The sequence below is a fragment of the Thermobia domestica genome, chromosome 17, assembly GCF_964235325.1.
Source record: "Thermobia domestica chromosome 17, izTheDome1.hap1.1, whole genome shotgun sequence".
Lineage (NCBI taxonomy): Eukaryota > Metazoa > Arthropoda > Insecta > Zygentoma > Lepismatidae > Thermobia > Thermobia domestica.
This window is the reverse complement of record NC_137470.1, coordinates 175975829-176047917: the sequence shown is the minus strand read 5'-3', so window position 1 is coordinate 176047917 and position 72089 is coordinate 175975829. Positions and strand designations below refer to the sequence as shown.

The window sequence follows — 72089 nt, the reverse complement described above, 5'->3', positions numbered from 1 at the left end:
AATGTAGTACTCAAATAGAAGGTCAGCTTAGTAAATTAAACTATCATTACCATGAAGTTTGTTTCCAACAAGAAATATTTATTTTAAATAATATAGTTATGTTAGATTTTGTGGATCCTCGAAACTTGCCACCCAATGGAAATGCACGTGTTGCACATATGGTAATGCAAGCCCCTAATTATTATAGTTGTTGTGTGTTTACCCATCACACACCATGTTTATACAATTATTAAAAGACTTCGTTACAAGTTCATAGCCAGCCACAGATGTTTGGGGGAGGGCATAAATATATTAGAGAGACACAACTGAAAAAAATGATAAAATATTGTGCACTAATAATTGCTCATCTCCTGCGTCTGTACTAACCATAATTCTCATTGGTCTCGTTCGCTTTATCTCCCTATCTATAATAATAAAGACAATATATCTATAATAACGACAGTCAACTGTCTGGCTCAAGAAAACTGGACCCTTTATTTATTTATTTATTTATTTATTGAACAAATTCCCAGATACAACATAACTTTGCCATTTTACACAGGGAAATGTTAACAAAAGAATGAAAAAAGAAAACAAGACAACAATAACAACAACAACATAGAACAGTATCAAAAAAAGAGTGTAAAAGTAATATAATTCCGTCAAAACTCGTTTAATTGCTCTATCGAACACCGGGTAGCTCGAAAAAATGTCCACATTGTCTGTTACATGATTATAACAGTTTGGTATTCTGTAAAAAAAAAAAAAAAAAAAAAAAAACAGACCTCTGTATAATTGCCAACCTAGGGCGGGCAAGATGGAATAGGTGGGTATTTCGGGTGATGCGGGAAGGGACACGTAAGGATAGTTCCTGAAATAATATTTCCGGTCTTAAGTCTCAATTTACTATTTTATGAAGATATTTCAGGTAAGAGATAATTCTACGTACTTCCGGAGTCTGGATATTCAGATGTCGCAAGAGTTTCTTCTTAGATAACATTCGAAGTGCAGGAACACGGAAACGCACTATAGCTATAAAGAAATTAAAAATAGAATCAAGTCTGGAGAGAAGTGTAGGTGCTGCCATGGCCCATATGGGAGAGCAGTATTCGATCTTGGGCGCTATTAAAGTCTTATAAAAAGTTGCTAATGAAGAAACAGTGCGTAGTTCGGTGAATCGATAAAGAAGTCCCAACATGCGCATTGAATTCTTTAGTATTGAGGAGATGTGGTCAGAGAAGGTGAGTTTTGAATCAAAGACGACACCAAGATCATTATGACTAGCAGAATGTGTGATAACGGAATCATTGACATGGTATGTGGAGGGAATATATAAATCAATAATCATGCCTGTTGTTCTATATGGATGCGAAACATGGTCGCTTACACTGAGGGAAGATCATAGACTGAAAGTATTTGAGAACAAAATCGTGAGACGAATATCCAGACCCAAGAGGAACGGGAATGGGGAATGGCGGAAACTTCATAACGAGGAACTACATAATTTATACGGTTTATCCAACATTGTTAGGGTCGTCAAGTCTAGGAGGCTTAGGTGGGCAGGTCATGTAGCTAGAATGGAAAAAAGTAGAAACGCTTTCAAAGTCTTGACTGGAAGACCAATCGGAAAACGACCATTAGGAAGACCTAGGCGCAGATGGGAGGACAATATTAAGATGGATGTCGCAGAGATAGGAATACAAAGTAGAAACTGGATGCAATTAGCTAAGGATAGAAGTCAGTGGAAAGCTTTTGTGAACGCGGCGTTGAACCTCCGGGTTCCATAGGCCATAGAGTGAGTTAGTTTCCGTGTTTGGAGTGCATAATTCTGATTTTTTATCTTAATCCAAGAACTGTTACTAGTCTATATCCCAGGAACATTCTTTTCTCTAGCTCACACCCTTCCCCTTGGGTTGTAAAGGTTTATTGAGTCACACTGCATACACTAACACCTAGGCGTTATTGACGGAGAAAAGTTTCGTAATCAACTTGCGACCATTCGTCGGCTCCCTTTTTTCTAGACGACAGACAGATTGCTGAAAAAAGGCGCCAAGACATGCACCACGTTTTCGCGTGAGACAAATATTTCGGTTTCGAGTTGATCTTCGTGTTAGAAGGTGGTGTTACGCTGTGTGTGTGTATACCGTAGGTGAAAAATATTTCTGCGTGAAATATTGACGTTTGTGTTAAACGAACATGCCGAGAACTTGCAACAATTCGACAGACTCATTCTACTGCATATGTGGGGAAGTGATTTTCAAGGGACAAAGTAGGCGATTGTCGCCGTTCCTGAAGACAGCCTACCACCTGTACTTCGGGTGTAAAATCGGCGACCAGGATCGCGTTTGGGCACCGAAACAAAGTTGTAACTCGTGTGCGTGTACTCTCACAGGATGGTTGAAAGGTACACATAAATCGATGCCGTTCGCCGTACCTATGGTTTGGCGCGAGCCCCGTGATCATGTTTCAGACTGTTACTTCTGCCTGACTAATATAAAAGGTTTCTCAAAAAACATGAAGCATAAAATACAGTATCCTAACTTGGATTCCGCGAGGAGACCTGTGAAACATGATGTTTGTATGCCTGTACCCGTACCACCAGACTCATACACTCTGTGCAGTGTTTCATCCAATGAAGAACCTGCTGCTTGTGAGGATGTTGCACAATTTTCGAGTACACAGTCAGATCCCAATTACGCTCCAGTGCCTGACACTAAAGAAACCACATGTGATAAGTCAGGAAGAGCTGAATGATCTGATCAGAGACTTAAACCTTCTCCAGTCTAAGGCCCTGTTGCTTGCATCACGACTTCAACAATGGAATCTACTAAACCAAGATGTAAATATATCGATGTATAGGAAAAGAGAGGTGAGCCTAGTTCCTAATTTTACAAAGGATGGTGATTTGGTGTATTGCAGTGACAATCCATCGCTTATGGGACAACTGAAGTTGAACTACAACACTGAAGATTGGAGGCTATACGTAGATTCCTTTAGGATAAGTCTCAAGGGAGTGTTACTAAACAATGGCAATGAAAAGCCAGCCATCCCTATTGCTCATGGTGTACATATGAAAGAAACATACGAGAACATGCGAAACCTATTGCAGAAAATAAAGTACGAACAGTTCCAGTGGTCTGTATGCGCCATCCTCACCGGTTTACAAGGAGGTTACACAAAGCACTGCTGCTTCTTGTGTCATTGGGATAGTCGAGCCAAAGATCAGTACACCATCACAAAATGGCCGCCAAAGAAGCAACTGGTTCCAGGGGAGATGAACGTGGCTAATGAACGTCTTGTGGATCCGGTAAAAATATTCTTACCACCCCTTCATATCAAATTAGGGCTCATGAAGATCTTAGTCAAGGCCCTGAACCGTGATGGTGAAGCATTTAATCATCTCAGAAAACTATTCTGAAGACTCAGCAAGGCCAAAGTGAAAGAAGGTGTTTTTACGGAACCTCAAATCAGAGACGTTTTTAAGGATACTACATTTTCTTCTAAGCTTAATGAAGTAGAAAGTGAAACTTGGGAGGCCTTTCGAGAAGTGTGCAGTAACTTTCTAGGGAATCATAAGTCAACTAATTACAAAGATATTGTGGGCAGGTTAATTGATTCATTTCGTAACATGGGATGTAATATGTCCCTAAAGTTACACTTCCTGCATTGCCACCTGGACTTCATCCCTGAAATGTACATCTTGGGGGAGGTATCTGACGAACACGGGGAAAGGTTTCACCAGCAAATAGCTACCATGGAGAGGCGCTACAGTGGTAAATGGAGTGTGAATATGTTGACAGACTTCTGTTGGAATGTGACACGCGAGACACCCTGTAGTAATTACAAGAGGAGTAGGAAAACCAAGTGACACGCAAATGTTAAACTTTAACTTTATATGCAATTTTACCTGCATAATTTAAATTGGTATTAAATTATAACGTGCAAATTTTTATGGGTGGAGAATAGCATCTTTGGGCGGACATCGAAACACCCACCTCCTCCCTGAAAACTGGTACGCCCTGGAGGAAAAGGGTTATGGATTTGAACTCAGGAGCTCGAAACCTATAGGAATCACCTATTTTCGCTCGTGAGAGCGAAAAAAAAAGTTTATTTTTCCTTACTAGTGTTATTGGCTTTGTTTGTAACCTAGAAAAATAATCATAGTTCAGTAGCGTTGCCAGCTAGTGTAGGGTGTGTCGTATAAAAATTAAACGAATCCCTTCAGTAGTTTCCAAGAAAAAGGTATATACAAACACTTTTAGAGCTGTCCTAACAATTTGAGCCTATGCCGTGTTCGTAAATGGCAAGAGAGAGAAACAAAAATTAACATAGAGACGTTGAACTTCAATACACATCTAACGACCAAAAATTAAACTTCTGCAAGCAATAGTAAAGCATGGATTGACAAATTCCTCGTAAGCAGTCAAAACACGGACATCTCCCCTTAACATATCCTATGCACTGTGATATCCAGTACATCTCACCTTCATTTCAATTTTCCTTCATTTTATGATTATAGAATTAACGCTATAATAATCCTTCGCCAATTACGTCCCTAACAGTACAATTACATAGCAAGCATATGCCTATCATCTTCCCTCAGGTACATGGAAATGTGTCCAGTATGTGCCTTATGTACCTATGAGAGAGAAATCACATGGATGACAAGTGACAGTCATAGTCTATGTCCGCCCCTAGGCACATGCCTGACATGCACCGGGGGAACGTGTCTAGTATGTTCTAGGTATGTTCCCCATGCCGTAAGCGTCAACGAACCACAAAATTACTCTCCCAAAATATGTTAAATCACCTATATGAGTAATGTTTTACATTAAGGTGAGTCTAAAAAAGCGTTAAACAAGTAAAAAAACTGCACCACAGGGTGGGTACGAACCACAAAGTTTTGGATTATTAGCTGCGTATTCTTCCCACTTGGCCCAGGAGACGATGAAGAGAACGTCGCTTCTAGACGGATAAATTGTTGAGGAATTTGGCTAATCAGAGTGCTCCTTTAACCGCGTATGTTCGACGATAACGGTTTGGGATCAGATAAAATTTGCTCGCCATGTAATTTTATAACACAATGATGAGTGTCTATTTACTTTATTTCATGGTTCTTCCATATTCACTTTCAAATGATCAGCGACACTTCCCATCTAATAAAGTTGATGCGTTTGTTGCTGCTAGTACACAATCGCTTAGAAAAAGAATCAACAAATGCATGAAATGTAGGAGATGAATTTAGAACACCTAAATGGCGCATGCAGGGCACATCTTGTGCTGTTAGGGATACTGTTAACAAATTTACCTCTGCTCTTATAACTGTCAAATGGTTATAGCTTCAAGGCTCTGAGTGCCTTCCATGTATTTTCAGATATCAGAATATATCATACTTTGCCTCCCGTCAATAGCTAATCTTATGATTATAGCAGAATATTACGTCTCTTTTGTATATAACATTTTTTTAATTGTTTAATATGAATAATAATAAACGATACTACTCATAGACTAACAGCCTATACCCATTGTCCCACGTTCCTCTTATACCACTTCCCATATGAAGGGCGTAACCCTTTGGAGGGATATCCTCTTTGCTAGCACTTACAAAAAGGATTAGGGGTGGGCTTTCGACATCCATGGATATGTTAACCTGTCACACATATGAGGGATGACGTCCCTTGGCGATCACGCTATTTGAGGAAAGAGAAGGAAGAAAGGAAGGAAGCGGACTGGGACCTATATGTTAGGTACTTTCATGTCCAAAATTACTGTCGCATGTCTATAAATATCTTGTTGTAGGGATATCATTTCGTAAGGAATTCGCCCGGTATTTCTTATAATGTTAGTATTTGTATAATCGACAAGGACATGTATGTGACAAATTTCATGCCAAAAGAGCAGTAAATAAGAACAATAAAACGAATATAAAATTTGTCCATTTAGCAACATTTTGTTTTACTCATTCTAATTTTCGTATATATAATTCTTTTCCTCAGAAATTTACCACAAATATACATTTCCCGATTATACACATAATATCAGTATTAAAATTACCGTGCAAAATCATTATCAAATTATATGCTTAAAAGAAGACAGTTATAGATATGCGACAATCATTTTTGACATAAGTGTACCATCACGGCATTAGCCTAGTGCAAATGAGGAAAATCCAGTAAAAAAAATAATTAAGATGGACGATCTGAGAAAGAAAGCTATTACACTTTCTCGACCGAGTATCCCCAGCAGGAATCGCCCCCTTGACGGTTGCACCAGTAGCAAGAATGCTAGCGACTACGCTACGACTAAAAGAAAAATGGTACAGTACGGGACAAAATTAAATGAAAAATAATGCTAATAGTATTATTAGCGTTTTAGGCCATTTACTTTTGTCCGGTACTTTATATGTTGTAAGTAGTTTAGCATTTTAATAGCGTAACGGAACTAATACTTTTGTTTTTCAACTTTTTGAGTTTCTGTTTTAAAACGATTTATTTCATGCCAAACATCATTCGAGATTTATTTCTTTTCTTTTTTTTTTTTTTTTTTCACTAATCTGAGCAAGGTAAGTATTAGGAATTTAATACTATAAACTGGAGAAAGATTAAATCAGATTAACTAAGTCAAATGATTTTTACCATTTGAAACAATTTGAAACTATATTAATAACTAGCGTCAATGTCACACTTCGTTGGGTTGAAATAAGAAAAAAATATTAATGTGTTTCGTTAGTCAGTCGCTTTTTACTATTACTAAAACGCTCTCTGATAGATTATGTTTTTTTTCTTGTCTAAAAAATTAAACATTACTATTCTGGGCTGAATTTGGATTTAAATAGCATCGGAAGTGTTACTGTTCATCTCAGCGACCCCAAAAACTATGGATTCTGCACTAATATCGGTCATTTTCGATCATTTTATACAGAGTGAATCAAAAGTCTGGACACGGTGGAATAAATCGAGAACTTAACTTCGGATCGAAAAATCAAAAAACACGTTTTTAGTAATATTAAAAAATCTATCTGATGAAACCAAACTTGACCCTCTAGACCCACTCCCTGGGGGTTGGAGTGGGGTCAATTTTGAAATTTCAAATGGAAACCCCAATTTTTGATTGCAGATTTGGATTCTACGGCCCAAACTATGTAAAGTTTCATCAACACTTTTCCGTCGATGCATAACATGGCGCAGTAATAGGGGAAAATAAATGGCCCCTAAATACTCCCATTTCGTTCATGAGCTTGGTACCTCTGTTCTCGTTCAGTGTCACTGGTTCACTTCTCTGTTCCTTCACGTCACTGGATAGAAGCACACTACAAGGCACACCTTCTTCATTGGGGCTTCGGGCAGTATCAGTGTTGCAAACCAGAAAATTCAAAAGCGGCGAGTAGAGGACAAAAAATAAAACAATTAAAAGTAAAAGGAAAATTGAAGAAAAGTATAACTATTGAAGTATCTGCTTATTGCACTATGGTGTTTTTTGACTTCTGTGTCTAAGATGAAAATGTATTGATATAACTGTTTTCTAATCGCTAAAATATGACATTCATTAGGGTCGATTGTACCATTCTCTGATAAAGATAAATTATCGGAATGATCCAACCTTGTCGCGGTAGTAGATCTCATCTTACACAAAATAATACATGACCACTGCGACCAGTGTTATCTTATCTGACGATTAAAAGATATCAGGATAGTGTAGAATTGGCCCTATAACGTGCAAATGTTCGAATGGTGTGAAATTATCAAAAATAGCCTTTAACTGTCAAGCTAATTTATGTTTGAAATAACAGGTGAACCGAAAGTTTGGCCACGGTAGAGTAACTGGAGAAATACACTTCTGATCATAAAAGCGCAAAAAAAAACGTATGCGATGATATCAAACGCAACACTCCGCCCCCACCTTCTGAAAAGAAGTGTGTGTGGGGGGGGGGGCATTGATTTTTCAAATGGGAACTCCAATGTTTTATTGAAGATTCGGAGACTGCATCCCAAATAAAGTAAGGTATAATCAAAACTTTTTCGTCGATGTGTGATATCATGCTGTAATCGGCGAAATTAGATGCTCCCCTCTTCGTTTATGAGCTTGATATTAGCCCCGACCGTCTGTACAGTAAGGGACACTTCTGGATGGTACACTCATATGCAAATTTACGGCAAAAGTGTACCATCCAGAAGTGTCCCTTACTGTACAAGGTGCAGTATTTTGAGAAATACGCGTCGGATCAACAAAGTTATTCAATGGTACCAAACACGATACCGCACCCTACCGCTAGGTGGGGTTAGCTGAAAGATTTGAAATGGAAGCTTTTATTTCTTATTGCAGAGTCGGATTCTGCGCACAAACCTGTATAAGATTTAGTCGAAACATCGTTGTGGCTGTGTGACGTGGCGCTGTAATGGCGAAATCAGGAGAACTCCCTATATGAACTTTAATTAGCTTCAATTCTGTAGACGTGATGAAAGAAGTATACATGTGATCAAAAAAGAAAAGAAAATGTGTGACTATTGGGTTTGTTAGGGTGTTTATCGTTCCTTTTCCGCAGTGGGATGAGAGAGACGGGACCTACAGTTGAAAGTGAGATCCGAACCTCTATTAGGTTTTGGAACCGAGACGTTCCCCATGAACAATTGCCAACGAAGTTTGTCCGACCGTCGTCGATTATTGGGTGACAGCAGCGAAAAGGGTGTGCTAGTGCTGGTTCAAAGGCGGCTGCCTATTTGTCGGCTTGGCAGCGAACACCGTGACGGCCCCGCCGCTGTTCAGGAACGGCAGCTATGAGACAGACGGTTGTCTTGGCCCAGCAGTGGCACGACGTCTTCCCCCAAAGCGACGGCATCATGATTTTCGCCATCATTTCGCCTGATTTGTGCGAATAGTCGGACTGCGACTCACGAGACTGCTCGCAGTCTCGCATAGTTTTAGATGGGTGAAATTATTATTGAATTCTTTCTTTACTTCTTCTTCTCCTTATTATTATTATTATTATTATTATTATTATTATTATTATTATTATTATTATTATTATTATTATTATTATTAGTAGTAGTAGTAGTAGTAGTAGTTGTTGTTGTAGTAGTAGTAGTAGTAGTAGTGATAGTAGTAGTAGTCTGTGAAGGGTAGTAGTCTGTAGTAGTGTTTTATTTTTATTTTTAATCCTTTCATCCTTTAATTTTTAAATGTCTATAATGTGCAGTAGCGTATTTAGGGTGGTGGCTTTCGGGCTTAAGCCCCCCCCCCCGAAATCTTACTTAGTATAGTAAAATAAATGAAATGTCTTGCAGAATTTTCACATTTCCAGGCAAAGTCCCCCCGAAAGTTAGCAAAGTCCCTCCCGAAACGAGATCGTAAATACGACATTATTAATGTGTCATCAATAAATTGATCACATCGGACCCTAGACAAGATTAGATTCTGTCGTTCCAATATAATTTCAAAACTAAAGGAGTTACCACTAAAGAGCATTGTGTGAACAGAGTGCACATTTCAATACATATGTACGGTACCACCTTAATTTCGTGGCATGGATGGAGCCACGGTGGCTCAGTGGTACAGCGTTCACCTCTGGTGCTTGGGGTCCTGGGTTCAAAACCTGCTCCCGCCAAATGAACTTTGTGGTAGACAAACACCGTGTGCGTGGGTTTTCTCGGGGATCTGCCGTTTCCTCCCACATTCTTAATTCCACCATTTCATTCATCTCTCTCATAATCACCGCCTCCTTTAGCCTAACCGGCAAAATCGTGGGACCTAAAACTCAAAAATTTCATTTCATTTTCGTGGCATGGAGTCCTCTTAAGTACGTGATCGAACTTTCGTTCGGGATAGACATGACGAAGGTTATAGGCGTAACCTGTAATTTGAGCATTATAGTGGAGCATTTGTACAAGAAGTGATACCTGTGTGTGAGTGTGTGTGTGTTATTCGTTTCATTATTGTTTTCTCTTCTCACATGCAACGCATGGATGTGTGAATTATAACACGTTTAGTGGCAAGTGACATTGGATTGCAACATTGGGATGGTATTGCTCGTTCGTTCATTCACATGTTAAAGCGACGTTCACCTGAGCGATTCGTTTATAAGTGGCAGGTCGTTAACGGTGACGGATCTGTTGGTAACGATTCTCGGTCTAACAGCAAAATGTCTTTCTTTTTCATCCCAAACAGTTAATTTACTTTCGCCGATTATGGCGCCATATAATGCATCGACGGAAAAGTGTTGATGAAACCTTACATAGTTCGAGCCGTAGAATCCAAATCTGCAATCAAAAATTGGGGTTTCCATTTGAAATTTCAAAGTTGACCCCACCCCAGCCCCCAGGGGATGGGTCTAGAGGGTCGAGTTTGGTTTCATCAGATAGTTTTTTTAATATTACTAAACACGTGTTTTTTGGTTTTTCGATTCGAAGTTAAGTTCTCGATTTATTCCACCGTGTCCAGACTTTTGATTCACTCTGTATATGCATGCCATTTCGAAATGTAAAAAGAAAAAAAATACTAAGTGTATATGTTACGTCCCGTTATGTTGCAATAACAACGTTCCTTGTATCCTGCCTTGGTATACGTGACTTATACATCAGCGCTCCTATAGGCGACTCACAGTACTACTACTGTCGTGTGTTCGGTGTTTCCAACTGTAGGAATATGTCCCTAAACGCGGGGAGATTTTTACATTTTTTTGCTAACTGTAGGGACAGATTTCGTAAATTAGTAGTAAGCATAGGAAACAAGAAAAAAAATCTTAGGGATTGGAAATCAGAAAAATTAAAACAACGTTTCGTAATGCATTGCCTAGCAAAAAGGCAATCTCAGTAAATGATTTGTTATAATGTGTACTTGTAACAATTCTAAAATGAACGTAAAATAGTGAAACAGTGCTTCCTTAGCCTGTTCCCAGTTTAATCTGAGTTATTTCGTTTTACTAATTAGGCCACTTCTGGTCTAATTAGTCACAAGGATTCGTACCAAAAAAGACATTTCTTTTAATTCGTTATTTGCCTCAATTTCAAGAGGAACATGGGCATCCTATCTCTCTTTTATGAAAATCGTTAATGTTTGTATATATATGTATGTCAAAAAACCATGCTCTGACTAACCAGAGTTAACTCGTACCTTTTCTAAACGGAAAATATACAGATATATGTATACATCGTCGTCAAGAAGGTGCTATTTATTTTGAATAAGTACAAAGGATCACAAACAAAAGTATTACCGATTACAGTTTGACAAAATTGTTTGTAAAAATATGTGACGTCATAAAATCGTGCTCGCACTAACCGAGTTAACTCTTACCAGTGACGTTATAACAGAACAGGTAACATATGTGATCGTTGAGTTGATTTTAGTTTAGCGTCCCTTTCAGCAGCGAGGCTATATGAGACGTGGACCTACTGATTAACGTGGAATCCGAACCACATGAGCTCCCGCCAGGAATCGAACCCGGGTCTCCCACGCCAAAGGCGCGTACGCTAACCGCTTAGCCACGAAGGAGCTCATATGTGATCGTATATTTTTCACATTTGGACCCTAATTGTTTGAGGTGCAACCTATATCATTTGTAGAAAAAAAAACAGCTATAATGCTGGGTACTATGCTGTAGTAATTGTGGCTGTTGATGATATTCAGAAAAACTAAGTTTTATAGTTTACATCTATATGATTGCTACTGTGTTGTACACACGAAAGCAAGGAGCAACACGAAGTGTTACGTTGCAATCTGGACACTAGAAACGAGATTCATGTCAAATTTTTGTGACTATGTTGTACACGAAATATCTCGCAATAAATCACGAAAGAACGGTCGATGAGACAAAGTGCGGAATTACTCGTGCTGGTGTAAATTGAAACAAATGCGGAAAACGTAATAGCTCAGGTCGGTCCGTCAAAACCTGGTTACTTTGGATAAAGTGGACCGGAAAGTGGTTAAACAGTTTCGCAACAGGAAATTAATAATTGAAAGTTATTAATATGTTCAAATATTTCTTTGCAAAATTTACACTGATATATTCATTTTAGAATAGTCTAGGTAAAAGTTAAAAGAAACTGAATATAAGATCGAGGTATCAAATATATATTTCACAATGTATTTTGATAAAATGTTAGTAAAAATAAAAATTAATGAGAACATTGGAAACTTCCTTTAGTAGCAAGGATGGTTGGCCCACCGTTGGGGATTGAGTGGGATTTGGTTAAAGCGGTGGGTGATGGTCGGTGCGAGTCTACAGCGAAAAAAAAACTTACGTAGGCCTAACGTTTGTTAAATGTATGGTTGGCCAACCAATTATTCTACTGATCTTCAAGCAACGATACTAGAATTGACTGTTTTCCCAACCAAGAAATATGCTACTTTAACGTTGGCCAAATGCCGGGGAAGTTGTTTGGAAATTGTTTGGTTGGGAAATTGTTTGGATGGGAAATGGTTGCCAAAGTGGCCAAACCTGACCTCGGGCTAACATTGGTATGTCACATCGCCACCATTTTCCCAACGTTAGGCCATCCGATTTTGCTAATAGGGTCTTCAATTCTTGTTATTGAAATTATTCTTTTTTAAAATTAAATTCATATTAAGTTTGCAACAGGTATATTGTACAATCTTACATATTAAAATACGCTTTAAGTTCAATGTCAGTAGTTTGTCATTTTGAAGCATTAGTGCACTTCAATAGTAAATTATTTATTTTATTTGAAATTATGCATAGATTATGAAGTCACTATGAAAATTTATTCTTGATTCATTATTTACGAATTTGTTTGTCTATATTTTGCCAAGTTACAGTCCATATTATCCTAAATATATAAATATACATGAACTGACATAAAATAAAAGGGTACTTCCGGTAGATACGGCAAGTTGAAATTTGGCATGATTGTAACTTTGACCAACAGCAAAATTGCCAAAAGTGATTTTTAAAATTTTTTTTTAGAGGATCTAAAGGGGGTTGAAGAAATTCCCCAGGTTATTTAAATATGCCTCTTTTTTTAACCTATAATCTCATGTTTTAGGTAATTACCTGGAGTTGGAATAAAATCTTGAAATTCAGTATGCTTGCACGTTTTAGTTATCGTTTCCTACGTAAGTCACCAACAATTAAAAAATCCGAATTTAGAGTGGTTTTATAGAGAACTGAAAGCTCTTCCCGATGTTATTTATATGGAACACCTTTTACACCCCAAAATGTTTACACACTTCCGGCAGGATCAGAACGATGAAACATGGCATGATTATAGCCTTCCAGTACTAACACGCACAAGAAAATTGTCAAAAGTGAATATTTTAATTATTTTCAGGAGTCTAAAGGTCGTTGAAGAAATTGCCATATTATTTAGATAGGCGTTTTCTTGAGATACAAAGTGTTAGGTTTTAGTAGTTGAAATAGGAAAAGAAACCTTTAATTCCGTAGAACTGTGGGTTTAAGAGGTGCGAGACCGTAGGCCGAGTAAACGCAGGTGTCTGGGAGCGGAGGCCCTAGCTTGCCGAAATCTACCCTAGGCCGGGTCATTAGGTGTCTATAGAACAGGGCAAAAAATAAATTAGCATTTGAACATGATTTCTATGCTTTTTTTTTTTTTTTAGAAACTGCTTTTGGTCATTGTTGAACATGTTCAAAAATTGTCTCAAATGTTCTACCAGTAAACAAAATAACAATGGTTAACCTCCTAACAGTGGTTAATAGAAACTGCTCTAAGAGTGTTCAAAATGTACATGAACTTCTGCTTCCTAACAGTGATAATTTGCTCTAAAAGTGTTCAAAATATACTCCGTCTATTTAGACAGCCTCCCACCTCTTCCGAACTTCATCAAAATAGTCTCAAACATTTGTGTATCGTTTGTGCGCGTCTGTGCGCTACAGGAAGTGTGAGATATTGGTTTATTTAGTTTAGGTACCAGCTCCCCAGCAACGCCATTTGGAATCAAAATGGTCTCATAAGTTAGTCCTCGTTTGTAAACGTTTGTACAACGAAAACTGCCTTTATGTTGAAAAAGGAGTGCCAGATTTTGGTGTATCTCATTTGGAGAACAATTTGCGATACGTATGGCAAGATACCCCCCCCCCCCACTTTAGAAAATTGAAATAATGACTAGGTCAGTCGTTTGTACCATGTTTGTACAGTTTGTACCGAAAATATTTTCGTTTGTACCATTTTCCTTATAGGGTTACTTGAGAGGTCAACTGATGGGGGCCTATCTTGGCGCCAAGATAGGCCCCCCTTTTCAGAGCACAAAAATTGAAATACACCATTCAAAAGCAAATCGTTTGTACCGTTTGTACCGTAAAAAGTTTTGTTTGTACTCTGATAGTTTTCGAGAAAAAAGATATGACATTTGGGGGGCTATCCCAGTTGACCTCTCAAGTAACCCTATAAGGAAAATGGTACAAATGAAAATATTTTCGGTACAAACGGTACAAACGTAGTACAAACGAATGACCTAGTCATTGTTTCAATTTTGTAAATGGGGGGGGATATCTTGCCATACGTCTTGCGATTGCCTAATGGGTTTGAGTAGGTTTTCGACTCTTAGGCCTAGTCTCGTCCCAAGCTATATAATATAGCTTTAATCAGATTTGTATACTGTAAGTTTGGCTCGAATGGTCCCAGGTCTTCTAGACTAGACTCAAGAGCCGAAAACCTACTGAAATCCATTAGCGTTAATCGCAAGTTGTTCTCCAAATGAGATACACCAAAGTGACTGATGATGGATGAAATGGTGGAATGAGAATGTGGTGGGAAACGGGAATACCCTGAGGAAACCTATGCACACGATATTGTCCACCACTAACTTATTTGGCCGGGGATCTAACCAGCTCTTCCACGCACCAGAGGTAAGCAGTTTACCAGTGAGCCATCGTGCCCTCTTCTTTTGGATTCATGAATGTCTATGTTCATAATCTGTTTTATAAACAAAAAAAAATCTAAATTTACGGTTAATTCACTCAATATATAAATATAAAGTAGTTTTATTTTTCATATTATTATATATCTTGATTAGTATAGTAAATTGAAAAGCAAAATGAAACTTATTTTTTTCTCGTGATAAGATTTTATGGTATTTCAAGTTGGTATCACTGCGTCTAGCAGCAGCAGAAGTAAGAAGCGCGGGAACATCGCTCCATATGTAAGAACAGTGTTTGCGCATATCATAGTGTGCGAATTTCACGTGAATTAGGATAACACCATATATCCAAGTTTGCGATACGTTTGTGTAAAGTTAGGAGTGTGATTTGCTTACTATTTTTGAAGCTTTAAGGGACTTGATTGAAATAAACGGGTAGTTTTAGTTAATTTCTCTGTCACCAAGCTGCAATAAGAAGAGTTGGGTATTTTTTTTGGATCGCCATATTGGTGGCAGTTGCATCATCATTTGGTAAGTCAATTCAATATACTAATTACTAACAAATACTAACAGTCATCGACTGGACTCAGAGCCCAGAATATTAGATTTAAAAATCCACATAAAACAGGAAAACAGGAAATACGAGTTTAATGTATTGCATGGAACTAATCCGGTTTCGGGAGTCATTGTAAGGGCAAAGTTATTTTATTGAAACATTAGTTCTTAGCGGCAAAACTATTAGTGAAATTATTTTAAAATATGTGTTATTTTTTATTTTATTTTATTTATTTTGTTTCTTTAATTTTTTTACGCAAAGAATAGCTAAGTTAATCATTCCACTAAGGCGCTCCTTAGCTTTGATATACTTGCTTCTAGTGCCTTCTGGTGGGAATTTAATGAAGTATTTCCGTTATTTCATCAGTTGAAGATCGAGCGCCGCTAGTTTGTGCGTCATAGCAAGATCATTTTATTTTGTTCTTTTCTTTATGTTTTCCTACATCATTCCGTGTAGTATTGGATTCACTTTGCAGGTAATTACATATTTAGTCTTATGCGATAAATTGCCGTTTGTAAAATTACTAGGTAATATGTATTCTTTGCAATTATTTTCTTTTTCCTTCATTACACCTGCCTTCATCTGTGAATTCCATTCAGGATTCGTGTTTCTTGCCCATCTTAGTGATTGTTCGTTTACGAATCTGCTAAAGAAGAATAATGTCGTGTATTTTTTAAAGGCATTACTGCTATGTCGCCCGACCACATGAAAATTTAGAAAAAAAAGGAATATTATTTACTTACTCCCTCAAAATACTAGTTTCTGACCCTGGCTCACTTGAAAGTGATTATTGCTCGAAATACAGTGTGGACGTATGGCACAAAAATTAGTGCATAAAACAGGGACCAACTTGCGCTAGGTGGAAACTAAAAGTACGAATGCTATCTAACAGACTCAGATTAGGGGGGGGGGCGAGCGGCAGTAAGGGAGTGTGTACATAGGAAGCAGGCGCGTCAGCGGCGGTGGGTATGCCAATAAAGAGGGTAGTGGAAAAACACTTTATATGTCATAAAATGCATTGTTTGTGTGTTGCACAGCTTTAGAGGAGATACTAAATGTCATTCAAAAAAGTACCAACATTTACTTCATTAAGTTAGATTCGATTAGGTTTGGTTAGATGTTCGTCTTATTTTCTGAGGTTTCAATTCGTTTCCAAGTACGTTCGAACGATAAACTGTTCGCCTGTTTACTAGACCATGCCTTTCACACAATTTGAACAACTGATACTTCTTATTTTTGTATAACTCAATAAAAATCAAACGCGATATCTCACAATCTTGTCATTTACCGCCATTTTCATACTGCCTTCCCCATCAATCATAACAAATGTACGTCCGACAAATAATCCGATCCGCCTCCATCTTAGTGCCGCTTAGATCATCAAAAACAACTAACAACTACAAATATTTTCTTAACTTCAACTATTTCCCTCACCTGACTTTCACTCACTCTTCCTCACAAACCAAAATAAATTCTCCAATTCATCTGGTAAATTTTCTAAAACTGGTTCGGCGATACAGCAGTTCATCCTTTTAAATAATTGGTCTTGATTATTAGCACAAAATCAATAACACGAGAATTAATATTTACACTTTCTAACCTTTACTGCATTTAAATCTTGTATTATTAATAGGGATATAAATTTACTTTTTGATGTTAAACTACAAGGTGAAACAACAGTTTATTACACAACGAAACTTTGAAAATAGCAAGATTGGCGCAGTATAATTCAACCAATCTTTTTCATAACACTTAAGAACAGTAAGTATAGTGGATACGCAATTATCGGTATAATTTATAGAAAAGTGCAAGGAGCATTACTTTGATACATGGTAAAGAACACACCTGAAATATATAAACAAATGCTTGATTGTGGTTGGCTGAAACTGGAAAATGTGAATAAACCTTTGTCTCTGGTTGTCCATGGTATTTAACGGGAACTTCTGTAGACTTTTTTTTTTAAATTGGTTTTATTAACGGTTCTAAATAACAAATTAACAATTGTTCCTCAAAGTTTAAATATATTCTTCCTTTCTTGTTAGAGATACTTGTAATTAAGGATTATGGACTTAACCATCGAGCAACATTCCAGCGTCAAAATTTGACCCTAAATCACTCATTTTTATCACAGTCGTCCATTGTTATGGGCAATTTTAGGAATTATTATTATTATTATTATTATTATTATTATTATTATTATTATTATTTCCTAGATCTGACTTGGAATGTGCACAGATATTACGTGAATTAAAATTAAATGGAACAACAATGAAAACTCTTGTTGTGCATCTCTTTTTCGCTTACGATTCAGGCAGAGCGAAGGAGTTCTTCAACAATAGACTCGGGCTCTTGACTTTCGAGAAATTGCTACGATTAGAAAATCATTACAAGGAAAATCCGTGCAACCTCACTCACAGACGGCGCTGACATCTAAATTATTATCTTATTAAGAGCCATTGGTATGCAAATCATGTCACTGAATATTTTTTTTTTCTTGTAAGGGGAAATGCTATAATTAATCTCAATTTTTACACTTGTATTCAAAATAAGATCTTTTATAAAATTTTAAGAAGTAAATACAAGTTACAATGGAGTTAAAATTAGGAATTAGATTTCCGGGCTTTCGGCATCTATGGCCATGTTAGTTCGTCACTAAGATTAGGATTAGGAATTAGATTTCTGGGCTTTCGGCATCTATGGCCATGTTAGTCCGTCACTAGGATTAGGATTAGGAGTTATATTTCTGGGCTTTCGGCATCTATGGCCATGTTAGTCCGTCACTAGGATTAGGATTAGGAGTTATATTTCTGGGCTTTGGCATCTATGGCCATGTTAGTCCGTCACTAGGATTAGGATTAGGAGTTATATTTCTGGGCTTTGGCATCTATGGCCATGTTAGTCCGTCACTAGGATTAGGATTAGGAGTTATATTTCTGTGCTTTCGGCATCTATGGCTATGTTAGCCCGTGACTAGGATTAGGATTAGGAGTTATATTTCTGGGCTTTCGGCATCTATGGACATGTTAGCCCGTCACTAGGATTAGGATTAGTAATTAGATTTCTGTGCTTTCGGCATCTATGGCCATGTTAGTCCGTCACTAGGATTAGGATTAGGAGTTATATTTCTGGGCTTTCGGCATCTATGGCTATGTTAGCCCGTGACTAGGATTAGGATTAGGAGTTATATTTCTGGGCTTTCGGCATCTATGGCCATGTTAGTCCGTCACTAGGATTAGGATTAGGAGTTATATTTCCGGGCTTTCGGCATCTATGGCCATGTTAGTTCGTCACTAAGATTAGGATTAGGAATTAGATTTCTGGGCTTTCGGCATCTATGGCCATGTTAGTCCGTCACTAGGATTAGGATTAGGAGTTATATTTCTGGGCTTTGGCATCTATGGCCATGTTAGTCCGTCACTAGGATTAGGATTAGGAGTTATATTTCTGGGCTTTCGGCATCTATGGCTATGTTAGTCCGTCACTAGGATTAGGATTAGGAGTTATATTTCTGGGCTTTGGCATCTATGGCCATGTTAGTCCGTCACTAGGATTAGGATTAGGAGTTATATTTCTGGGCTTTGGCATCTATGGCCATGTTAGTCCGTCACTAGGATTAGGATTAGGAGTTATATTTCTGTGCTTTCGGCATCTATGGCTATGTTAGCCCGTGACTAGGATTAGGATTAGGAGTTATATTTCTGGGCTTTCGGCATCTATGGACATGTTAGCCCGTCACTAGGATTAGGATTAGTAATTAGATTTCTGTGCTTTCGGCATCTATGGCCATGTTAGTCCGTCACTAGGATTAGGATTAGGAATTAGATTTCTGGGCTTTCGGCATCTATGGCCATGTTAGTCCGTCACTAGGATTAGGATTAGGAGTTATATTTCTGGACTTTCGGCATCTATGGCCATGTTAGTCCGTCACTAGGATTAGGATTAGGAGTTATATTTCTGGGCTTTGGCATCTATGGCCATGTTAGTCCGTCACTAGGATTAGGATTAGGAGTTATATTTCTGGGCTTTGGCATCTATGGCCATGTTAGTCCGTCACTAGGATTAGGATTAGGAGTTATATTTCTGTGCTTTCGGCATCTATGGCTATGTTAGCCCGTGACTAGGATTAGGATTAGGAGTTATATTTCTGGGCTTTCGGCATCTATGGACATGTTAGCCCGTCACTAGGATTAGGATTAGTAATTAGATTTCTGTGCTTTCGGCATCTATGGCCATGTTAGTCCGTCACTAGGATTAGGATTAGGAGTTATATTTCTGGGCTTTCGGCATCTATGGCTATGTTAGCCCGTGACTAGGATTAGGATTAGGAGTTATATTTCTGGGCTTTCGGCATCTATGGCCATGTTAGTCCGTCACTAGGATTAGGATTAGGAGTTATATTTCCGGGCTTTCGGCATCTATGGCCATGTTAGTTCGTCACTAAGATTAGGATTAGGAATTAGATTTCTGGGCTTTCGGCATCTATGGCCATGTTAGTCCGTCACTAGGATTAGGATTAGGAGTTATATTTCTGGGCTTTGGCATCTATGGCCATGTTAGTCCGTCACTAGGATTAGGATTAGGAGTTATATTTCTGGGCTTTCGGCATCTATGGCTATGTTAGCCCGTGACTAGGATTAGGATTAGGAGTTATATTTCTGGGCTTTCGGCATCTATGGACATGTTAGCCCGTCACTAGGATTAGGATTAGGAATTAGATTTCTGTGATTTCGGCATCTATGGCCATGTTAGTCCGTCACTAGGATTAGGATTAGGAGTTATATTTCTGGGCTTTCGGCATCTATGGCCATGTTAGTCCGTCACTAGGATTAGGATTAGGAGTTATATTTCTGGGCTTTCGGCATCTATGGCCATGTTAGTCCGTCACTAGGATTAGGATTAGGAGTTATATTTCTGGGCTTTCGGCATCTATGGCTATGTTAGCCCGTGACAGGGATTAGGATTAGGAGTTATATTTCTGGGCTTTCGGCATCTATGGCCATGTTAGTCCGTCACTAGGATTAGGATTAGCAGTTATATTTCTGGGCTTTCGGCATCTATGGCTATGTTAGCCCGTGACTAGGATTAGGATTAGGAGTTATATTTCTGGGCTTTCGGCATCTATGGCCATGTTAGTCCGTCACTAGGATTAGGATTAGGAATTAGATTTCCGGGCTTTCCGCATCTATGGCCATGTTATTCCGTCACACATATGAGGGATGACGTCCCTCGGCTGTGTGGTTTAAAAGTGGTGTATTTTATACTAATGTTTAATCCTATAACTATTACATTATTATAGTTGTTGAAAGTATTTTGTGTATAATTATTATAATTCTGAATGTTTTGATGACAGATACATAATATTTCGTCAAGACTGGAACTTGAAACTGTGTGGAACATCAAAGGGAGAGGGTGTAATAATAACAATACACTCACACCATAATGTTCAGTTTATTAATTCATACGATGCAGGATTTGAGTATGTTCTAATCAAACTTATAAACAAATTATTAGTTATATATCTATATCCTAATCCTAACTACATACAAAACTACATGAACTGACATAAATTAAAGAGGTATGTGCAGTTGACGTGCAAAGTTGAAATTTTGTAAGATTGTAGCTTTACGGGACTAACCGACAGGAAAATTTCCAAAAATGAATATTTTTAATTTTTTTTGGGGGGGGTATAAAGGGAGATGAAGAAACACTCCATGTTATTTAAATGGGCATTTTTGGACCTATAATCTCATATTTTAGGTATTTGGAATTGGAATAAACTTGAAATTCGGCATACTTGTACGTTTTCGTTAGTGTTACCTAAGTAAATCAGTAAAAATAAAAGTTTCCAACATTAGAGTCGTTTTATGGGGGACTGAAAAATCTTTCCCATGTTATTTATATGGGACGTTTTCTACACCTCAAAATGTTTAGACACTTTCGTCAGGATTAGAATGATGAAATTTGGCATGATTGCAGCCTCCCAAAACTAACCGACAGGAAAATTTCCGAATTGAGTATTTTTAATTTTTAAGGGGTCTAAAGGGGGATAAAGGGATTCCCATCTCATTTAAATGGTCATTTTCTTGTGATACAAAATATTGTCTTTTAGATAGCGGAAATAGAAAAATAAACTTGAAAGTCGGCAGAATTGTAGGTTTAAGAGATACGAGGCCGTACCCTTATTTAAGGTAAGGGTGTGGGGGCGAGCCCCCACCTGGGCAAATTCAGGTAACGTAAATAGCAAATGTAAGAAATTCACTGTTGATGCAAAGGGTGATACATGAGTTGCGAGGCCGTAAGCCGAGCAAACGCGGGAGCCTGGGGACGGAGCCCTCACCTAGCCATAGGCTAATATAAATACAAGTATATACATATAACCAGTTATTAAAAAATAGAATAACACGGCTGAATATAGGCCTACAAAAACAAACGACTCAGATGCCTGAGTCGAATTATTCATGCTCCTCTTCTTCCTTTCAGTGAACCATTATTAACACTCTATAGATCACTATAAAAATGGGTGGCAAGGATAGTAACTTTGAATAGTATGAAAATACTGCTTGACTTTACTTCTAATACGTACAGCTAAATATCTATAATTTCGCGATGTAAAAGTAAAATTACGGCTGTGATTTCTTGATCTTTTATTTGCCCAGCTTGTCGTTTCATATCTTCTTAATGAATCCACTGTTACCAGCCCTGATTTCTTCTCGTATTCCAAAGACTACGGGAAAGGGCAGCACTAGAGTTCTATCAGCATACAAGTACAAGGTACCATAATACTTGTAGTGTGGAGTCTTATTAAAGTAGCTAAATGTAATTGCTGAGAAACAAGGTCCCCATTACAAGCAGGACTCTGAAACAAATGCCTCCTTTAAAGCGCGGCTGGGAAACAGATGTTCATTATATGCAGGGTTGGAAAACAGGGACCCATTATAAATGGAGCTGGAAAACAGGCCCCCATTTCAAGCAGGCTCGAAAACGGGGATCCCATTATAAGTGAGGTTTTGTAACAGGTCCTGTATTGCAAGCAAGATTGGATAAAGGGGCGCCATTACAAGGGAGGTTCTCGTTACTTGCTTCATAATAGCCTAGTGCAAAACAATATAATATACCGTTGTTGCATGTCAGTTTTATCCTATTTGCTTTCTCTTATTATTTGGAGATTATATTACAGCCAGTTTTTGTCTTTAATTTTTTTGGGGACCCATATGAGAGTGGGGCTCTTAGCTTATACGTTAAATCCGGCACATTACACTCGTAAACATGAAATACATGTTTTCCTACTATTGAGAAATTTCGCTACGAGAGTGGAGTGGAATTACCTACGCTAACGACGGTGGCGGCGTTCATATCCATATTCTCATTTTAACAGTAAAAATAATATTTTTATGTCGGACTATTCTTCCTGCAGGGTTACTTTTGGCGCACCACTCGAAATAATGGTTGAAAAATTATAATTATTTCACTTTTTTTTTTTTTTTTTTTTTTTTGCCTTCTAAAAGATTTGCGCTGGACGACATGAAAATATCTCACTTGGCATAGGTAAAATTCAAACGGAACAACAGAAGTAATTGTCCAAAAAATTACATTTTTTTCGATTTGTTTATAAATATGGCTTCCTAATGTATGACATGAGACCTACATTGCTAAAACACTAACCAACCGGTGCTAGGTGGCCACTAAAAGCATTAATGCTATCTAACCGAGTCGGGGCAGGGCGAAGCAGGTGGACCGCGCGGCAGCGCGGAGGTGTGTCTGAAAGGAGCAAGCGCATCAGCGATGGTGGGAATACACGTAAGCGAGGAAAGTGAAAAGAAGTGGTTTTTGGCAAAGGTACAAGTTACAATAACGCTTGCCATGGTTTCATACTAGTAACACTGCGCTTGTGAACATAAAATACAGCTTCTGTACACTGTCGGTGGAGAATAACATGAAATAGAGTCGTCTTTCATATGCCCTCATTATTTAATCCATCTTTAAGCACTTATGATGATTTTACACTAGTAAACCTAAAATACAGGTGTATTACATTGTATTAAATTCTGTCGCCTGCAGATATGTGTTCCTTACAAATATGTTTTTTTTTTTCATGCAAAGTATTCAATTTTCCAGTAAAACTTCCAAAATGTGGTGGGCCAAAACTACACCTGCACTCTATTCTTAATCACTACCGTTATTATTATTTTATCTTACAAGTTTGTATGATTCAAACGAGGCTACTATAACTTAAAATATTAGATACAAATAATTGATATTAATGGTTTTGATAGTGGGATTTAAGAATCACATAATGAAATTTTAATTTATTTCGAACCCACAGAGTTCTCATATTTTAACCGATGCCAGCGATATATATACAGGGTGAGTCAAAATAATGTTACAAGCCAATATATCATATAAGAAAAACATTAAGAGACAATGTACAATACAGAGGGGCCTAAGAAATGAATCAAACATTAGATTTCCCCCGCCCCCCATGTTGGGGGGAGAGGGGTTAACGTGAAATGTTCAAATGAGAACATAGGTCGAGTGATACCTCGTTCGAAAGAGCTTGAAAAATTGAACAATTTTTGTAGGAAACAATTTTGATATGGGGCACCGTTTTCAAGATAGACCCCAAATTTGGTCCTGTAGCAGATAAAATTTCCAGTACTTATAAATCGGAAACGTATGAGTAGGAAACGATTAAACAAAAAATGAAAAACGAAAACATCATAGGCAATGTGGAATGATGTTGTCGTGGTGTCCCCAGAGCCCTAATCATGGGGTCCCGGGACCAATTTCAAAATTTCAAATGGGAATATAGGTTGAGTGATACCTTGTTTGATAGATCGTGGAAAGCCAAACAGCTTCGTACAACATTTGTTTTCATTTTGGGCAAGCCTGTTTCAAAATGGCCGCCAAAAATGGTTCCACATTCAGATAGAAAGTGCAGTGTTCAAATTGAGTATTACACGCCAATATCAATCGAACTACGCATCAAATAAGAAAAGTGTTAAGAGTCAATGTACAATACAGAAAGGCTGAAATTTGTGTTTAAGAAGATCCCTCGCCCCGATTTTGTACGGAGGGGTGTACATAGTGTTGTAAATAGAAAAAAAAACCGTTCGTATTTTTTTTCAGAAACGTACGTTTTTTTAGAAAAAAAAAACATTGCCTCTCGTTTTTTTCCTAATTTCGTTTTTTTTTTTTCAAATAGTCATTTGTAATGCATCTTACGTCTATTTAAGTATTAAATATTTTTATTCAGGTATAATCCCCGTAAAGCGCAACATAAATTAAACGCTAGATACTGATACGCTACAAATATTTTACAATTTACATGAATACCATACCTATTAACAATTCGGGTTTCAGTAGTTTTCATCAATATCAACTAAGAAATAAAAGTAGAAATGAAATTTTGTTTTTTCGTGAAAGCAGGCCTTTAATAAGTACGTAAATAATGTCACGAACAGTATAAAATTCCAATAACTTGTCTAAAGGTAAAAACTAATACTAATTTGCCTAATAGTATTTTTCTAAATGTCATATATAAATAATTTGTCGACTAGATATATATGATATGCACAGCCGGCTCTAACATATATGCAACACGTGCATTTGAGTGGAGCGGCAAGTTTGGATGGTCCGGCAAAATCTGTCATAAGAATATTATTTAAATTAAATATTTCTTGTTGGAAACAGACTTCATGATGATGGTAGTTATATTTACTAAGCTGACCTTCTATTTGAATACTACATTCATAAATTATGTTTAGGTTGCATTAGTTTAATCCACATGGACAATGCTAAAGTAAATGGTCGAATAAATCCGAGCACAAATTGCTTGATTGTTGCCAAATGCAAGAATTCAATTCTCGAATAGTAGTGAATATCTGTTCCATTTAGTAAGTTATCACAGTTTTGATATGACAACTAGTCTTGTTTTTGTCAGAAACAAGTTCCTTATGATTGAAGATAGAAACAAGTTTTTTTTTTTAATGTTAACAGATATAGAAGAGAAATCAAGAAATAAAGATAAAAGAGCTAGTTGCACTGGAATTGCAAACTGATACATTGAGATTGAAGCTCGATAGTGAATTCTATAAAAAGGATTACCATCTCTCCTCTGCAGGTGTGTTTGCTTTATCTTTCACTAACATAATAGATTAATATAAAAAAACAGACACAATGGGATTGCATTTTTAGTAAGTATTTAAGCCTTTCTGAGTGCAACTGCACTTACCCTTACCTTTATTGTTCATGCTAGAGTAGCATACTTAAAATCATGACTTTTAAGATTTGTTCTTTCTGGAGAAAGGGGGAGGCAGCAAATTATGCAATTGCATGAGGCGACAAATTGGCTAGGACCGGCCGTGATGATATGTATATAAAAGACATGAATATAGGATGACACAATTTGAAGTGATGCAGGGTGTTTCAAAATTAATATTAGGATTTTGAAACTTTGTAGTATCTATTACAATTAACTTACAATTATAAATATTATATCAAATGAAAGAGCAACTCAAACAGTTTTGTACGCACGCATGTACATGCATTGTTTCTTCTGTCTGCCGTTAGAAAGAGCAAGCAGCAAAGATGATGACTAGAGAGCAGAATTTTGTGTGTGTGTGTGTGTGTGTGTGTTTTAATAAAGACTGAATCTGTACAGTGCAACCGTCTGTGTGAAGAATATTATGGAGACGCTTGCAACTACGTCCTTATCGTTTGCAGTTGCTACAGGTCTAAAGCCTACAGACTACGGTTTATGTGAAATATTGCTGCATAACTATGAAGATTTTCTGCATCGTGTTGTCTTCAGTGATAAATCGACATTTCACCTAAGAGCTGATGTGAACACTCATAATGTTTGTATCTGGCCGTCAGCAAATCCTCAGGAGATGGTACACTTGAAACGAGACTCCCCTAAATTGAATGTGTTTTGTGCCATATGGCGGAAACTTTATGGGCCTTTCTCGCCTATCGACTAGATGTGTGCCGTGTGACGAATGAATCTCACATTGAACACTTGTGGCAAAGACTGTTTGAGGTGCTTTTTTACTTAATGCATTGCTTATAATTGTACGTAAAATGTAATAAGTACTACGAAGACTTAAAACCCCGAAATTCATTTTGAAACACCCTGCATTTCTCACCAACAGTGTTAGAACTAAGATGTAAAAAGGAGAGAAAATTTTCATTATAAAGTTATTGTTTACAACAATATTATTATTAGTCGAGACTATAATAACAACACGAGTTAGTAGTAGAAAAAAAATGTAATCAAATGTATACTCGGTGGCCCAGGTGGCCAAAGTGGCACACACGGGTGTGTCATTTGTTTAATCCGCTCCTGTGTGGACACTAATTAAGATATCGGGATATTATTCTTGCAAAATATGGTTGGACTATAGTTTATCATATTAATTTTTTTCTTCTGGTGTCGAATTTCCTTTACTTCTTTTTTCCCTTGTAGCTTCCTTCGTTGTAGAAAGACCTCCTTAAGACTTGCCAGGTAGATACCTCAGATGGATACCTACTGTTGACATCAATTGGACAGGCCTGCTCGCAGTGTTTCCAATCAGGGAAATTAAAAATTTCCTAAATTTGGGGGGAAAATTAGAAATTTTTGTTTATAAATCCGTACCTATACGTCCGAGTGCAAGTCAACTTACGCCAATCGAACATTTGTCCTTACTTAACAAACGCAAGTACAAGTCGTTACAATTAGGTAATTAGGGAACGCACGAAAAATTCGTATTTAGGTTCTAACCCTTGATTTTTCTAGTTTTTCCCTACTTTTCTGTTTACCGTAATGTATTTTTGGTAATTAGAATTTTTTTCCCTTAAATATCGCCATAATACTTGTAATATACAGGCACGTAGCCAAGGGGTGGGTCCGGGGGGTCCGGATCCCCCCCCTTCAAGACCAGAAATGAAAAAAAAATAGGGAAGGATGAAACATAATGAAATGAGAAAAAGAAGGATCAGCGTTAAAAATAAACTACAGGAAGCTTTTGGTTACTCTTTCTTATGAGGAAATTTGTATTACTTGCAATACATGGTGGCGAGGTGAACGAGATATCCTGGAAGGGAATTTGAAATTTCTAGAAAAGTTCTCAGAATTTCTGCTACTAGTCAGGGAGATTTCAAGCTTCCGAAAGCATAGTGCCGTTGTGTAACAGCGTGGACATTTTTTATCATAATTTTTCATCATCGCATCCTTGCAGTATCAAACTGATATTTCAAAAACAATTTTCTACTGCTCCTTTAACCTCTCATTTGGAACAGACAGTAGTTGACAGAATAATAAAAACAAAAATTTATGTGGAAAAAAGTTGTTAACAGTTGATTGAACAGAGAAAGGAACGCGGATATTGTAAAATATTTTACAAGACATTATTGAGTATGTACTTTTTATAATAGTTAAGGCCATAATGAAAAGAAAATTGTTATATTTGAATAAACAGAAGAGGGATGTAAATATTGTATAATCCTTTACAATACTTTTTTTTTTTACTCGAGATTGCTTCTTAGTTTATTAAAATACTTACCAAGATATCCTCACAAACCAATATATGTTGATAATAAAGTAGTTTAGATTGATCGAGCTCCTGGACCTTCAGAATTTCATGTCACTTCCCCCCCCCCCCCCGTTACGAAATCCTTGATAAACGAACCAATATATGTTCCAGTAAAATTGTTTAGAATGATCGACCCCTGGTGTGATGACCATAATATTTCATTTAATGGACCCCCCCCCTTCAGGAAATCCTAGCTACGTGCCTGTAATATATATTAGTGGTGTACCACTGTTTAATTTAAGATAGTTTGCGTCTGTCTGGTAGCAGTGTTACCAGCTACAGAAAATGTTAATTCCAGATTTTAGGGGGAAATTTTGGAAAAATTATCTGTTTTGTCTCTATTATTTCCCTCTTGTTGGCTATATCGGACCAAACGTACAAATATCTAAAAGTCTAGTCTTTGCTCTACACAACGCACTATAGAAAGTTTCAATAGGATAATTAGGGGAAGTACAGTTGAGGTTTACAGTAGATCTCGTTCTCTAATTGGGAAGATAACTGATTTTTTTAAAGGTAGAATGAGATATTTTTTATTGACATGCTTACTTTATTAGACATCGTCACAATACTTGTAGGATATATTAGAAGGATACCAAAGCTTATTTTAGGATAGTTTGTGTGTGTCTGATAGTAGTGTTACCAGCTACAGAAAATGTTAATTCCAGATTTTAGGGGCAAATTTTTTTTAAAAAAATCTTCTTTTATTTCTATTATTTCCTTCTTGTTGACTACATTCGAACAAACGTACAAGTGTCCAACAGCCTGATCCTTAGCCTACACAGCACACCATAAAAAGTTTCACTAGAATAATTAGGGAAAGTACAGTTGAGGTTTATAATAAACCATGTTCTGGAAATGGTAAGAAAATGGTGGATTTCTGAGGTAGAATGAGATTTTCTTTTAAATTTCATGCTTACTTTTTTATATATCGCCATGATACTTGTAGGATATATTCTTGGAGTACTAAGGTTTATTTTCAGATAGTTTTTGTTTGTCTGATGGCAGTGTTTCCAGCCAAAACAATTAATTCCCGATTTTAGGTGAAAACTTCGGAAAATTTCCCTTTTCCCCTCTATTATTACTCTCTTATTGGCTACATTGAAACAAATGTACCACTACCTGAAAGCTTCCTCTTTTCCCTACAGAACGCACCATAAAAAGTTTCAATAGGATACCGGTAATTAGAGAAGCTGTAGCCCCGATATATTTGATTTTTGCTTGTGAGGCGTAAAAGCTGTCAAAATTTCATGTGTATGACAGAATTTTTTCTTTCCCTCTTTGAATGAAAGCCAGCGACTTCAGGATTTCACTGTACCTTGTCAACACACCAAAGATTTTAGGTGACTTGAACCCTTTTAGCAGTAGTGGTACTAGATACAAAAAAAATTGAAATTCGGTTAGGGAATTTTTTGTAAATTTTCACCCCTACATTTCCCTCAATAATTTCCCACCCATTGGCAACACTGCAATGCGACTTACACCAAAAAATAGCCACATCCATTTTCTAAAAAACAAGGCCTTAACCATATCAATCAAATGAATGGTTTTTGAGCAATAAGTCACTAACTGGAAATGTAAGAAAACGCCAAAAATGACCTGGGGCCGAAAGGAATAATCACACAATTTTGCTAGTATATTGGTACACAGAAACAAAAGATTTGTAAGTTACGATTGCTTCGACTCAAGTTCTGTTGATTATTTCAATAATCTGCAACGTAAATCAATAAATAATAGTTGCCAGAAAAAAACAGACATTTGAAAAAAAAAACATGAAAAAGAACGATGTTTTTTATTGAAAAAAAACTTCACAGAAAAAAAAACAGTTTTTTTACAATACTAGGTGTACATGGAATTTTCAAATCGCAACATAGGGCGAGTGATACCTCTTTGATAGATCGTGAAATACCAAACAGCTTACTACAAAAGTTGTTTTGATTTCAGGCAAGCCTGTCACAACAGCATTACCACAACCTAATATCCTGTAAAGTAGTAGAATAACGTTTAGTAATTCTACGGGTATGTACGATGTTAAAAATTGTAATTTCTATCACTGTAAAGCAAATAATTTCAACACTTACCATGTTACAAATGATTTTCGATATGTCCTTCATCCTGCTCCACACACCTCCGTAAGCGGCGGCATAGGGATGTTCGTACATCATGTAGTATCTCTGGAGTGATAGATGCACACACACCTTGGATACGCGCCTTCATATCATCAGTAGTTGTTGGTACGTTGGACATTACCCGATCCTTAACATAACCCCAGAGGAAAAAAATCAAGTGTTGTTAGGTCAGGAGATCGTGGAGGCCAGTGAATAGGCCCAATCCATTTATTCGCCATACGGTGGTCCAATAAGGCTCTGACCTGACGTGCGTTGTGTGCTGGAGCACCATCATGTTGATACTACATTCTTATACGTTCAGCGAAAGGAATATTCTCTAACAACTCCGGGTATAGTACATCACTGATAAATGCGGCATAGGTATCACCAGTAGGACGTCCATCAAAAAAATATGGCCCAATGATATGGTTACCAAGGATGCCACACCATACATTAAGAGACTACCGATGCTGATGAGCAACTTGTCTCTGCCATAGTGGATTTTCCCTAGCCCAATAATGCATATTATGTCGGTTTACGTGTCCTGTGTTTGTAAATGTAGCTTCATCGCTAAACAAGATGGTGGATATGAAGTTGCGCTGTCTGTTTTCCATACCTTCCAACCATAGACAAAATTGCAATCTGGCATGAAAATCATTGCCTGATAGTTCCTGATGTAAGATGATGTGATACGGATGAAACATGTACTCGTGCAAAATACGCACTACAGATCTTTGGCTAACTCCACTGGCCTAAACGAGGTGTCTCGTCGTAACATGTGGGTCTACATGCACTGCTGCCAATATTCGTGTTGCACGTTCTTCATTGGTTGCAGAGCGGTAATGACCCATACCTCGTCCCCGGACAAGACTACCATGTTGCCGCAAACGTCTCTCCAATAGCAGAAATGCCATGTGAGATGTTTGTTGGCGTTGGGGATAGCGCATTGCATACATTCGTGCCGCTTTACGATAGTTTCTTCTACATTCGCCCAACACCAGTAGCATATCTACTCAATGATCAAACACCGCCATTGCTCTATTTAAACGCTACACAAACTAATAATATTAATGCGATAGTGTTCGTTTCCTTGTATGGAAAACTTATCACCAAAGTTGATAACCCGTTCTTTCTACACATTTGAACCGTTCAACACACAACTACAGCCCCTACCTACAATATCCACACTGCCACTTCCCTTTAAGTCACTAACACTCTCACTAACAGCTAGGCAATGTAATATCAATGATGATTTTACGTTGAACACTATTACTCAACAAGAAAAAAATAATACCATACTATTCACACTGCATGAACAAACAACACACAGGTACATTCAAATGTTCTCAGTAGAACAATGAAAATCACATTCCCCGTCCCTTGTGTGAATGCAATATACAACGTTATCGTTGTACAGTGAAACCTCTACTAACGGACACCTCTATAAAGCGGACACCTCCCTTAACGGACATATTTTGTAATCCCTAAACACTGTAATAGGAAAAAACATATTGGAAAACCCCTCTAAGGCGGACACTCTCTAGTACGGACACGGACAGCCTTTTCTGTCTTTTATAGGTATTACTTACCTCCGTATTACGGACACTTTTTCTAGAAACAAGTTGAAAAATGTAGTAAAAATAATTTTTTAGGAATTCATACATGTGTCGCCAAGGAAGCATTGTGACATTTTGATCCCTCAACTGTCTGCTTAGCAACCCAGACGAAGCGTTCCACAACATTCCCACCCAAGCTGTTTTAGACACAAAAGTGATTGACAGTTGCCCGCCGTTTGGAGAAGACAAGTTTAGTATTTTTTGCCCTCAGGTATGTATATTGTATCAAAAAGGACACTTCTGGACTGCAATTACCCCACAAATTAAACCGCCATACTGAAAACGTAGGAAGTACTGATAAGTGTAAAGTACAGAGAACTATAACATGTTATTTCCATGTTGTGCCTCGAACATAGATTATTGGATGACAGCGGATAATGCAGGTAATATTTGTAAATAGTCTAAATATGTGATTCATGTTAAAAAAATTTAATTGTATATTACCTTGTTCAGTAATTTACATAAGAAAATATTGAAACCTCTTTAAGGCGGACATCTCTCTATAACGGACAATTTTTGATTCCCCACGGCTGTTCGCTTTAGAGAGGTTTCACTGTACTATGTTCCGAAGGCCATCGGTTCCATTCCGCAGGCAATGACGTTGACGGGCTTTCCTTATGGGGCGTTTACACTTAGTCGATTTGCGTTCGATTCAGTTGAATTGACGTCACTTTCAACTTAATCGACCGTGTAAACGGGACTTCAACTTAATCGCTTGATGATCGAAGGCGACTAATCGACTGGCAACTGAATTTAAAAATGTTCTATTTTCTGTGGTTGAAATAATTGAACACATCCATCAATCTGATTCGGCCTAGTTGCTTCGATTTAGTGGCAAATGCAGCTAGTCGATTTAGTCGTGCGACTAAATCGACTAAGTGTAAACGCCCCATTACTCTAACTGAGCACATGTTGAGATGTTGCCTACAAGTAGGGCCTAATAGGTACCTTCCTATCCCTTTCTCATAGGATTGTAGTGATTGAGGAACGACGTCTCTTTGCGCATACGTATTAGTATTATTCATTGTCTTATTATTTTCATTCATATTATTATTATTACTAATTTTATTATTATTTTTCGTAGTAGTATCCTTCTTCTTCTTCTTATTATTATTATTATTATTACGTTAATCCTTATAGGTCGATTTTGCCCCCGAACATTTTACTTGCTATTCACTTACAGTATAATGATGGAACCTCGTGTTTGACATATTTTTAGGCCTGTCTGTATTGTACATTGACTTTTAACACTTTTTATTTGATGCAATAATTCGCGGGATATTGGCTTGTAACACTCAGTTTGAACACTGCACTTTCTATCTGAATGTGGAAGCATTTTTGGCGGCCATTTTGCAACAGGCTTGCCCGAAATCAAAACTTTTTTTTTTTTTTACTAAGCTGTTTGGTTTTCCATAATCTATCAAAGAAGGTATCACTCGACTTATATTCAGATTTGAAATTTTAAAATTGGTCCCAGGGCTTCATGATAGGGCCTTGGGGCACCACGACAACACCATTCCACGTTGCCTATGGCGTTTACCTTTTTTATTTTTTGTTTCATGTTTTTCTACTTAGCCGTTTCCGATTTATAAGTACTGGAAATTTTATCTGCTACAGGACCAATTTTGGGGTCTATCTTGAAAACGTTGCCCCATATCAAAAATTGTTTCTAAGACGCGTGCCCCTTGAGAGGTGGTAAGGATAAAGGACCTCTCAAGGGGCACGCGTCTTAGAAAATGGAGATGATGGTCAATTGGTGTAGATTGATGCCTTCTGCGGTGTTCTGGCTTCTTTTATCCAGAAATGTAGCTAACTTCGTTAACTTTCGTTACTTGGAGCTCGCTGACGAAGATTGACGATGTCTTCTTCGTGGTTGTTGTCTGAAGTTGTTTACAGCCAGTACTTGTAGAGTCTTGCAATATGCAACCACACATTACAGTGATGTTGGAATGCACAACCTCAAGGCGTATCAAGGTTTTTCATCTGTAGTCCTTTATTTGGCAATTTTTATTGGCAGCAAAAACATGCTTTTTATTGTCATAAAAGTATATGTTTCTCGATTTTATCGGAAACTACACATCAGAACTTACTCTTGCATGCACTGATATACGTCTCATGATTGGACAATATTGTAGTGAAATAAAAAAAAATGAAATCTTTGAGCTTAACGTCCAGCAATTGTGTCTGTTAAGCTAGAAAAAATGATGATTAAGGGAAGTAAATGATGATGGACGAATTGGTGCAATGATATTGTGGGAGGAAACTGGTATCCCCTAGACAACCCACGGACACGATGTTGTCCACCACAAACTTGCTTGACCAGGAATCGAACCAGGAATGGTAAGCGCTCTACCACTGAGCTATTCTTGTATTGAATTATAGATTGTGGTTTAGGAGTAAGAAATAAATTTTGGCTTATATTTCTTTAACCATACCACGTACTGTCATCTTGGTAGTGTCAGAGGGTATACTTCAGTACCCTTGCTTTAGTATATTCGCATTGAGAAAACAGAAAGGTAGTAAGCACCAACATGCAAATTTCTCAGGAGATGAATAAAAACGAATTACACGAATAAAAACACTAATTAATTCCGATTCTTTCTTTCTTTCTTTCTAGAATTCAATTTTCACTGCAGACCTTTCATATTGTCTCCTTCCCCTTGTCTCCTTTCGCACAACATTAAACATGAAATGGGTAGTCAGGATATGCATTTAGTTTTAAATCTAAGAGAATGGCGCTTAGCACTTTTCTGCTTTCTGGGGGCGTATTGTGTAACTCGTTCAGCTTGATTTTTTAGGTTTAAATATTTTTTTAAAGTATTTTGCGAAACTACGTACAAGATTTTACCCGCTGCGGATCTAGAAAGTGAAAACTAGGTGGGCAGCCAAAACCCAGACTATGATAGGTATATCATGAGTTTAGTATAAATTATTTTTGCCACTTAAAAACTTCGGGACTTATATCCCTTCATCCCGTTCTAGATCCGCCACTATATTTTACACTAACGCATATCATTTTGTTCTGCCCAACTAGTTCTATCGATATGTACCCTATGTGTCTCATATTTGGATATATTTCTTTTTTCGCCAAACGCTATATTTTTAACTATATCTTTCATTCCCATCAAATGAGTGGGCCGTAGAAGGTAACGCCTTGTCTTTGGGCAACGTAAAATTTAAAAAAGGGGCATTAGATCTATGTCGATGGTAAACATGCTTCAATATATATAAAGAGAGAGAGAGAGAAAGAGAAATCAAATGGTGAAGATTTTTTTTTTAGCAGCATGGTGATACAACACTAGAATTAGGGGGCACGCTGGCCCAGCAGTTGAATGCTTGCTTCTGGTGTATGGGGTCCATCATTCGATCCCCAGCCAAGAAAGTTTGTGGTGCACAACAATGTGTCCATTGGTTTTTTCTCACATTTTCATTCCATCATTCATTTGCCTTAGTCATCCGTATCCCTTAGCCTAAAGGGCACAATCATGGAACTTAAAACTGAAAGATTTCATTTTTTTATTTCACTACAATATTGTCTAATCATGAGACATATTTCAGTCTCATAACTGACGGTCACGACAATAAAGTGTGTGAAGTGCAAGGATGTTATAAAATAAAGGATCTGCCCATACAACAAAATCGTGAAGCCATACGTCACAGCTTCGCCACACCTACTCTTCTCACTCCGCACCACTAAGATCGCAATGTTTCGAGCCAATCATGGCGGAGACGAGAGTAGCCAATCAGACGTTCCACCTCAGACGATGCTCGATTGTTTTTTGGCTTCATTGAGTTCATATGATGAAGATACGTATGGGCAGATCCTCTATTTTATAACATCCTTGGTGAAGCGTGTACCCTTTGGCGGTTCATCACGAGTTCAGTTAAGATATGCTCTGGTAAAAGAGGGAGAGAAGTGCTATGATGAACACAAAACTGTGTGCAATATACGTATGTATGGATTCGCCAAACGTTAATGATATTGTAGAATTTACACGATGTTGTTTCTTGTTCCTTCTGTTCTATAAATGAAAAACATATAACGGGACAGGCATCAAATTATTCAGTTGCATGCACAAAGACTTTTTTTTTAAATTTTTATTTTACTAGCGTTCACTATCAGCTTCAAATGACGTTAGACCTGACCCGTTGCAACTCATATATCCTGAGAAATTGTAGTAAGGAGTCTTAAGCTCCACTTTGTCATTATCCAGAAAATACACTTGCTTCTTAGAAACCCACTTCATCACTACCTTATCTTGTGAATCAGACTCAAAAAATAAAAATATGTCTCCAATACAACTGAAAAATTAGAATACACTAGTTCAGGAAAAACGTACATTGTAAAACAACTAATTTCTTACGTTTACAGAAAACGGCTGTTATTTTTGTGACCGGTCATTAGAAGAAAGAGAATCTGATTATCCCTGTATAACGGCCCAACCATATAATAGAGAGATTTGCCCCTCAAATGTTTCCTCCCAGGTAATATATTATTCTTTCTTGTTGATGTAATTTAAATTTTATAACGGGTGTCCGAAAATTCACACAATATTTGAATTTTGCGGTAAGGTGTTGCCTATGAAAAAAAAAACGACAGCGTGACAGCTGATAGTTTAGGGTTATTAAAAATGGAGCACTACACGAAAGAACAACGCGTTTTCATTGTTGAGCAATATTTTAAAAATACTAAAGGTTTGTTAGTTACAGTTCGCAATTTTCGTACAAAATATGGTCTTAATAGTAATTTAAATTCATCAACTGTGAAGATATTATTTTAAAAAGAAATAGGGAGACTGGATCAATTTGTGATCTTAAACACTCTGGCCGTCCTTCAAGTCGTTCAACGCAAAACATCGAAGCAGTTCGTGAGCGTGTTGCTGAGAGTCTAGGAACATCAATTTGACACGATTTGGTCAAGATTTGGAAGTTTCTCTAAGCTCTATACAGCGCATTCTCACAAAAGATTTCCATCTTCATGCTTACAAAGTCCAACTAATTCAAGACCTCAAGCCTCCTGACCACAAACAGCGAAGAGAATGCGTTGAATGGATTCTGGAAAAACAACATGTGAATATTAATGTTTCGACAAAATTATCTTCAGAGATGAGGATCATTTTCATCTTGATGGCTTTGATAATCAACAAAATTGATGCATTTGGGGTTCGGAAAATTCACGAGTGATCGTTGAGGAACAGGTGCATCCACAAGGGGTCACTGTTTGGTGCGAATTTAAGTGTAAAGGCATCAGGCCTACGACCACCCACGCCTTAAAGGAGGAAATTGAGTTCTGTATTAACGAAATTCAGCCGCATTTATGCAAAACAGTCATAGGAAATGTCAACAAAAAGGTAAATATTTGCCAACAAAGCCGTTCAACCGATATGCTATTCCATACATAACCCAATACTGTATACTTCATGAATCAATAAAAAAAAATACAATTTTTAATTATAAACCCGTGTTTTCTATCAGAATTACTTCTTTTGGGACCGGTTTTATATTGTGTGTAATGTATTTATTTGTTTTCAACTCTATTATTCGGCAGATGGTTCTTATAATTTGTTGCTATAAGTACACTGTTGATGTATTCATGTTGCAATATTTTTAATATACCTAGGTATGTATATTGCATTTTAAACTATGTACGTTTCAACTAATCAAAATTTGGAATTGCTACTACCTACAGTACGAAATTATGATTACTCTGTACATTTTTATTCATTATTTATAGTGTTGAAAAATAGAAACGAAGATTGGTGAAAATCGCATTAACAAACCAAAAGATGCAAGATATTAAAGCAGTATGTTTGTAATTGTTAGTAGTATCTGTGTATCTGTGGCACTACCAAAAGTGTCTGTATTACTGTAAGAAAAGACATGATCTGATATTTAATTGAGTATAGGCATACATTATCTGTTTCAGCAGAACTATCAGTTACTGACAATGAACAACATACATTCTAGAAGCTCGTTTGTGATCTCGATTTTCTCAGAAACTACACTATAAGGCGTACAAGATTTTTGATTCAAATATGATATTTCGATGCATATTTGGTTCAGAAGACACAAAATTTTTGAACGGCCCCTAAATCGAGTTTTCGAATTTTTTTTCATGGAATAAGCACATCATACTGAGTTAAGAGGACTTCATACCTCCACAAAAACGCACAGAACAGACCTTCCGTTTTGAACATTTTTCTCAGTTACGACTAAAGATATAACTATGGAGTTTTTTTTATATTCTTCACAAAACATGTCGGCACAAATCCTTCAGAACAAAACTTTAAAAATTTTCATCCTTAATGAGTAAATTTGGTATAAAAATGGGGAATAAACGTCATTTTCACATCCAATTATCTCCAGAACCCCACATGCTAATAAAAATCCGTTTTGAAGGAATTGTGCATTGATCTTTGCACTTGACATTCGCACTATAACTTGTAAAGTCAGTTTTGATATATCGATACTGTACGTGGAAAACGAAACCCTTGTAACAGCGTAAAGTTTCTCTGCACTGTAGCGACATCTTGTGCTTAAAGTTCGACAGGGCCTAAGCCCCACCCACAGTAGAATTCGGAGGGATACAATAAAGTAGTTCGCGAGGGAAGATCCGCATGCGACGTCTGCTGGCAAGGAAAAGCAGCATTATTGTGTGTATTGTGTGACAGGTGTAATATTTTTTGACGTGTGCATTTCAAAAGTTTACTGAAGTCCCCAGCATGAAGCCAAGGAAGAAAGTAGGGATCACTGCCTTCTACATCCGTCCGATCGAGGAGGCGGTGGTAGGGATGTATCTACATGAGCGCAGAAGCAAGGCCAAAATAAGAAAGATTTTTGCTTATACATTTGCTTTTTGCTCATTGCAACAGAGATTATACTCAAAGATTTTTGCCCTACACCAACTCTACTAGCAATTTGTCGTTGTGTATATCTTCCTTCCGCCAGAGGTGTTTTGATAACTTCCACTTTACGTGGAGAAAGATCTCTGGTTTTCACATTATGCAGCGATTACAGGACTTCACAGACAAAATTTTAATACACAAAACACGTCACGATCACTTTAAACTGGCCCATTCGAACTGTTGAACGCTTTGAATGTTGTAACTGCTTACGACTGCAACCACAACACTTCAGACTGTAACTTGTTGATAGAAACCACAATCGCTGTATTAGAGACCTGCACGGGCCGGGCTCGGACTCTGTTATTTCTTTGGGCCGGGCCGGGCTGGGGCCGATTATTGCATTTCTTTAATAGTTATTGACTTTCGGTAAACGATAATTAGAATAAAGGCAAACGCTGAAGAAGTGTGCCCGTGAAAAATGTTACAAAATAAAACTTTTAAAATTTATCGGGCCCGGGCCGAAAAATTCGGTTCGTGCAGGTCTCTGCGCTGTATACAACTGAAACACCACTTTCAGAACTTTCTCCTCCACTAATGTCATCTGCTGTTCAACGGTGATATCATCACTTCAACTGTACAGTAAACAAATGAAGGATCCTCTATTGGTGGTTTAACCCTTAACTCACATGTTTTTGAACTCCTAAATTAGGGCTGCAACATCAGCTTTGCATTTTACGGGCGTGAGTCTAATAATTTGAACACGTCTGTACACATTTGATTGATTAATGACAGTAGGAAATTACTTTTGCACTAGTGGTTGATACTATTTGTTAAATAATTATCTACCATTAATATAAATAATGGAAACTATATTAAACTCTTTATTGTACCTTCTTGCGTTTATATATTTTTCAAAATTTTTGGGTGGGTCCGTGCCTACCCGCTAAAGCCGCCACTGACTCTAACACCATGTAAATATACTGTAGATTTATGAAACGAAATGTGGAGAAAGATAGGGACACTTTAAATGTATTAATATTGTATTGCATAATGAAAGTTTCCTGTATATGAATTTCAAGAGTATATATATATATATATATATATATATATATATATATATATATATATATATATATATATATTGTGTGTGTGTGTGTTCCCGTGTATGTGTTTATTTCATTGTTCACGTACTAATTCAGGTGTTTTTATTATTGTAGTAGAATAGCATATTTTGCGGTTTGTTAGAATTGTCTCCTTTCTAAGTGATTTGTTCTTAGGAAGCTAAATTTGTAATAATATGTGTTACAAGACCTATGCGACAATTTTCGGAAGATTATTCCGGACACGAAAGAAAGACTTTTTGAACTTTAGTGCAACTAGTTTCGGAGCTGCAAGATGCCGAATGCGTAGGAAATTGAATTTCAAGGGAATATAATTTTAAAACTACTCAATGTAGAGAGTGCGGCTTCCTAAATTACTGTCGAAGTCATATCTTTTCTATTTACAAATGTTTGTTTCAAAATTATGTATTGTGTCCGGAATAACCTCCCGAAGTTTGTCGCATACGTTTTGGAACACCCTGTACATGTACATATAGCTTTATTAAGTTTTTTAAATATTATGGAGCTTACAAAACGAAATGTGAGGAAAGATAGGAACACTTTAAACTTATTAATATTGTATTACATAGTGAACGTTTCCTACGAATTTTAAAAACGTGTTTTTTTTTCCTTTTTCACCTAATGATTCAAATGTTTTTGTTGTTTAGTGTAATATGTTTTGCCTCTTGGAACTCGCATTTCTATTGCATTTGTACTTGACGTAAGCTAAATTAGTAATAATACACAGGGTGTTACAAGATCTATACGGCAAATTTTGGGAGGTTATTCCTCTCTCACACACAAAAAGTTCTTTTGAACTTTTGTTTAGTCACATTGACACCCGTTTAGTGACACGTTGAAAGGATTGTCACTCCGTTTGACATTTCAGTTTTGTAAACTTGACATTCCAGAAGGGTGAAATTTGACGTCATTCTGGAGTTTTCTGCAATCTGTTATTTTTTGGTAGCTAAGCATAGCTTTCCTTTTCTTTCCTCCCCCTCCTTTTTTTTTAATTTTCTGTCATTTGTACTTCAAGGAAACCAAATTAATAATAACACTATTATGTACTGTATATATGGAACTATTACTTATACAAGTAAAATAAATCAGTATATTCTGTACCCCGAATTATTATTAAATATTTAAAATTTGACGAATTCTGTTATTACTTTTATTCCAGATAGGGAGATAATTGGTTAGAATCTTGTACCTAGAATAGTACCTTAGGTACTTTGATTAGTCAGTACCTGTACAGTACCTATCTTGGGTAGTACTTTGGCTATCTATTACCTGATACCTGTTACCGATACAAATTTGAGTCAGTGCCTTGTACCTGTACTAAGTTATAAGAAATCGTGCCTAACCCAATAGTGATTATCTTCTGCAGATATTTCTGCGACTGGGTTCTTCGGCGATTACACAACCCGGGAAAGTGGAGGTGGAAAGAACATAAAAGAAGAGAGCCCTCTCGTGGCTAAGCGGTTAGGGTACGCGCCTTTGGCGTGAGAGACCCGGGTTCGATTCCCGGCGCGAGCTCATGTGGTTCGGATTCCACGTTAATCAGTAGGTCCACGTCTCATATAGCCTCGCTGCTGAACGGGACGCTAAATTAAAATCAAATCAAAAATATAAAAGAAGAGATCCGTGTCCCCCAAATGATTTCCTGGATCCAACAAATGACCGACTTCTAAAACATTATCCTAAGATTACTTCGCTTCAGTTATTTAAAAATAACAAAGTGTACATATAATTAATAATTTACGGAAATTGCAGCTTCTTTAACCCAAATGAAAAAAAAAACTTGTGCTTCAATTATATCCAAATTTAAAGGAAAAGGTTTAGATAATGGAACTATATTATTGCATACCATTTATAATTTTTCGAGTGTGTAATTCTTCTTTAGATTTGTGTCAACATAAACTGCATAATAAACATATGGACTTTGAAAAATACTTTTTTTGACAGCAGATTACACAATTTATTTGACTTATTGACAGTTTGAAGACAAACCTTTTAACAAGGTACTATAAATACTGTCATAAAACAATGGTACTAAACTGCTTTATAAGTACTTTATATTTTTATATGCTATAACTAGTGTTTTAAAAAACATATTTTTTATTGGATGGAAAATTTGATGAAAAACGCTTTTATTTTGCTTTGCAGGGATTTTTTTTTTTTTTTTTTTTTTTTTTTTTGCTACTTGGTGTAAAACAGGAAGTGAGATATAGCTGTTAATAAAAAAATATGGTGTTTTTAAATCACGAATAACAAATAAATATTTTTGTCAGTAAATCTTAGTCTTATGTAGATAGGTTCTGTCAGCTACTGTCTGTTCCAAATAACATGTCAAAAGAGCAGTAGAAAATTGTTTTTGAAATAACATGTTTGATACTGTAAGGATGAGATGAAAAATTATGATTTAAAAAATGTCCATGCAATTACACAACGGCACTATGCTTTCGGAAGCTTGAAATCTCCCTGACTAGTAGCAGAAATTCTGACAATTCCGTAACTTTTATAGAAATTGCAAATTCCCTGTCTCTTCCAGGATATCTCGCTCACCTCGCCACCATGTATTGCAAGTAATACAAATTTCCTCATGAGAAAGAGTAACCAAAAGCTTCCTGTAGTTTATTTTTAACGCTGATCCTTTTTTTCTCATTTCATTTTGTTTAATCTTCCCTCATTTTTTTCATTTCTGGACTCGAAGGAGGGATCCTGACCCCCTAAACCCCCCTTGGCTACATGGTTGTTACCGAGCTTGAGATAAGTTCGACTGTGGTCTTATTTACGAATGGGTTCAACTATATTTGGTAAAATATTGGAAATGGGTACTCCTCTTATTCGAGAAAAGGATACAAATATGAAAGATGCAGTATCTCGCGAGCAGAGGTTCTTTGACACTTTGCATTATCTTGCGTGCGGAAACACGTACGAGGACTTAAATTTGAAACAACCATTGCACCCCAGACGCTTGGACAAATTATTATAGAAACGTGTGAGGCCGCATTTTTCAGATTCCTGTTTTTATAATCTTCACTCTTTACCTTCCACAGTTCAGGTAAATTTCGATACAGTTCAATAAATTCTTGCCAGAATTCTTGAATCCTATTCATTAACGCCACAGCGCGAGAAATAATCGTTTCTACATAAGGTCTCCTACTTATAGGACCCATACACGGTCCACGGTTTGTGCAAACAATTTGACCGTGTATGGTGCTGTGTGAACTGTTTGCGCAAACATTTGTGCAAACTTTTTCCACATCGAACTCGTTCAAAAATTGTTTACACAAACATGATGTTTGCGCAAACACGTGGACCGTGTATGTGCATGGTTGTGCAAACACGAGCTTTATTTCCGAGTAAGAGGCCTAGTGTACAGACGCTTATTTCTTGCGCTATAGCGTCAATGAATAGGAATCAACAATTCTGGAGAGTTTTTATTGAACTTTATCGAAATTTACCTGAACTGTGGAAGGTAAAGAGTGAAGATTATAAAAACAGGAATCTGAAAAATGCGGCGTATGAGAAATTGGTGGCTAAAATGAAGAAAATAGAGTAGAAGGCGGATAGATAGTCAGTGAGGAATACAATCAATTTTCCAGTATTTCACCACATGTAGTTGAATCCATTCGTAAATAATTTTTATAGTCCACAGTCGAACTTATCTCAAGTTCGGATATTACCTAAGTAAATTTTGATGATTAAACTTAGACCGTTTCTTGAACCACTCTTTCATCCACATCCTCTTCTTCTGTTTTGGTTTCGCAGGTCTTTCCGCTTCCAAAGCACAAGCAATTACTATCGCTAAACGAGCTGCTTCAGTGGACATGTTTACGCGATCAAACTCAAAATTGAACTGAAATTTGTTCAAACAGTTGAACCGTGTATGGCCGAATGTTTGCGCAAACACAGTGTTTGCACAAACATGATGTTTGCACAAACCGTGGATCATCTATGGGCCTCTTTAGAAATAAACCTCGTGTTTGCACAAACATGCCCATACACAGTCCACGTGATTGCGCAAACATCATGTTCGTGTAAACAATTTTCGAACGAGTTCGATGTGGAAAATGTTTGCACAAACGTTTGCGCAAACAGTTCATACAGCTCCATACACGGTTAAACTGTTTGCACAAACCGTGGACCGTGTATGAACCCTATAAGAGATGAATCCTAAGTTTTCGGAAACGCAACCATTGCACGTACTGAATAAAGTGTGTAACGCAGTGGTTTCCATTTCATGAATTTTTGGTGATTGTATGCATTTACACATTATTCACAGATATAGCAGTCTTTTTTGTAATTAGAGCTCAGATATTTGCTATAATTACGACTCGCTCTTTAAAAAATACGATAAACTAAAAACGCGTAAAAAATGCTTGTCATAAACGTGAAAAATGCACTGAAAGAGCCTTAAAATATATTATGACGTCAAATATTATTCTAAAATATGCTATTTTCACTGTACCTTAGCTGAGATTTACTACAAATATTTGAATTAAAGTACGTCAAAATAAGTTTGAATTAAAGTACGTCTCCTTGCAACGTAAAATTATACCTACGCAATACTTTTATGATATGTTTGATACAGCGAAACAAAATTATAGGTTCACACGAGAGGTCATTGTTGAACTGTAGTGCAGTTTTTATATAGTGCGAATGTTATATCGACTTGTGGAAAAACAATAGGGACACTGTAGTCGCGTTCTTCTTCTTCTTCTTTTTCTTAATAATAATAATAATAATAATAATAATAATAAACTGAAAAATGTGCAGAAAAGTTCTAAAAAGGCAAACAGCAAGAATGCCAAAAATACTTTTTTAGGATGAAAGTCAAGAGCGTTATTTTTCTCATTATATGGACAGCTAATGTATTTTGTTTGATCTTGCATCGTTTGGCCTAATCCTCGTTTCGCCTAACCAATTATCTGACACTTTGATGACAGATAAAAGATAAGCTTTATGTCCGCCATTTTAGGCGAAATAAGGATACTCGTTTGGCCTAATCCTCGTTTTGCCTAAAATGGTGGACTATAAAAAAAATCGTGGAGATAAAACTGGAGGGAAATTTTTCGAAAAAAAATATTCCCTACTATGTGAAGAACTGAGAAATACAAATTAGTTTTCCCATAACTAATTTGTAATAGGACTATTTGCTTTCGGAAAAATGTTTCGACAATTATACAGTTACTTTTCCGTTCCATTTTGAGAATATTATTGCACCCACAGGGTGTATAGTGACTATATTTGAGATGAGAGAAACACAAAAAGTTACACCTGTTATTAATTTTGTTTAAAGGTGAGTGCTGTTCAAAAGTAACTTTTAGTTTGCAGTTTGTTTCAAAATATATGATATTGTCAAATGGTACTGCTAATCGGTACGTTAAAGGAAATATAGTTTGTGTGTTTCTTCTTATGTAGGTGCAAAAATTATTTTATTGTAAATTTTGCTGATCTTTCAGACGATTTCGTTTCAGTTTCAACGGTTTTTTTTTTTTTTTTTTTGAAACTGTTAATGCATTATAAGAGATCCGATTGTGATTCTATTGTAATTACAATTCGTATGAAATTTGTAACTATTTCGAGCTAGATCTGACAAAAGATCCCTAAATTTGCTCATAACTTAACAATGGACAATTGTGATCGCAATGAGTGATTTGTGACAAATCGCTCCGCTGACAAATTGCTCTTTGAATAATTCCACAATTCAGACATCTCAATGTGTTACTGACAAAGAAAGAAGAAAAATATATTTCATTTCTTATTATTACTTTTGAAATTACAACTTTTGAGCTGAATTTCCACTCGTTTCACATACTACCTCGAATGTCCATAGCATAAGTTTCTGAGATGCACAATGAGATTGAAATCCGGGCTTCTCGGTGGTTGTTTCAGCAGGAAGAAGTTGAATGCTCCTCCAAACAGATGGTGGTCAACCGGGATCTGTTACGAGGGTGGTTGTCCTGCTGGTACACTCCATTTCCACTCGTATGACAGAAATAAAGATGTAGTTGACTCTGGCGATCTTCGTACTTCGATACAATACAGGTCAATAGTAGGTACCAAAGGTCCAAAACATTGCTTACAGAAAAACACTATAAATCAACATGGTCTCCGTTATCTTGTACAATTCCAACCTGACATGATTTCGTTGGGCTGGCACCAAATTATAGATCACTATCGGCGTGATGAGTTTGAAATCGAGACTCATCACACCAGTGTTTGTTGGTTAAAAAAAAAAAAGGTTTAAACCAAAAACCGAAAAATGTTCGTAAAAATATAATTGTTCGTAAGATCCTGATGAACACACATTTATGGGTTATCACGTTTCACTCCCGTATATTATTCGTATTATATTCAGACCTAAATTTCCCATTCATTACTCAAAAAGATTATACTACAAAAGCAACTTTTGTAATTTTTTTTATAAGTGTATTAATGCTTCTTTTGTGATTTTTTTATAGTTTATTATTATTGTTATGCAATTTCAATCAAAGGAAAATTCTAAATATTGTTTCGTTTTAATAATGTTTACTATTGATAAAAAAAATACATCGAAATGCTCTAGTTTTTTGGGGAGAGGAGGGTTCATACAAATCTCACGAGAGGCATTTATTGAAATTAGAAGTATCTTTGGTATTTATTTATGTATAAATGGGTCAAATAATGGACTCAAATAATTCGTATCTTTATTCACTTTTCTTACAGATATGCAAATTAAGTCTATTTCTTCTTCTTCTCGTTGTATTTCTCTATCTTGGACTAATAAAAGTCGTAATTAACTAACTTGGACTAAATTAGTCTGTACTCTGCAGCATTTTGAAATTGTTCATATGTAATCCTGTATAGTGGTTTCACTTGTTAACTATTTATCTTTTTGTCCTTCTGAAATGACTCTTGACAGTTACATTAACACGTACCTAAAGATCAGCACAACATATTTTTTACCAGGAATCCTTCATGAGTGAGTCGGCAGACATATCGCATTTGTGGACAATTAGTCCCGGTTTTGAGTTCAAATGGAGGACAATTTCTCTCGGATGTAAGTCGAGAAGCGGTTTGATTCCGCTTTAAGCTTATGTGACCTCTTCCAGCATAACCCGGTTGTTGCATAATACCAAGATGAAACAAACTTATTTCTCTCCATATGTGATATAAATACATACAGCAAATTGTTTAAACAAAAGCCTGGTTTAAACTCAAAAAATACCGGGTTTAAACAAAAAAGGGTTTATTGTATTTTTTTTTAAAAAACATGGTTTTTGCCAACCCTGCATCGCACCATGCTACTCGTTTTTATGGTCCAGTCACAGCATTCTGTTGCCAGTGTAAAACATTAACCGTAGTGACGGCTTGTGAAGTCCATACGATGAAGCGAACGTTGTCTACTAACTATCCAGCTGAACCCCTTTATTCAGTTGGGTTTCCGTCTTGGCTAAGGTTTACTGGTGTTCGGTGCACTAAGCAAAGTTATGAAAACATTTATACCTTGTTCTCTTACTTGTGAGTTTCTTTTTACATTGTTAAATTACTGTAGATTTCCAAATTATGCAGATTCAATATGAAACCGGAAATATATCTATAACTTACGGCAGGAATAGAGTGATAATGAGAGACATGCAACCTGTTTATCGGAAACTGAATTCTCATCAAAAACGACTTCTCATTATCTCTTACGATTTTTAATATTTAGGAATCAATATTGAAACCGAAAGTTGTACCAGTTCTTACTTTAATAGAAGACTCAAGCTGAGATGAAATCTATTCTTAAGATTTGGAATCCATACCATAAATCGTTTGGATCGTTATAGAACGTGTCGATATATATACGATATATGAGTAGACCAATGGCAAAACCCGTTAAATTCACTTAAAAAAAAATGAGATAGTGGTTACTCTGGAAGCCTTAGTTCGAAAGCTATTATTTCCAAATTGTATTCAGTAGAAAAAGCCATTTCAACTAGTTGAAAATTGAGATTGAAATATGTGTCAATTACCAAAACTTGTTAAATCCATCATAGATACAGATGCAAAACCAGTTAAATCCCTCTCCCATATTCAGTTTCATAAACTGTTATATCTCAAACCTGCAAATAACCTCATGAGAAAAGCAGAACCAAACCCGGTTAATTCCATATTTCAAACAATTTGAGGTTTCGTACTGTATAGATTAGTTTAGTAATCTGAATATTTATTGCAACACTTCGTAAATCATTCGAAATTTTATTTGGCAGAATTTGAAGTGTGTGCTTTCATTATTATTATTATTATTATTATTATTATTATTATTATTATTATTATTATTATTATTATTATTATTATTGGACTGAAAATTGAAGAAAAAGAAAATGAAATCTTTAGTTTTACGTCCACGGTTATGCCGGTTAGGCTAAAGAAAACGGTGATGATGAGAAATGAATGAAATGGTGGAATGAAGAAAGAGAAAGGAAACGGGAGAACCGCGAGAAAACCCACGATCACGGTGTTTGTCTACCACAAAATCCACATGGCGCAAGCTGGGATCGAACCAGAGACCCCAAGCACCGGAGGTGAACGCTCTACTACTGAGCCACCGCGCACCCTGGACTGAAAATGGAGATACTACACGTCTTTACCTAACTGTTTGTGAAACTTTTCTGTGCTTATTTGCTTTTCTTTAATAATTACTAGACAAATGCACGCAAAATCGAAAGAAAACGACACTCTAAGCAGCGATGATCATAATTTTGTTATCAGACAACACTAAAATTGTCTAGAAAACTTACAAGATACATGAAAAACTGGAAACGAAATGTAGCCAAAAAGACAAGGTGAGTGGACTATCTATGGTTAAAAGTCCTTTGTTTTGTACTTCAGGGTAACTCTTTATTTTGAACAGAACACTGTTGGATTAGGTTTTTCTCTAAACGGTCTCTTCAGCTTCAGCAGAACCTCTTTCTTAAAATGTCTCGTGTCAATTATCACTCAAAATTATAGCATGCTTCTGGTACAACATTTAAAAAATTTTGACGCTTATTTACCATTTCTGATTCTCTTTCTGCCACTGTTTTGCTCAAACTCAACATTTGCACATTTTGTTTTGCTATATTTCAAATTCATATATTGGGATGATTGGCAAATTAATATTCACCCTATATTAGTCCATAAAAGTTTACAAACTCTTCCAAAATATAGTCATTCAGTTTAGAAATGTGTGCGCATAGGTATAATTAACTCCGCTTATAGTTACGAAGGGTTTGGTGATTGAAAGCAGCTCAAAGCTCACGTTTTACAAAGAGGTTTTTGAGGAATAGAAAACCGAGAAAATGGTGATGCATCAGAGGACGACGACGACATGGATTTCCATTTAGTAGATGATGATGGAGAGAAGGTTACATAATTCAATTTTTTGCACATTTGGATCCATTGTTTTCAATTTAGAACAAAATTAATGTAGCATTTATGTATCCATATTCATTTGTGCCAATCTTGTGCAATGTATAATTAATAATACATCCCCCCTCAATATTTTAGTAGGCATAATACTGATTTCTGACTCCCTTTCTTTTTGATAGGTTTTGTATCTTGAGCCTCAACAAAAATGGCCGCTCGTCCAGATGCAAAAACTGTTATTTCCATTTACATACGCAATACCTGTTAAATCCAAACTATTTTCTTCAATAACGCAATTCACAGACTAGTGTGATTATACAGCTTTAGACAGACCAACACTCACATTATTCTTAATTTTTTAATGTTCTCTAGTTTCTAATGTTATTTTACAATTATGACGTGTTTAAACAGTTTTTCTCGATTTGTCACAAATTTTAAAATGTGAATTTAACGGGTTTTGCTATTGCCTACTCATATATATTCATATATATCCATGGTCCTAGTAAATACATAAAGGAGTTTTGGTAATCCTAACTCCTCGAAAATAGTTAATATAATATTAGTCTATATATTTTGCATTTCTTAATTCTTTATATACTAGGGAATTTTCTCTTATAGAATTTCCCTCTAGTTGAATTTCCACGATTTTTTTCTTATTGTCCGCCATTTTAGGCGTAACGAGGATTAGGCCAAACAAGGATCCTTTTTTCGCCTAAAATGGCGGACACAAATCTTATCATTTATCTGTCATAAAAGTGTCAGATAATTGGTTAGGCGAAACGAGGATTAGGCCAAACGTGGCGACACGATTTTGTTTTGTTCCCGACATATATATTTCTTTTGTATGAACTTACAAGTACGAGGAATGTCCTCAAGTAAGTGTAACATGCGTCATATTGTACAAAAAATTTACATGAGTAAAATAAAGTAATATTACCTTGTCATGATATTTACGTACTCCTCAATTGTATAACAAGAAGTTTCTAATAGAAATAATTTTAACTTTTGTCTGAACCTTTTCATATTTGCTTCATACTTTATATCAATAGGCAACATGTTGTACATCTTAACACCACCATAACTTACACTTTTTTGATACATTGCTGACCGGTGATTACACAAATGAAAATCATTCTTATTTCGCGTATTATGATTATGTACATCCTTATTTGTTACGAATGCCGATGAGTGTTCTTTCAAATACAAAAAGAGACGATACAAATATAAACTATCCAGAGGTAGTATATTGACCTCCTCAAACAAATGTCTACAAGAAAAATTCGGCTTCTTATCACAAAGTATTCTTATGGCTTTCTTCTGAATTTTGAAAACATTAAATCTCTGACTTGAATTTCCCCAGAACATGATACCATATTGCAAGATAGAGTTAAAACACGAATGGTACAAGGTTTTAGCTAATTTTAAATTTACCTTCTTTTTAATAATCCTTAGTGCATAACATATTCTATTTAATTTATTAATAACTGACTCTATATGAAATTCCCATGTCAGGTTATGATCTATAGTAAGACCTAAAAACGAACAGTGTGTTGTATAGTTAATTTTATTTTGGTTCAGATATAGGTTAGGGTATATTGGTTTACTGCACTTGTTATGAAAATTTATAGCAATGGATTTTTCAACATTAACAAAAAGATTATTGTTCTTCATCCAAAGAGATACTTCATTTAATGTTTGCCTAGCATTCTGTTCCAATAATTTTTCATTTTTTCCACTCACTAGCAGAGTGGTATCGTCAGCGAAAAGGGTAACATCTGCCGAAGATATGCTTTTCTCAAAATCATTAATATATAAAAGGAAGAGCAATGGCCCTAGAATAGATCCTTGTGGAATTCCATGTTTTATATATAATTCATCTGATAAATAGCTTTCTACAATGTTATTATTCTTATGCGTTATTTCTACGACCTGCCTACGATTTTTTAAGTACGAACCAAACCAGTCCCTTGCTTTACCACGTATTCCACAGTTCTCCAGTTTGTTCAAAAGTAAACTGTGTTGTACTGTATCGAAAGCTTTAGACAGATCAAGAAAGATTCCTATACAGTTTTCTTTCTTATCTACAATATTTCTTACTTTCTCAATGAAACTAAATATTGCCGTATTTGCAGATCGACCTTTAAGGAAGCCATGTTGTTTTGTTGAGATAACATTTTCTTTCAATATAAAATTAATTACCCTGTTATACATAATTTTTTCCAAAACTTTTCCAACGACAGGTAAGAGAGATATTGGTCTGTAGTTACTTCTGTTTTGTTTTTCACCTTTTTTAAACAAGGGCTTAACTTTCGCAATTTTTAACTTTTCTGGATACTCGCCATTTGTAAGTGATATATTTGCTAAATGACAAAGTGGCTTTGTCACCTGATTGAAACATCTTTTCAATAAATTATCTGAGATTTCATCAATTCCAGCTGTATTTTTGTTTTTGAGAGATTTTATTATATTTGCTATTTCATCTTCTGATACTGGCTGTAGAAAGATTGTTTTTTCACATTTATTTGAACTTTGTTTAAAATTATTTACAGTAACTACTTTGTGGCCATTCTGTTTACATTTATTTACTTTATCATCCATAATTTTTGCGACAACATTTATAAAAAAAATTATTAAATATTTCTGCTTTTTCCCTTGGGTCTGATACACTGTTCCCTTCATGTATTATTGTATCCACATATGGTGTCTCTTTGCCACCATTTAGTTCTTTATTTATAATGTTCCACATTGTTTTAGTTTTATTCGATGCATAAGCAAGTTTAAGTTGGTAGTAATTCCTTTTAGTCGTTCTAATTAGTTCCTTGTACGTTTTTTTATATTGTTTATAGTAGAACTTTGCACAACCTGTTTTAAAAACCTTACTAAGTTTATGTAAATTTATGTTTGTAGCACTTGCTTTTAGTACTTCAGGAGTAACCCATTGTCTCTTCTTCTGGGATTTTAACACGAGTTTCATTTTAGGAAAAGCTATATCAAAATAGTAAGCAAAAATTTTTATGAATTCATTATATATATCATTTGCGTTGTTTAATGAAAGTACACCTTCCCATGTTTCGTAACTAAGTAAATAATTGAAATAATTGATATTTTGATTACTGAATACCCTTGTAACTTTGAAAGTTCTTACACTATATTTCTTACACTTTTGAGTTACAGAGAAGCGTTTATCACATATTTCAGCAATCTGAGCTTCATGATCAGAAAATCCGGTACTAACGAGGATTAGGCCAAACGTGGCGACACGATTTTGTTTTGTTCCCGACATATATATATACATATGTGTGTGTGTGTGTGTGTATGTATATATACTTTCCCTAGTTATAATTAAATTATCTACCATTCTGCTACGGAGAATGTTGATTATGGGTTGTCAGAAAGTCTTCGGTATTATCTTGCAGGGGGCTGCTCTCACCCTTCTTTTCTCTTCGCATACTTTGAACAATTCGAACTGGCTCTTCTATGCGCCACGGCAATCGTGTCGTATGGATGGATTTGTTGGCTGATGGGCACTTGATGCTTCTATGTTCGAACCAAACAGGTTTTCAGCATTACTCCCTGCAAGCAAGTGTCAACTTCTCCCTCCCCCTGCCCGTTGCATTTCGAAGCAGATATATGCGAGCAAACAGGACAAAAGAGGTCTTCGCCGGGATTTCACAGATTCTCGTCCACACCACAATTTCCGCAGCACTCGCCCCACACAGAATAGTTTGTTTCACCCCCAAGTCCAAGACTTTCTCGTCAGCTGAGCCGTTGGCTTCAACGTGTAGAATGTACGGACTATTTCCTGACTCGGATTCTGACCATTGCGGCGATGCAAGGGATTTTGGCTTGAGAGAATCTGTCAATCTCGTGACGTATCTGCTACGTCAGTGGTAAAAGCCACGCAAATAACATCTCAAAAATCACGCCCTTTTTACCCCTGTTCCCCGGTTTTAAGTTTTCTCGCTTGTATGACGGAGCCTTAACTGATAGTTTGGATTTTGCTACACTATATGTAGTTCTCCAGACATAAGACGTACAAGAAAATTTTTCATTGAAATATAGTATAGTATAGCCAAACCCAAACTATTGGTTAACTTAGTATGATGTGCTTAGTCCGTTAAGAAAATGAAAACTCGACTTGGGGGTCTTTCAAAAATTTTGTGTTCCTGATCCAAAAATGCATTAAAAGATCCAATATATTTGAATCAAAAAATTTATTGTAGGTCTTATATCTGGAGAACTATATATATAGTAGTCAAACCAAAGCTATCCCTTAACTCAGTATAACGTGCTTATTCCATAAAAAATAAGAAAGCTTGATTTAGGGGCCGTTCAAAAGTTTTGTGGACCCTGATCCAAAAACCAATTATTTGTCAAGATCTCAACTTTTGATGTATTTTTGGATCATTCCTAAAATTCTTGACCAAGATCGCAATCTTCTGATCCATTGTTTTGGATTATACAGTAAAAGCTGTCAACTTGGCCACCTGCTTATCTTGGCCTGGTTCGTCTTGAACCTGCAATTTCCCACAAGACATTCGTTACTTATTACTCTGTAAGTTGTCCACCTGTCTATCTTGGAAGTTGGCCACTTTGAAGTAATGCTACCCTATGATGGTAATGATACCTGAAGTTCAGTGTATTCGTTGCAAATCACACAAAAAAAGCCTCTTTCGGAGGGAGACTTTCAATACACCGAACGAGTGAAGGTAGCGCTGTTAAAACTACTGGTAATCCACATTGGACACGATCAGAAATATAACCTTGGATGAATTTTGTCATTAACCTTTCAAATTATGGCTTTTTTGGGGTAAATTATAGACTTTCAGTCAAGCGACTGCAGCATCATCCCTATTTATCCTAGTATCACGATTTGTACCTCATTCTCTTTAAAATAGAACAGCATTTTAAACGTTTACATTTACATTTACATTTTCTCTCTCTGAGTGGAAACTTTTGAGAGAAATACTGATTTTTCTGAAAACAAATCTTCAAATTTTGAACCCCTCTGGTACCTCCTGTTTTAACGCACAGATCTCAAAATCAACTTAAAATAATAATTGGTGTATTAATGTATGTTCAAGATGTCAAGCTTCTATCTTGAATAGTAAAGGTGGAAAAGTATTTACCAATGAGTCCCACAATGCCCCAGATTACTCAAAAAGCCCCGGATGTAATATTAAATATTTCCTGAGGCATCCGTATTTATTCTAGAGTCATTGTTCGTACTATTTCTCTTAAAAATAGAACAGTTTTTCAAACAGTACCATTCGCATGTCTCCATCATGTATCTGTTGCGAGAAGATCGCGAAGAAAGGGATATTTTGTTTTAAAAATCCCTTTTTTTTTACCCATTTTCTCCTCCGGAACCCCTGTTTTAACGTTTTTACGCAGAGATCTAAAAACATCTGAAAAATATTAAGGATGTACTGAATGTGTGTGGAAAATTTCAATCTTCTAGGTGCAAGAGTAAGCCAGCCAAAAAATAATAAAAATAGTCATAACAAAAAATATTTTTAAAGTTATGACGTCATCACCCTTATGTATCGACGCATAAAGGCGTGAAACCGTACGTAACGTGTTCTACAATGCCTTCAGGACTGAGAAAAAAAACGAAGTAAAAATCTTTATGATACTTTTTAATCGACTAATGAAGACACCACGTTAGTTCCTGAAAATAGGCACTACAATTTGAAAGTGATTATGATCACTAAAGTTTATTCAAGGAACGTTCAGTACCTCATGTAAACAAATACACGTGGTGATTGTTTGATTTTATTGGTTAGAGAGCCTTAGAACACCCATGCGGCGGAAGAAAATAGTCCTTGCTTATAAGGCTCATTACCAGAATTCCTTAGAATTAGACAACAGCAAGAACACTTTATCTAAGAACTAAATTGAATTAATGCAATAAAAGAGAATACGCATGCATTGAAAGTGGTTTTGACCCAACTTTAGCGCGGATCACAGTTAACAATATGGTCACATGCGGGGAATAAGTAAAACATCTACAGGGTACAAGCATGTGCTTCTCGAAAGAAGCGCTGACCGATAGCCAATCATCCGATGACTGGCGGAGTAATACAATTCCGCAATGTTTACATCAGGATCAGAAGGTTCGTTGAATGAACTTTAGTGTTTCTAATAAGACATTGTTTTTTCTTTTTTTCCTGTTTGACACTGAGCATGGGGATCCTTTTGAATTAGGAATATTTAACATTTGTTGGAGGGTTTCATGTCCGAGAGAACCTGGCATGAGGCATCTTTCAGGGCAGTTTCAAGGTTTCTAAAGTCAAGTGCGCTAATAGTGTAAAGCTGTGTAATTTTTAGTGCACATTTTGACATTTTTTTAGAGTATAAATGCATGCATAATTTCAAACTTTTTTTTTTACGTTATAGAAATCGGAACCCTATTCGTAACCTTGAAGGATAAATTATTACAATTAAAATTTTATTTTATTATATTTCAGGGTTGACTAAAAGTCACTTTGCTACAAGGTTAAACATGGCAATTCCACGTGCATATAACGATGATAGTGACAGTGACACAAGTAGCGAGTCTTCACTCTCATTGTCCGAGAATTCCTTTAATTTGGATCTAGCCCTCGAACAAGCTCATAATGAAGTTAGTGGTTCCCTCACAGATGAGTTTGGTCCACAGGTTTCTGGTCAAAATGAAATGTCTTCTAGCGAAATTGAGGACGATTCTGACGTACAGTTTGTCTTATTTCCACATTTTTATGGGGAAGATTTGGATCTTGTGCCAGTTATGTCTATTAATCTAAATACTGGCCATTGTACTTTCCCAGCCATTATGGGTGAACCTAATATAGAAATTTATATGAATCCAGATGATCAAGCATATATGACAAATGATGATGATGATGATGAGGTTTTGGCAACCAATGATGATATGAATCAAGGTAGCACCAATGATAGCACTTCCCTCTCAGAAGAAACGCATGATACTCCCTCTGGTGATAAACCTGAAGAAGAAACCGCTAGCGCTCAGGGTATAAGCGTAGATGAAGATAATCTGGTTTCTTATGACCAGTCACCAAAGAAAATAAAGGATTCAGCTTCAGATAAGTCTAACACTGAAGACACACTGGATCAAAAGTCGTCAGATCAGAATGATGAGAGTCATGCTGATGGCAAAACTACTTCAAATACCAAAGATGACTCTTCAGATGAGACACCAGCTTCAACCTCGAGCAAAACCGCGATGGAAAATGCTCAAAAGGCACCAACTCAAGATCATTCAGGTACGGAGGTGTAAATGCTCCGTCGACAACTATTACATAACCACAAACAAAAAAATGCAACTGGTTGCGTGATGTTCACTGTTGAAAGGATTACTATTGGTACAGATGATATACGGTGCTTGTGATTACACCTTCTTAAAAGCCACACGATTCTATCTTTCAATAAACTGATAATATATGGAATTATTTTTACATTCATTATGTTTAACTGAGGATATGTCACTTTAGTTTTTTTCTATGCAGTATTGGTAACTCCTGGATATGAACAGTTAATTTTCGCTTACGTTTGTGTTGAACTGTTGGGGTATAAAGCTGAACTGAACTTACCTGAACTTAATATGTTGTAAAAAGCATTTTAAAATGTATTTTGTCAGTGTAAAATTGGGTTGCTATCATGTTAAGTACAAATATTTCCATATCAATACTATTACTCAAGCCTTCCAAGTTATATCAGTATGAGTATATTAACGTGTAAATCCACATGCACCTGTATATTGCAGTGTATGTATATATGTGTGTATTAGTACGTATGTGTACAGTATTATAAAGTTCCTGTTAACGTCTACAAACACATAGTTAGTGAAAGTTTTACAGGTGATGTTGCTTTAATTTTTGTATAAATTAGTTGAATGATAAGTTTTCACAGCAAGGTAATATTACTAGTGTTCTGTCTGTATAATTTTACTTTTTAAAGATATAAAAACATGGAGTGTTAAAAATATCGAAGTACCTTCATGAAAATTTATCGTCAAAAATGTGTTTTAGTGATAAATTAATTTTTCCTCTAAATTAAGATGGAAGCAGTGATAATTTCAGACATTTTTATCCATTCAGACATTTCAGATTCGTTTCTTCATATCGGTAATCTATTCCATTATTGGTTCTCTGTGTCAAGTTCTTCCTTAAACTTTTTTCAAGCCGGGGCCGTTGTGGCTCAGTGATACAGCATTTACTTCTGGTGCGTGGAGTCCTTGGTTCAATCCCAGCTCGCGCCAAGTGAGCATTGTGGTGGACGAACACGGTGTGCATGGGTTTGCTCGTGGTTCTCCCCTTTCCTCCCACTTTCTTCATTCCATCATTTCATTCATTTCTCATAATCACCGTCTCCTTTAGCCTAGCCGACATAACCGTGGGACGTAGAGCTCAAATATTTCATTTCAGTTTTTTCGAGCCTTATTAATTCCAAATTGCGTATCAAGTAACAATCCATACAATATCTTCATATTTGTATAATAGTCAAGATTCTTCAGATTTCTTCTGCTTCTGTTACTACTTAAGTAGATCAAAGTAAAAATAATGTGCATCTTGTTTACCAAGTTTCAATAAGGCACACAATAAATTAATTACAAAAAAAGTTATTAACTTCATGCATGAAAAATGCAAACTTGTCTTAGTTTGGTTGGTTAAAGATGTGAAAAACTGTTGTGTTAAAAGTATGTAGAACCTACACGAAAACTTGCTGTAAGTAATGGATTTCAGTGATAAGTTCCTTTTTCCAATCTTCTTAAACAAAAGTTGGTGAGAAACACAGAATTAATGGTAACTTCAAGACATTTATTTCCGTTTAGACATGACAAAAAAAATGTCAATCTGCTCGATTATTGAATAATGCAAAATAAATTGGAAATTATGTTATCTTCCTGCAAAATTTAGCACATATACTCTTCCTGCATTCAATTTTTTATTACCTTTCTTTTTCTTCTTCCTCCATACATGCAGCATACTTCTCCAACTTCATATCTCAAATACCTCAAAATTACTTCAGTTCGATTTTTGATCTACCTAAGTATACAAAACCACACTGGACACAAAAATTCTTAGAGAATCTTGTCCTTAGGAAATACCGATATTGGTTGCTTTAGCATTTATTTTTCTATCACAATTCTCGCGTCTTCCTTAACTTCTTCATCAAAGGAAATTATGCTCTTCTATTATTTAAGTAAGTTCAATTTTATAAGCCTTTTTAAGTTTCTTTTCGTTGGGAGTATTCTTGCTTCTTTCGATACGTCAGTTCTAATTTTAAATGTCTGCTAAAAGCGTGAGAACCAATTAAAAACAAACTTGAAAAATTGTATATTTTGAAGAGAAACTATACTTTATGGTATTTGAACTAAATTTTGTCCACGGAAAAGTATTTAATTCAAACGAAACACAGTGCAATTTTGATTTATTGTGCAAACAGTGTTGTTTAAAAATGTGATTTGATTAAATCAATTTTTTGTATAAAACCAACTAGAAATTAAATTTATGATTTGTGCATTAATTGATGAAAGTTAATTGTCGGTCAACATGATCAAAACTTAGAAAAAAATTCAATTGATTTTATAGAAACCATAAAAAAATCAAAACTTAGTATTTATGAAAATCAAAATACTAAAAACTGAAATTAAAATCATATTTGAATTAAGGGACGCAAAATCTTGATTTAAATTTGTAACTAAGTGTGTGTTTATAGATGACACCACAATCAAATGTTACTTGGGCAAAGTACTACAATTATCTTATTACCGAAATCCAATTTTAGTGCTAAACTTTCATTTTGATGCTACGAAATCTAAGGTGCTCTGGATGTATATGTCTAGGTATATGTAAAGAATTTTGAATCAGACTGTGGCATCTTTCTTCGCGTGTCAAACTGATTTTTTATGTGTGCTTACAGTCCTATCATCTGTAAAATTTACATATTATGACCATAAACAGTGCGTTGCTAACATACTAAGACATTGACATTTTAATCTCAATTAATTTCTCGTGTACGGGGATGAGTTCCACATTTTACTTATTGTTTCCTCTCGATTCAGTACTTTTAATATCTAATTAAACTTTGATATTTTTCCTGGTGATTTTCAACTCTTGATATGGTTGCTTTATTTGATTAATTATATGTTTCTATACATAGTGTGAACCAAAAGTAGGTGAGCAGTAAATGATAACATTTGTTAGTTGCCATTATAGTTTCTCTGAGTTTAGTTAAAAATTTTAACCCCTTGAATCCCGGCCCTACAGATAGAGTACAGGACCTCACGATCATGCCAACGGAGAGCATTAGGCAACAAATACCGCAAAAGGAATCTCCTCTTTATCCGGAACATAGTCTGACGAACTACAACCCTCCTGTTCCTCCATATTCTACTGCTTTTGTGATACAAAGTACACACATACAAAACCACAGTCTCATAAATAGCAGGGGTTCGTACTCTCAGCAACAGATGGCATAACGATCGTCCTTTGTTTAGCCGTTGGAACCAGGTACATCCGGTCCGTAGGTAATGGTGGTCAAGCGGTTAATATAACACAAACATCATTGTAATAATGAGAGACGTTATTACACTATAACCCTAACGCAAACTCTATTCCACCTACTTTTGGTTCACCCTGTACATTGTATTAGGTGAGTACGTTTGTGCAGTACCAAAAAGAAAGAAATTTAAAAAAAAAGTATTTTAAATTTGTAATGAACATATTTGTCCACTGTTTAGAATGTATTTTGCTTTGTTTTATATATTGTGCTGCAATTTCTTTCTTTCTTGTTTGTTTGTTTCTTTCTTTTTCTTTCTTTTTTCATTCTTTCTTTTCTTTTCTTTTTTTGAGTATTAATTTCAGTATACGTATGGAGAACATTTTTGTTTCAAAATTGAAATTGTGCCATTGTAATGTCTTATGTAAAGTTAATAAAAATTAAAAGCGTAGATTTTTTTGTTTATTTGTACTGTTCTTTACAAATACACATTCAAATATTGAGACTCAACCTAGAATACTTTATACCGGTAATCGAATCCAGACAGCAAAATGTGCCTACTAGACCAACTCAAAACGAACAAAAATCACCTGGGACAAAATTCCTGATTCTGGCTTATTCATAAATAAGGATATTCGCTTTTCAATTTCAGATTTTCTCATTATTTTAATATAAAAAGAACAACATTAAAGGACTATTTTGAAATCAGTTTTTTTTCTTTAAATCAGTAATTTCCGAGCAGCTTAGTTTAAATTTTAATTTTACAATTTTAATGTTAAATATCATTTCAGTTTATGTTTCGAAGTTAAATATTTTCGACATAATGCCAAGAACAATATAATCATATGTTTATTTAGTTATTTAGAATTGAAATAAATATGCAGAAGAGAAACTCTTAGGTCACAACGTGAGCATCAAAATTTGATTTAACATTTTATACATCATCATCATCATCATCATATTTAGTCTGCCATTATTGGGAGGTCACTTGCATCAGTTGAGAAGCTTCCATGCTCCACGGTCTTCCGCTAACCTCTTCGTTTTCGCGTACGATTTTTCAGTTGTGATATCGTCCATTAATTGTAGCCTCTTTTGCCCTCACCCTCTCTTTCGTGCCACTATACCCTCTAGCACGTCTCTCATTAGAGACTTCCTTCTTAGCCAATGTCCTTTCTTAGCCAACCAGATTCTCTTCGTCTTCTTAATAATATCTAAAATTATTATTTTCTACCCCAACAATTCTAAATCCCTCTCATTCGTCTTCCGCTCGACCCAGCTAATTCTCTCTAATCTTCTCCACATCCACATTTCGAAAATTTCCAGTCGTTTCTGATCATTTTTCTGTAATGTCCATGTTTCTGACCCTTGTGTTGTGTATTTCTCACCGGGATCTAATATTGAATTGTATAATGATTTATTTACTCGACTTGAAATTAATTGTCCTCAAGGTTGTCCTGTTCTCCTGATTGGTGATTTCAATTTATCGGAAATAAACGGTACGGAATTTAATTTTGAAACAAGCTCTTCTAAATGTAAGAATTTATATGAATTTATGTCCTATTATAATTTGCAATCATTAAATAATGTGACGAACGAAAATAATCGTACATTAGATCTGGTTCTCTCTAATATAACGAATATAGAAGTCAGTAGGGAATATTGTCCACTAATTCCAGAAGATGTACACCATCCATCCTTAGTAATAAACGTGATGCAGCAGGGGACCGCGAAGATTAAAAAGAAAACTAATATATCAGGATATAATTTTAGGAAAGCTAATTTCTTAGAGTTGTATCTTGAATTCTCATCTATTGACTGGAACTGCCTAAAGAAATATGAAAACGCCAATGACCTAGTTGATAAACTCTATTATATTATTTATAGTGTATTTGACAAGTACGTGCCACTTAAAAACAACTCAAGAACAGCTTATCCGTGCTGGTTTACACATGAAATTATCAAAAAAATCAAAACTAAAGCAAGGTATCATAAAAAATACAAATGTAATAAAGAAGTGAATTATCTCAATAAATTCAATGAATTGCGTAGGGAAATAAAGAAAGAAATTAAGCTGACATACAGAGCGTTCATACAAGATTCTGAAAATAACATTAATAACAATGCTAATGAATTGTGGAATTTTATAAAAAATAAGACTAAGCATCTTCTTGGGGGGAAATTAAATTATGAGGGACGCGACCTTTATCATAATGATGAAATAGCCAATGCTTTTGCACAGTATTTCTCGTCAGTATATGTGCCAGATACAGGTTTCACTGACATTCCTACGAACAATTTATTAACTTATGTAAGTAACAAACTAGAGTCACTTACCATTGAGGAAATCACTCAATCTGAAGTAGTAATGGCAATCAAAAAATTAAAGCCCAGAACTGCTGTTGGTCCTGATGGAATACCTCCATATATCATAAAGGGTTGTATAGATGCGTTTACATATCCGCTAAGGATTGCATTCAATCTCGCTTTAAAAACATGCGTTTTTCCGGATAAATGGAAATCATCTATAGTTTGCCCAATACCAAAAACCAATGATAAACACGTAATAAGTAACTACCGGCCTATATCAATTTTACCTACTTTTGCAAAGATATTTGAACAAATCTTATACCGACGGATAATTGACCACATCCAACCCGTAATCTCACCTTATCAACATGGCTTTATCCCACACAAATCAACAACAACAAACCTTGCACTTATCACAGACTTTATAGCAAATTCGTTAGATGTAGGATGTCAGGTTGATGTAATATATATAGATTTTGAAAAAGCATTTGACAGAGTCAATCACAAGGTATTATTACATAAGCTAGGCGAATATAATTTCTCTTCTCCCTTGATCAAGTTCTTTTCATCATATTTAAATAATCGTAAACAAACTGTTATCTACAAGGAGTATAAATCATCTGATTATATTGCATATTCTGGAATTCCCCAGGGCTCTAATCTAGGTCCGTTATTGTTCCTTTTATTCATTAACGATCTCCCTGATCATATATTATTAAGTAACAAATTGCTTTTTGCTGATGACCTCAAAATATACGGTAGGATAAAGACCATCCATGACTGTCTCGATTTACAACGTGACATGGAAAATATTGCTAATTGGTGTTCTCTTAACAAACTTAATGTAAACATAAACAAATGTAACATTTTATCGTTTACCAGAAACAAAAGTCAAATAGAGTTTGATTACTCAATGAATCAGATCTTACTAAATAGATTAAATTCAGTCAAAGATCTTGGAGTTATATTTGATACGAAACTGACATTTAATAACCATGTAGAGAACATAGTTAACGAATCTCTCAAGATGTTAGGGTTCATAATTAGAACTGGAAAGGAATTTAACAATAGTACTACACTAACAAAAATGTATTATGCCTATGTGCGATCAAAACTGGAATATGCTGCTGTGATTTGGAACCCATCACAACAGCAATACAGACACCAAGTGGAAAAGGTCCAATCTAAATTTATCAAATACTTGATGTACAAGACAACTGGAACCTATCCATATTATGAAAATTATCTAACATTAATAGACAACTTCTGTATCCCTACACTTGAGCAAAGGCGAAATGTGACAGATTTGATTTTTCTCCATAAAATAGTCCATAACGAATTTAATTGTACGGATCTCATATCAACATTAAATTTTCATGTCCCGACACTTAAAACTCGTGCTAATAACTCTGGTCTGTTTTATTGCAAAAAAGCAAGGACCAACGTATTATTGAAATCACCAATTTGGAGAATGTGTTCTACTTACAACAAAATATGTATCGAACACAAAGAAATTGACATCTGCAATATGAACTCTAGGTTTAAGAAAACTATTGTAAATGTATTATGTAATACACCAACACTATAATTGGGCTTATGCCTGTTGTGTTGATGGCAAATAAATAAATAAATAAATAAATTTTATGAGTCTTTTTCTCAACTCTTTATTCAAAGTCCCACAAAATAGTATTCTAAATCACTTTTGATAATATCTATTTTTTTTTAGATATATTAGTTTATAGACTATACTCTGCGACAATTGAGTAAACAAAAAATATAAAATATTCGAGAATTCTAAAACTGGACGCTTGGACAAGAATGCACTTCCTAAACAATTCAATATATCCTTTCTAACAATAAACACTGACGCAATATGGTTTCTAACAATATTCAAGCTCCCGTCTTCTTTATTTTTTTTTTATTTTGCCCTCACAGATACATTGTGTTAGTTTTAGGCAGGGTTGGATTAACCCATCTGAAAGTCCGGGGCTAGAAAAAATATATGACCCCTGCTGACTTCACCTAATACACTTTTGTGAAAATACAGTAGGAAACGTAAGCGAATATGTTTCATATTTTTGGTTATATTTTATTTTATGATTATGATTATATCTTCATGATTCTTTGTAGATATCCAGTTGAGATTTTGATCAGAGTGGAGCCCCTACCCACCTAGAATCTCGAGGTCTTAATTTGGTCCTGGTTACAGGAATGTATAAAATTCTCTCACTAGTTAGCAGAATGGAGTCTGCGAAACCGTTGCATGTGTTTGAATTTTTTATATTGACTGAGCCAGATGAAAAGATCGTTGAAGGTTAGACTTCAGAAGTATTCTCTACACCAAGAATCTTCAACGTATGTCACTCGTTATTTTCAACAACTAAGTATTTAGCATGAAAACTTGATTAAGAACACTTCGAAGCACCTCAGAATAAGTAGCTCAGTAGCTCGCGAGTTTTATTGAAGTTCTTAATGTTGTCCACTTTGTCTGGTGGGTTGAACATTACTCGATAGTCCCTTCTGCAGCCATCCATTCACCTAACCCGGTGTTGTTGTCACTTCTGGAACGTGTATGCAGGAAGTCACGTTTGCGATCCATATCAAATACTTCCTGCGATTCTTCCTGGGCTGAAAGTGGTGACTACCAGCGGTAACTTCATCTTTGAGGAAAGGAAGAAGTTCCAAGGGCGTAACAGTGTAGCCAGCGAGCTGTTCTAGTAGGTGGCCTGACCTTTTTTTTTTTTTCAAAAGGGTCGGCGTTTTTACAACTTAAATTAAATATTTTCGCTTAACGTCCTACGTTTGTGCCTTTTGGACTAAGGGAGATGATGATTAAGGCACGTGAATGATGATGGAATAATTAGTGGAATGGTAATGTGAGAGGAAACAGAACTAGCTCAATAAAACCCAGGGACACGATGTCTTCTATTTGACCGGTCGTCGAATCAGAAAATCCACGCACCAGAGCGCTCTGCCACTGAGCCACCATGTCCCGAGGGATTTTTATGAACTAAGTCTTCTTTCAGAATATGAAATAGTTAATAACTCGTCATACGTATATACATACAGTGTGGCCCATAATTATGTATATGAAGTTTGACTGACTGTAGTATTTGTAATTTTGCACACACAAAAACGAATAAAAAAAAAAAAAGATCAAACTCAATCTCTATTATGCAACGTATGGCAGTAAAAATGAAATCTTTCAGTTTAACGTCTCACGATTATGCCTTTTAGGCTAAGAGAGACGGATGATTAAAGCAACTACATGATGATGTAAGAATTTTTAGAATGAGAAAGTGGGAGGAAAACTGGAGTACTCCGAGGAAACCCAAGGAAACGATGTCGACGACCACAAACTTACTTAGTCGGGGATCGAAACAGGTATCTCTCGCCCCAGAGGTAACCGCTCAACTACTGAGCTACCGTGCCCCAATAATGATGAAAGAAAAACTCTTTAGTCAGTGGAGAAGAGGTCGTGGATCATGGTTCAGAGTTAATAACGATGGGTATTGGTGGATAGTGGTCATGATGGGTTGTGGGTCAGAGCGGGTAACGTTGAGTCGTGAGTCCAGCAGATCGTGGTCACAGTAGGTGGTGGGTCAGTGGATCATGGATCAAGTTTTCATTGACCCACACCATTTCTGCTGTAGTAGTAATAGAAGGTTCTCACATAGGTTACCATCATTTCTGCATGTGAAGCACTGAATGCCGTACTTCTTACCATGAAGACAGCTGAGGACAGTTACGCATTCTTAGGTCGGCCACACGTTAACTAGAGACATAAAGACCAAACCGAGGCAAAAGGAGGCGGGAGAGGATGTGGAGAAAGAAAAGTAGTCTTGAGTGCATCGACCTGTGTCATAGTCACAAAGTTGGAGAGGCATTTGTCTAGCATGTGCCAAGTGAACATGTGATACTGGACTTCGTTGCATGGCTCTTAATACTGTAAATTAGCATGATTGTCCTATCCTGTGGTCAATGTAGTGCTGTCCTTGAACGTTGGACAGTTTACAGTTACATTCCATCACTGGAAAAATATAGGTAACAGAATGGTTAGACTTGCTTGCTAGATTGATTAATTTTGAGCTTAACGTCCCTTTTAACAGACAGGCTATTTAAGACGTGGACCTACAGCTTAACTCCTAGTAGCAAGAAAGCTTTCGGCCAGTTGGCGCGTCGTTGGCTTTTGGCTTTCTACGCTTGCACTTGAAACGCATGCTTTCATACAATCTGCCTTTTGTTGTACTTGCAAGCGATGCCTTAGACCCTTCGCAGAGCGTCATAGCTTCACTGGACGTTCGTTGGCTATTTAGTTGACTTGACTTGTGAAACGCTTGTGTCAGGCTTGAATGCAAGGTTGCACACACTGAATGCGAGGTTTCTCCCATGTAACCTCGTTACTGGAATCCAGCTTGCAACATGCTTGTACATTTTCGAATCAAACTGGTTGCAAGCTTGGTCGACTTGCAATTTAAGCTTACAGCAAGCTGTTTGCAAGTTGTCCCAGCTCCTAGGGACGTGGGATCCAAACCACATGAGCTCACTGGAAATCTAACCGGTGTCTCTCACGCCAAATAATGGTTAGACTTGCATCACTTGAAAGAAACAAAAGATACTTTGCTTTACGATAATCATCTCACAACAGTTATCAACAAATTTCTGTAATCACATTTAATCCATACTGCACATATATATTGCTCTTGAGTTTTTGGAGCAGTTCAGTCAAACAATTTAGATTCATTTGTCCAATTACGTCTCCCTTTTTCCATTAATAACGGTTCAATAACAGCGTAGTTAATGAACAAGATATTTCAGAAATTGTTCAGAACTAATGTTTAACTTCTCTTTGTTTTCTTTTTATGTAGCGCAAGTGACAAATTAAGGTACCAATTTGTTACTTAATGAACTAAATTGGAAACAATACATAACTCACTGCCATGAAATAATTACGAAGTTAGCATTCGCGTGTCAAATTTGAAATTAATGTTGCATATAAAAAATCCAACCTAATGAAACATTCTCCTTGCCTATTTAGAATTGATAAAATTAAATAATAGTGTCTTGCAAAGGTCTTTTTCTTAGTAAGCAGAACGGAAAATGAAATGAAATTGTTGAGTTTTACGTCCCACGATTATGCCGGTTAGGCTAAAGGAGACGGTGATGATGAGTAATGAATGAAATGGTGGAATGAAGAAAATGGGAGGAAACGGGAGAACCCCGAGAAAACCCACGCACACGGTATTTTTCCACCACAAAGTTCACTTGGTGGGGTCTGGGATCGAACCCGGGACCCCAAGCACTAGAGGTGAACGCTCTACCACTGAGCCACCGTGGCCCCAAACAGCACGGATTTGACATAGTTTTCCATTCTAGGAACGTCATTAGGAGGGTCAAAGGATAATTTACATATGCACAGAAAGTAGCATCACTTATATGTGTCCAACTTTTAACCTCACCTGCAGTGTTGCCAGATTGGGCTACAACTAGCGGATTTGGCGATTTTTTAAGTGTCCTCGCAACCAAAATTTCAATTTGGGCGACCCTTTATTTTGTTCAAATATATTAATTAATTCTGCATGTGGAAGAGTCCACTTTCAGTATGAAGTGTTTTTTTTTTTCTACATTTCACTGCTCCCTCCCCCAACACACCTCGACTGTTATGATTTTGCAGCTAACCCAATCAGTACCCCTCAAACTTTATGCAGTGCCGTTATACCTTTTCTGAAATACATACACATATTCTTATTTTGATAATAAAAGGTGTCGTATTTTACATTTCTATGTTGAATTTCATTTATTCGGGTTGAGAAAAATAATTATTTAAAATCCTTTCATAGAAAAATTCGACAGCATTATGCAACTAAGGTTTAAAAAACAAAGAGTATTGTTATTCGACGTTCTTTCAGTCTGGTATCAATTTCTTGATTGGTCAATGCTTTGAGTAGTAAAAATAGACTATTGCGAACTGCATTTCAAAAAACTGACACGGATCCTATTTGCCTTTACAATTACACGTAATAATAACGAAAAACATAACACAATAACTAGCGCGTTCTTTCCATTATGCCTGGCAGTGTTACTTGTCAATTCTTGTCAATTCACTAATGTGCACTTGTCTTATCGAACAATAGCATGTTTGTACTCGTTAAAAGCGTTTACTTAATGGAAACATGTATAACACAATAGAGATTTACGTAAATTCGTAGAATTACAAATCTTTTTTTGAACGATGAAGAGAAGTTTATAAGAACCGTCTTCAATTTCTTCCACAGAAATAAAAACATTGTTCTTAAGAGTCAAATACGATATTTTATTTTAAAACATCAGTTTGTATACTATGTTAAACAAATATAAATTTTTAAATATATTTATTTATAAAAAACACAAAATTTCCGATTTTTCTTAACCTTTAATTACGACTAGTAAATAAATTGTACGGACCAATGCTCAGTGGCAGATTTAGCCCGGGGTCGGGGGGACCTAGGTCCCCAGTTTTTGAGTGGCATAAATAACTGACATTATTATTTACATATTTTTTAAAGTTTATAGTAAATTCATGATATACCTACCATAGTGTGGGTTCTGGCAGCCACCTCATTTTTTACATTCTAGATTCGCAACTGCCCACGCTGTAAATTTTCTTGCTTCATTAATAATAATAATAATAATAATAATAATAATAATAATAATAATAATAATAATAATAATAAATAATAATAATAATAATAATAATAATAATAATAATAATAATAATAATAATAATAATAATAATAATAATCTTGTTATGCAGCAGTTATGACTGAAGCACTCATTTCTGAAACACGAACAAAATTATTCCGTTTTTTTGAAAACTTCGTTCAAAGAAAACTAACATCAAAAAATAATACATCTCTTGTGTTTTTTTATTTAAAAAAAATATTTTAAAAAATCTCGTATTGCAGGGTTATTAATGAAGCACTTACTTATAAAATACAAACAAAATCTCATGTGTCATTTTTGAGAAAGTCGTCACAAATGAAACCTCACCTCAAACGTAAACTATATTATTTGGATTTTTTTAAAGCCCATATTGCATGTCTTTAATTAAAAAACATTTGTTAGCGAAGTACGAAAAAATTGATGATCATTCAGACGTTTTTGAGATAATCATTCAGAAAATATCAACCCCAGGAGAAGTCTGCTCCTTTTGCATTTTATCAAAACAAATCATTTATACAACATTACCAGGTTATTAATGAAACTTTTATGAGTCATTCTGTTCCAAATCAACCAATGATGAAAATTCATGGCCTCAGATTTTGAGACATGTTTGAGAATTGTTATTTCCTAAAATAAGACTTCTCCATCCCTTATAGTTAATTAATAATTTATTACGCAATCAGTTTCAAGGTTACGACTCAAAAACGTCTGATTTTGCGTTTTATTGCTTACTTTAATCACCATAAGAGCTATGAAACTAAAAATTTGCATCAACATGTAACTTTGCCTGTAGATTTTAAGTCTTCAATCAAACCTAATGAATATTTTTCTAGGTCTAGAGTTATAGCCAGGGGTGGACTGGCTATGTAAGAAGGGCGCGGTCACTTACTCTGGGAGGGCGCCGTCCATCTGAGGCTTTCGCTTGTATGGAATACCCCCTCCTAATAAAAGAAAGTGCCGGGGGCTTCCCTCGGAAAATTAGTGCACAAAAAACAACAAAAGATTAAGTAGCTATTGCAGTTAATCACGATAGAATTATACAAATTCAATATTTTCATAAACAAACAAAGATACTTTGAGTACTAAATACGAGGCGTGTTTTTTAAGTATGGTCCGTTTTGTTGTAGACAGTAGTAGTTCGCGCGCATACCGCAACTAGCGTGTGCGTCGTGTACCGGCATGCCTCGGGAACAACTGTGCTCAGTTTCAACTCTGTAGCTGACCTATATGGTTGTGTTCTGAGCTTTCACAATGTTTAAGACTATCAAGTCGCCCGCCGCGTGTGAGGTTCGCTCAGTGATACGGTTTTTGTCAGCAAGTAACCTGTCTGCTGCAGAAATTCATCGACAGATTTGCGAAGTGTACGGTGATACTGTTATGAGTACAAGCAAAGTGCGTAAGTGGGTATGAGAATTCAAAAATGGCCGTGACAACGTCCATGATGAGGACTGCTCCGGTCACCCTTCTTCGATTACAGACTATTTGGTGGCTTCAGTTGAAGCGAGGGTTCGTGAGAACAGGCGCTTCACAATAACAGGTCTCTCAAACGAATTTCCTGACGTGTCGAGATCAGTGCTTTACAAAATTGTTTCGGAACACCTAACGTTTAGGAAATTGTGCTCCCGTTGTGTCCCGAAACTCCTAAAGAGGACCACAAAAACCAAAGATTTGAGTGTATCATGAAGTTCTTGACTCGTTATCACGAAGAAGGTGAAGGCTTCTTGAGTCAGATCGTAACTGGAGACGAAACATAGGTTTCGCGTATCACGCCCGAATCGAAGCAACAGAGCATGGAATGGAGACACACACACTCGCCTGTAAAGGTGAAGGCCAAACAGACTCTGTCCCAGCGCAAAATTATGGCGTCGGTGTTTTGGAATAGGCATGGTGTTTTGTTGGTCGACTTCATGCAACGAGGAACCACTATCAATGCAGAAGCATACTGCCAAACCCTGAAAAAGCTACGCAGAGCGATTCAAAACAAACGACGCGGCATGATGACAAAGGGCATTGTTCTTCTCCATGACAATGCAAGACCTCACACTGCAGGTCAGACCCACGATTTTTTGGACAGTTTTGGCTGGGAAGTTTTAGACCACCCACCGTACAGTCCTGATCTTGCGCCGAGCGATTACCATCTGTTCCTCCACCTCAAACAACACCTCAGTGGTAACCGTTACAATGATGACGACGATGTGAAAACGGCAGTGAACTCTTGGTTATTGGAGCAGGCGGCAAGTTTTTATGAAGAGGGTATTTTGAAATTGGTTGAGAGGTATGATAAGTGTTTGAACAAACTTGGCAACTATGTCGAAAAATAGAGTAAAGTATGTACTTTCTGAAAATACATTTACTTTTTTGAAATAACCTTTCGTTGTGTACTTATGTTCAAACGGCCTTACTTAAAAAACACGCCTCGTATATTAGGCCTATATAAATCTGCACACCTTAAATGAGATTACAAAAATCACACCAGTTGTTTAAATTCTTCGGCTACATTTATTAACAGCCTAATTATAACCTTGAAGATTTGAGTTAAGTTTGGGGTTATGCTATTTTTCATACTTCTGTCCTTTTAAAGCTACGTTCATCATAACATTAACTTATTTTTCATCTATTTTTAAAACCGTTAATAAAAAGTATACATGAAACATTTACTACAAATTAACAAATGTAAATTTAGAATTATATACCTACCTAGCGAAGAAAGAAATTCAAAAACAAAACTGGAAAATGAAAGTAAAGTCACTGCTTCATGCTTGAAGGAGCCTTCACCAAGGTTCGTATATACACTACATCTCCTTGCTTTTTTCACACATTTTGTCAATAATAAGATTGTAGTCTATTTTGGTCAGAATATCTCTTTCTGAGTTCATCAAGAACAATGACTCCAGATGTTCATCTGTAAGTCTTGAACGGAGTCTTGTTTTTATGTAACGCCACTAGCGCCTCTAACGGCGGGAGTGGGAGGGAGAGACATGTAAAAATGATCCAAAATGACTCGAGATTAGAGTCAAATCAATATATTTCGAAGTCACTGAGATCATTAATGGTACCACCAAAGCCTAAAACAGAAAGGGCAAGGCCGTAGGCCGAGTAAAGACGGTATCTGGGGGCGGAGCAGTGGGAGTGGGAGGGTTGATATATAAAAACTTATCCAAAATGACCGATATTAGAGTCAAATCTATATATTTAGGGCTAAATCTAATATCATTAATAGCATTCCCACGCCGAAAACAGAAAGAGCGAGGCCGCAGGCCGAGCAAATACCGGGGTCTGGGGTGGAGCCCTAGCTGGCCAAAGGCTAGCGAATTTATAAAATAATTATGTAGCTTTTTTTTAAAAAAAAAAAAAAAAATGTGTTCAGAGAGGAAACTGTGCGCTTTCCCGAGGCTAAGACCGGTCTTAGTCCCTCCCGAGGAGGGCGCAAAGGCACTGATGTGAGGAGGGCGCAGCGGCCATCGGGCCGGTACTTGATTATGGCCAGTCCACCCCTGGTTATAGCAGCATTTATATTCCCAATTTCGGACCCTGGAACGAGCATGTGGTGAAAGTTGTAAATGTGTAAAATTTTAGCACAAGGTTAACAAATACTTATAT

General features: G+C 36.2%; 1 protein-coding gene across 2 annotated transcripts; it reads left to right on the top strand.

Annotated features, from left to right (window-relative positions):
* Positions 1-15117: 15117 nt before the first annotated feature.
* Positions 15118-59707, top strand: LOC145673822 (uncharacterized). Of its 2 annotated transcripts, none has more exons than XM_081743596.1 (2): positions 15118-15336; positions 55448-59707. In XM_081743596.1, the coding sequence occupies exon 2, from the start codon at positions 55483-55485 to the stop codon at positions 56254-56256; it is 774 nt and encodes a 257-aa protein (XP_081599722.1). In that variant the 5' UTR covers positions 15118-15336; positions 55448-55482; the 3' UTR covers positions 56257-59707. The 2 variants fall into 2 exon arrangements, with proteins under 2 accessions (XP_081599722.1, XP_081599721.1); XM_081743595.1 differs by lacking the exon at positions 15118-15336 and adding an exon at positions 15734-15836.
* Positions 59708-72089: the final 12382 nt, after the last annotated feature.

What these genes read in the sequence shown, in the direction of transcription:
- LOC145673822 (XM_081743596.1), top strand. Translation starts at nt 55,483, where the DNA reads ATGGCAATTCCACGTGCATATAACGATGATAGTGACAGTGACACAAGT.